Source organism: Chelonia mydas, chromosome 13, assembly GCF_015237465.2.
Source record: "Chelonia mydas isolate rCheMyd1 chromosome 13, rCheMyd1.pri.v2, whole genome shotgun sequence".
Taxonomy (NCBI): Eukaryota; Metazoa; Chordata; order Testudines; family Cheloniidae; genus Chelonia; species Chelonia mydas.
The window spans coordinates 36,174,320-36,246,408 of NC_051253.2; the positions used below are offsets into that span (position 1 = coordinate 36,174,320).

The 72,089-nt window shown below is 49.3% G+C and overlaps 2 pseudogenes; one reads left to right on the top strand and one right to left on the bottom strand.

The window, feature by feature from the left end:
• Positions 1–7,976: 7,976 nt before the first annotated feature.
• Positions 7,977–50,936, bottom strand: LOC122462757 (annotated as a pseudogene).
• LOC119563634 lies at positions 14,369–25,048 on the top strand (annotated as a pseudogene).
• Positions 50,937–72,089: the final 21,153 nt, after the last annotated feature.

The window sequence follows — 72,089 nt, forward strand, 5'->3', positions numbered from 1 at the left end:
GGGTCCTATCACACGTGGGTGTATGTCCCCCCCCCACTCCCAAACCTCCCACCCCGCAGCCGTGCCCATCTTGTCGGGCACTCTCAGGAGAGGAATAATCGGTGACACTGGGCATGGCACTAGGTAACTCGAGGGGGTGGAAGACCATGAGTGTCAAGGAAACCCCCCCCGCCCCGCTCTAGGCCACCGGGTAACTCAGGAGGGTGGAAGACCACGAGTGTCGAGGAAGCCTCCCCGCTCTGGGCCCAGGCTAGCCTAAACACTTCTCCCTCCTGAAGGCTGCTGTGTTATACCTTGTGTTTGCTTTTGTTTTGTTGCATAGTTTTGCTTTATCCTTTCTGGTGATTTTTTGTAAGTGTTACACAAATAAAATTATTTTCTGCTTAAAAAAAAAAAATAACACTCTACCACTGCTCCCTGGCCCTCCTGTCTCACAGCTTATAGAAGATAAGGGAGACACACGTCCCAGTCATTCTCATGCCTGGAGATATATATTCTTAGCATAGCTTTTAAAGTCCCATGAAATCTTTCCACAAGCCCATCCATTTCTGTATGATTGGGAGCAGCCTTTATTTGTTTTACTATAATTCCCATAACTTTTTAGAGACTGCAGACATGAAATTTGCTCCACGGTCTGTCAACATTTCTCTGGGATCCCCCGGGGGGTGTCCCCTTCTGGAATCCCGAAGAGATGATGCTTGAAGATGTTTTTCCACACGCTAGGGGGCCCCCAGAGTCGCCCTGTGAAATAAAACAAGCCACAGATGGCACAGAGCTCAGTGAGTCATTCTTGATCATGCACAGCTCAGTGACATTTGTTTCAAAATCTAATGCTGCCCTCCAAAGTGTTATCAGCCCCTCCCAGCTTGGTGTCATCTACAGATAAGTACATTGTCCACTCCATCATCCAAGCCATTAATCAAAAAATTACACAGTAGCAGACCCAGGACTGACCACTGCAGGACCCCACTAGAATTGTTCTCCCAGTTTGACACACTACCATTGATAGCTTTTCAGTACGCTTTTTCAACCCATTTTGCCATCACCTTATGGTAATTTCCCTAGTTTAGTTATGAGAATCTCTTGTGGCACTGTATCAAAGGCCTTACTAAAATCAAGATCTGTTATGTCATAGCAACATTGAATCATAGAACGTTAGGGTTGGAAGAGACCTCAGGAGGTCCTCTAGTCCAATCCCCTGCTCAAAGCACGACAAACCCCAACTAAATCATACCAGCCAGGGCTTTGTCAAGACAGGTCTTAAAAACCTCTAAGGATGGAGATTCCACTACCTCCCTAGGGAACCCATTTCAGTGCTTCACCACCCTCCGAGTGAAATAGTGTTTCCTAATATCCAACCTCGAGCTCCCTCACTGCAACTTGAGACCATTGCTCCTTGTTCTGTCATCTGCCTCCACTGAGAACAGCAGAGCTCCATCCTCTTTGGAACCGCCTTTCAGGTAGTTAAAGGCGACTATCAAATTCCCCCTCACTTTTCTCTTCTGCAGACTAAGTAAGCCCAGTGCCCTCAGCCTCTCCTTGTAAGTCCTGTGTCCCAGCCCCTGAATAATTTCTGTTGCCCTCTGCTGGACTCTCTCCGATTTGTCCACATCCCTTCTGTCATGGGGGGACCAAAACTGGATGCAATACTCCAGGTGTGGCCTCACCAGTGCCGAATAGAGAGGAATAATCACTTCCCTCGATCTGCTGGCAGTGCTCCTACTAATAAAGCTGTTGGCCTTCTTGGCAACAAGGGCACACTGCTGACTCATATCCAGTTTCTTGTCCACTGTAATCCCCAGGTCCTTTTCTGCAGAACTGCTGCTTAGCCAGTCGGTCCCCAGCCTGTCGCGGTGCATGGGATTCTTCCTTCCTAAGTGCAGGACTCCTCATTTGTCCTTGTTGAACCACATCGGATTTCTTTTGGCCCAATCCTCCAATTTGTCTAGGTCACTCTGGACCCTATCCCTACCCTCCAGCATATCTATCTCTCCCCCAGTTTAGTGTCATCTGCAAACTTGCTGAGGGTGCAATTAATCCCATCATCCAGATCATTAATAAAGATGTTGAACAAAAGCAGCCCAGGGACCAACCCCTGGGGAACTCGGCTTGATACCGGCTGCCAACTAGACATCGACATGTCTACTGCTTTCCCCTATCCACTAGGCCAGTAACCCTGTGCAAGAAGGAAATTAGATTGTTTTGGCATCATTTCTGCTTGACAGACCCATCCTGGCTATTTCTTATAGCCCTATTATCCTCTAGAGGCTTCCAAATTGATTGTTTAACAATTTGCTCCTGTATCTTTCCAGGTATCATCGTTAGGCTGACTGGTCTATAATTCTCTGCATTTTCTTTATTACTCTTTTGAAATATAAGTTCTATGTTTGCCCTTCTCCAGTCCTCTGGGACCTTATATCACCTATAGAGGTTCTTGAACATACTTCCTAATGATTCCAAGATTGCTTCAACCAATTCAGTAAGTACCCAAGGATGAATTTCATCAGGCTCTGCTAACTTGAATACATCTAACCTATCTAAATATTCTATAAATTCTTCTTTCTCCATTTTGTCTTGTGTTCCTTTCCCCTTGCTAATATTAATTGTTAAGAGTATCTGTTCACCATTAACCTTTTTAGAGAAGACTGAAGCAAAACTGACATTAAACACATTTTTCATGTTCTTGTTTGCTAGTTCTCCTTCCTGGCTAAGTAGCAGACCCACACTTCCCTGAATCTTTCTCTTGCTCCTAATGCATTTCAAGAACCTCTTCTTATTGTCTGTTATTTCCCTTGCTAGGGGAAACTCATTTTGTACCTTAGCCTTTCTGATTTTGTTCGTACATGGCAGTCCTATTCTTTTGTACTCCTCCTTAGTAATTTTTCCAAGTTTCCCCTTTTTGTGGGATTCTTCTTTGGTTTTCAGGTCATTAAAGAGCTTCTGTTGGAGCCATTTGATTATCACTACAAAAGGTTCCCCCTCCCCCTCCCACTCTCCTGCTGGTAATAGCTCACCTTAAGTGATCACTCTGGTTACAGTGTATGGTAACACCCATTGTTTCATGTTCTCTGTGGATATAAATCTCCCCACTGTATTTTCCACTGAATGCATCTGATGAAGGGAGCTGTAGCTCACGAAACCTTATGCTCAGATACATTTGTTAGTCTCTAAGGTGCCACAAGTCCTCCTTTTCTTTTTACTGTTCTTCGCAACTTTCCTTTGCACAGGAATAGTTTGCAGTGGGCCTTTAATATTGTCCTCTTCAGAAACTGACAGCTCTCCTGAACTCCTTTAAAACTTATATTTTCTTCATGTGGGAGCTCACCTATACTTTTCTGAACTGGTTAGTCTGCTTGTTTAAAGCCCATTGTCCTTATTCTGCTGCTCTGACTCCTTCATTTCATTAAGATAAGGAATTCTATATTTCAGGATCACTTCCACCTAAATTGCCTTCCACCTTCAGATTTACAACCAATTCCTCCTTGTTGGTCAGAATGAAGTCTAAAATGCCTCTCCCTCCCAGCATCTTTCTCCACCTTCTGACATAAAAAGTTGTTCCCAAGCCATTCCAGGCACTTATTGGAAATGTGTCTTCCTTCATTACTTTTCTAGCACATGTCCGAGTAGTTAAAGTCCCCTTTTCTCCCCACCATCTGACCTCTTTACTTGTTAATTTCACAGCCTGCTTTGTGTCCTCTGGAATCAACACAGAGTTTTATGAAATCCCATCCCTGTGAGTGTTTCCTTCTCTCCTGGTGCTCTGTCAGCCGGGCAAGGGGAGCCCCAGCCTCTCAGTGGTTAAACCCAGCAGTCTGAGCTGTCTGTCAGACCAGGGCTGTAAGAAAAACAAATCACTAGGATCCAGCCACTCGATATGCATCCACCTGTGCTGTCAGAGGTAATGGGGAATACGAGATGGGGTCTTTCCCCTCTGAGTGGCACTGGCTCTAATCAGGACCCATGTCTGGGGGACTGACTGGCTTGCGGGGAGCAGGGAATGCTACAGAATCTCAGCTGAGGCCTGGAATCCACAGGCCAAGCCCTGCACTAAGTTGCTCTTTCTAAATCCCCATCTGCATCTCCAGTTGGAGCCGCATCCCGTCCCCTTCATGTGAGTAAGCGGGCGGATGTCTCACGTTAATAAAGAGCATTAGCCACATTCATCATCAGACCAGTGGGGGTGGGGGTGTACGTGTGTGTGGAAGGACCTCCCATGGGCTGCAGAACTGCCCGAGCTCAGCTCTAGGTAGCCTGGCTCCAGCTGTGCAAGGCCCCTGCTGTGCATTCCAAAGCTCCAGCTGTGCATGGCCCCTACTGTGTGTTGTACACCTCCGGCTGAGCATTGCATACATCCAGCTGTGCATGCCATAGCTCCAACTTTGCATGGCCCCAGCTGTGCAGCGCTCTAGGCTGTGGGCTGTTCCTTACCAAGTGGCCTCATCCCCTGCATCTTGAATGTGAGAAAGAAGGAACCACAGCACTTGCATGATGACTCAGAGGTTTCTGAGGGTTTCATCCAGAAGCCACATCCATCCCCGAGAGGACTGTGCATGTGTCACCTGGGTTTTCTGAGGGGCTGAACCTCTCCATTTCCTTCTTCCCCTGGCTGGGACTCTTGAGTGGGAGGCATTGTCCCAGTTACATCTGACCCAGCCCTGCCATGCAGGCTCTACTCCGTCATAAGCAGACCCACGTCCGACCCTCACATGCTTGCACGTCAGATGTATCTGGGCCAAGCCGAGCCACTGTCCCTAGCTGTGGGGCTCCCAAGGCAGGCTCATGGGGTCAGGCCTACCACCAGACACCTTTCCTAGTGGCATGGGATACCTCATTCCTGCTGCACTGGCCAGTGCTGTGACCATAGCAAACACCTCCCATCACTCTTCAGAGTGCACTGGGAGCTTCCTGTGACAAGTTGGACCACCTGGGGTGTCACTTGGGGTGCTGGGACACCCACTGAGCCAGACTCTCCTGCTAGCATGGGCCTCCTTTTCACCTGGACTTGCTGGGCTAGGTTCCCTCCAGCTTTTTCCAGCGAACCACACACAGGCAGAGCCACACCCAGCTGCACATAGAGACAGAGATGTACTCTGAGAAGACTCAGCTTAAGGGACTTGCCCACAGCACCCAAATGTCCACCCCTCCTAGGAGTTCAAGCCCAAAATTATATTAAATTCGCCTCTCCCCTCCGTGTGGAAGAGAATATGCACAGACTCCTTGCTCCACCCCAGGTAACAATTACTTACACTGGGTTTATTAATAAACAAAAGTGATCTTATTAAGTATAAAAGGTAGGATTTAAGTGGTCATAAGTGACAGCACACAGAACAAAGTAGGTTAGTAAGCAAAATAAAACAGAACACGCAAACTAAACATAATACACTAAGGAAACTTGTTCCATGTAGACGAGTTTCAGAGTGGTAGATGTGTTAGTCTCTTTCAGCAAAAACAATGAGGAGTCTTGTAAATTTGTTAGTCTTTAAGGTGCCATAAGACTCCTTGTTGTTGTTACGTGTAATATGTCACCCTCACAGTTGTTCTAAGAATCTTTGCACAGGCTCCAGGCCCTTCCAGTCTGGGCCCAAGTGCTTGTCCCCAGTTCAGTCTTTAGTCGTTTCTAGCAGTCATCTTGGGTGGGGTAGAGGGGAAAACTGACAACCAAGAGTATCTCACTTCCCCGCCCTTAAATAGGATTTGCATAACGTGAGACTCCTTTGTCTCCCAACTCCCTTCTAGTGGAAAAGTACAGAATTCAAGATGGATTCCAGCATCAGGTGACATGGTCACAGGTTGTTGCAGAGCCAGTAGCCATTTCTGACAGGCTAATCCTCACGCTTACAGGAAAACCAAGTTTTTGCATAATCCACTGTCTCTCTTGCTAACGGGCCATTAGCTCTGTGTCTGACTTCTTCATTGTTGTACCTGATGGGCCGGTAATTGGCTCTTTCCTACATGAACTCATTGATAATAAATTAATAGTCAATATTCCTGACTCCAGATACAGAAATGATACATTCATACAAATAGGATAAACATATTCAGCAAATCATAACCTTTCCAATTATACCTTACATCAAGTATATTGCATAAAGCATATTCCAGTTATGTCATATTCATATTCATATGCATATTTCTATAAAGAATATGGAGTGCAAAATCACACTGCTGTCCCCCTGACTTCCCATCTGGAGCCAATTTGTGTGCAGGACAGAGGAACTAAGACTGGAGCCGAAATAGAGAAGGGCTGTGAGGGCGCTCAGGGGACCAAAGAGCCGGTCCAAAGAGAGAAGAGTGAAAGAGCTGGGTTGGATTAGCCTGAAATGCAGGCTGAGATGGGGTCTGATTATTCTCTATGTTGGTGGAATATCAGTCTATCGTCTAAGGGGAGAGGGGACTGCAGAGTTTGGATGGCCTCCTCCTCAGGAGAAGGGGGACCGATCTCCATGGGAACAGGCCAGCTAGAGGAGCCAGGAGGGGGCTAAACTAATAGCCAAAGGGGAGGTTAAAAAGGGGGAAGAAATGAGCTCTCAGCACCATAGGTGCTGGCTTCCTCCGGGCCCTGGAAGTGCTCAACCCCCCCACCCCATCCCACCTCTTCCTGCCCTGCCTCTTTCTGTCTGCTCCCCTGTGCATTCCCCATCCCCGCTCCTCCCGCTCCCTCCCAGGCCCTCATGCATGCCGTGAAACAGCTGATTGTGGTGTGCAGTCGGCATTGGGAGGGAGGGGGAGGAATTAATCAGGAGGGCCGCCAGTGGGTGGAAGGTGCTGGGGGGAGGGGTTGGCTGCCAGTGAGTTCTAGTCAGTGCCTATGGTCAGTCCAAAGTCAAGAACAAAAGTAATCCAGGAACCCCAATTAAATGAAGACAAGAAATTCTTAACTCGCCTCTGCATCAGTGCTAGGAGTCTGGGGAACAAACAGGAGGAACTGGAATTGCTCCTCTGGAAGCATCACTTTGCTCTAACTGGTATGACTGGATCCTGGCGGGATGACTCCCCTGAGTGGATGATTAGAATCCATGATTACCACCTAGTCAGGAAGGGTCATGTGGACAAAAGGGGCGGGGACATCCACTCAATGTCAAAAATGGCACCAGCTTCTTCCAAGTCACTGGTAACTCAGAGGAAAATGACCCTGGATGCTTGTGGAGCAATGTGCTACCAGATAAAGCACAAGAGAGGACATGAGTTGGTGTCTGCTATAGACCCTCACATCGCATTTGGGAAGAGGATACCTGGCTCCTTGTGCACCTGGCTCTAATGTGTAGGGGGAAAAACATGTGACCTGTCCTGGGTCCCAGGCTAGTGCATTAACCATGAGCCCAGCCTTCCCCGGTAGGGTTAATTCCCTCCTGAGCTCTGGCAGGTTTAGTGGCTGCTCTGGATTTTGTGGGCTGTGTTGCTCACTCATTGCCAGAATCACTTTTTTGGTAACTTCATTTTCATTCTTTGCTGGCTACAAAGCAGTGAGCGAAATGCATCCAGCCATGCAGCAAAGCGTAGCAGGGGAGGTAGGAAGGCTATCAGCGACGGGGATTGATCTGTGATCAGTTCTGTGTAGCCCTTCTCTGAATTCCCTGCAGTTTTAATATGACTTATCAGGTCAAGGTAATGACTCGACTGGTTGAGATGAGGGAAGAGCTACAAACTCCTGGGTCTTCCTCAAGGTTTCATTCATATCTGTTATCCCAAGGGAAATAAGCAAGCTGTTTCCCTCACGAAGAGGCAGCCTAAGGGTTGGGATTTCCAAGGGAGCCAAAAGGAACTGGCTTTGAACCTGGCTCCTAACTCCTCTAGGCTCCCTGCCCTGAGGCTCATGGGTTGGGTGCTGCAAAAATGGAGCTATGGCTTGACAGGGGCTCTGTCTTGGGAGGTGGGGCGGGGGGCTCAGCCCCTCTGCAAGGCAGGCCCTACATCTGGGCCTCTCCAAAGGACAGAAGTGACACAGCTCCAGCCCATGCAGCAATTCCTGGCTTGGCTCAGGGAATCAGCTTCCGCATTGTTGCCTGTATCCAGGGCATGAAGGAGGAAAGTCTTGTGTACACCCTGGGGGGGGGTCCCCTTCTGGAATCCCGAAGAGATGATACTTGAGGCTGTTTTTCAACATACTAGGGGGCCCCCAGAGTTGCCCTGTGAAATAATACAAGCCACAGATGGCAAACAGCTCAGTGAGTCATTCCTGATCATGCACAGCTCAGTGACACCCTCCAGTTCAGCTGGTCTCAGTGTTGCCCCCCAATGTTCACCCAAATCTTCTTGGTCCCCCATTGCCCAGATATTCTCAGCCCCCCAGTGCCTACCCCAGAGCAGGTCTCTGCCTTCCCCTGGGTGAAGAACAGTTATTTTCCCATTCAATTGTGCAGCACCTTGTGCAGTGGGTCTTGATCCCCAATTGCTGCTTGTATGTCCAATTGGAACATCAACAGCCTCATTAATAATAATGATTTATAAAGAACCCTTAAAGCCAGAAGTAGATTCCCCTTTGCAGAATCTTTGCCCTCTTCTGGGTCTCCCCCTCCACCACCACCCACTTTGAGAGGCTGTGTGAGATTAATCATTTTCCTGAGGACAAGAAAATCCCCATTTCGGTTGCAAAGGTCACTAGCAAAGCTCTGAATATATTCAACGAAATGGTAATTCAAGCTGCTTTAAATTACTCTTAATTCAAAGACATGGTGTCAAGGTTCCTCCCCCACTCTGAACTCTAGGGTACAGATGTGGGGACCTGCATGAAAAACCTCCTAAGCTTATCTTTACCAGCTTAGGTCAAAACTTCCCCAAGGTACAAAATATTCCACCCTTTTGTCCTTGGATTGGCCGCTACCACCACCAAACAAATACTGGTTACTGGGGAAGAGCTGTTTGGACACGTCTTTCCCCCCAAAATACTTCCCAAAACCTTGCACCCACTTCCTGGACAAGGTTTGGTAAAAAGCCTCACCAATTTGCATAGGTGACCACAGACCCAAACCCTTGGATCTGAGAACAATGAAAAAGCATTCAGTTTTCTTACAAAAAGACTTTTAATAGAAATAGAAGTAAATAGAAATAAAAAAAAAAGATCCCCCTTGTAAAGTCAGGATGGTAGATACCTTACAGGGTAATTAGATTCAAAACATAGAGAACCCCTCTAGGCAAAAACCTTAAGTTACAAAAAAGATACACAGACAGAAATAGTTATTCTATTCAGCACAATTCTTTTCTCAGCCATTTAAAGAAATCATAATCTAACACGTACCTAGCTAGATTACTTACTAAAAGTTCTAAGGCTTCATTCCTGGTCTATCCCCGGCAAAGACAAAATATAGACAGACCCATACCCTTTGTTTCTCTCCCTCCTCCCAGCTTTTGAAAGTATCTTGTCTCCTCATTGGTCATTTTGGTCAGGTGCCAGCGAGGTTACCTTTAGCTTCTTAACCCTTTACAGGTGAGAGGAGATTTCCTCTGGCCAGGAGGGATTTTACAGGGGTTTACCCTTCCCTTTCTATTTATGACACATGGTTTTTAAATGATTTCAGATTACCCCTGAAACATAATAGAGTGAAACTGGAATCTTACGAGGGGTCCTGATTGTGACACTGCACCACATATTCTTCAGAGTTGTATGATTATGATATAATTATAACATAATTATAATGCATTTTGTACAAGATATATCTTGTCAGGTGTTGTTGGAAAAGTTATGATCTGCTGAATATGATTATTCTATTTGGGTATTTATCTTTTTGTGTATCTATTTTTGTATCTGAAGTTATGAATATTGACTATGGCTTTGTATTTCAAATGTGCTTACTCTGGAAAACACCCACACCTAGCCTTTCAGGTACAACAATGTTGAAGCTAGACAGTGCCAAAGGTTAATCAACAAACACAATGGGCTGTGGAAAGCTTAGTTTTCCTGTAACATTTCAGCTGACCTGTAAGTAATGGCTGTTATGACTCACCAAGGCCATGTGACCAAACCACATGATACTGAACTCCATTGGGGTATCTGTATTTTTCCACAAACTGGGCTGGAAACTGTTTTTGGAATAAAGGGTTCCTACCATATGGTAAACCTACATAAATTGGGATGTGACATCATCAAGTGGCCTCACTCCCCACACAACACACTAAAGCACTCCTGGAAATACCTTAGGAATAAAGACTGAACTGGGGGAAGTGCTGGTCCCAGGCTAAAGAAATTTCTAGCCTGTGTATGGAAATTTGTGTACTGCTTGTTAATTCAAATCCTGTCCTTCTAGTATGTTAAGCTTAGTTTGCATTTTTGTCTATTTGCTAGGTAATCTGCTTTAATCTGTTTGTGATCACTTATAATCACTGAAAATCTATCTTTTGTCATTAATAAACTTGTTTTTTTGCGTTATCTAAACCAGTGTAACTTTAAGTGAAGTATCTGAGAAAAAAATCTCACCTTGTTTAACACAAGTATGCATATTTCTCTCCACATCGAAGGAGAGGCAAACTGGGTAATAAATCCATAGGATTGGGTTTGTGAGCAGGGCAGGACAATACAGCTCTGGGGTCCCAGGCTGGGGAGCTGGGGGTATCTTTCTATGGTTGGTTCATGCAGGGGCTGGTCAGAGACTGCATGTAACTGCAGCTGGGTGTGTCCCTGCCTGTGTGAATGCTGGTGGGAATGTAGGACCAGGAGCAGTTAACAGCTTCTCTCAGCAGCACAGTGTGAGAGGAAGCCAAGGCTGGTGAGTCAGAGGGCTCGGTGGAACCCCAGTTCCAGGTTTCACCCGGGGAGAGGGGATGAATGCGTCACACTGGTATGGGTAATGGGAAATATGTAAACAAGATGAAAGATATGATGGGTAAAAGGGTGAGGAGAAAAGGGGTTGCAAGCTTCGAAGAAATCTTTGACCCTTGTTGCTCAGGAACATTTCCCAACTGTATGCAAAGATGATGTGAAACAGTGTCTATGGGACTAAAATGTGAAAAAATGTAAAGGAGATTGTGTCTCTAGCTGACGCCTTTGAGCAGACACAGGCATCTATTGAGAATAAACCACAGAAAAGGGGTTTAAAGCTCATGGAAAGCAGGGTCCTCTTTTTATCCCTGGGAAAAAGGAGGGTGGCTGGGCACTCACCTCCCCAAAACCATTCCTCTGATCCCCATCCCAAAGCTCCCGTGAAAACAGAAGAGCCCAAAATGTGCTTTCACTGTAATTTCACCAATCACCTGAGGGATAAATGCCCTGTGCTGGGAGGAAGCAGGCAGCAAATAGTCCATTCAAATTCTCAATGCAGAAACCTCTCAGGTGACTGAGACTTATCATATTGCTTTTGTGGGATGAATCATAGAATATCAGGGTTGGAAGGGACCTCAGGAGGTCATCTAGTCCAACCCCCTGCTCAAAGCAGGACCAGTCCCCCGTTTTTGCCCCAGATCCCAAACGGCCCCCTGGAGGATTGAACTCACAACCCTGGGTTTAGCAGGCCAATGCTCAAACCACTGAGCTATCCCTCCCTCTGAGTGATTGTTATCATATCACTCCTACTGTTTACACATTCTGGTTTGTTCAGTGGGGATTGAACAAACCAGACTGTGTAAACAGTAGGAGTGATATGATAAAAATACTTGGAAACGCCCACCTGTGGTGAAGTGTTAGGTGTTACTGTTAAATCTCATGATAAAAAGTTTGATACTAATGGTAAACCTTATGACAGAGAATTTAGTACTGATGATAAATCCTATGAAACAGTGTAACATGCATGATTTTTAGGATAAGTTTTTGGGCATGCTAGGAGTGGTAAATAAGAACACACCATGTGTTAAGAAGACTTTTGGGAATGCTACTTCTCAGCTAATACCTGTAGACATGCTTGAAGCTTGTCACAGCAGAGAAACCATAATAAACCTGGTCTGCTGTGTGGAAGGGGAAACTGAGGCATGTCACCTCATGACATAGATGACTAAATGCCAGGATACCTACACTTTAGAAAACATTAATATAGGCACTGAGTTAACACCACTTAGAACAGAAGAAAGGTTAACAATGCTGCATATTTACAAAGACATGCTTTCTAGTAACCCAGAGAAGGCACACTGGCTAACTTCTGAGCTCTCTAGGCTGATTCACAAAGGGTTAAAAGGTACCCAGAAGTCTGTAAGAGCTTATGTGGGTAACACTACAATGTTTAGCAACACTCGGGAGTTGCATGGTCAAAACCTAAAAAGGACTTTGGGCCCACTGCCTCCACATTGTTCAGTTGCTAACACTCTTTAATAAACTAAGAGGGGAGGTGTGACACTCTGTACTGAAAGTAGCACCCTGGAACTCACAGAATGGGCACTGGCTTATAATTATGATGTCTTTTGTTCAAAGTGTGCCTTGTTAGGTATCATTTTAAAAGTCTTCATCTGTTGAACATTAATACCCTGTGGTATGTGCTATCATTAAATGGGAAGTTATGGAGTATTGCTGTATGAGTTTGTGAAATATGTGGTGAGGTTGGGAACACCCACAACCAGCCTTTCACTTATAACCAGGGAGTAGCCATTAACGACATCTGGCCAGATGGCATTAGTGACTCATCAACACACAATCCACTATCACAGAAGCTTTTCTGAGAAGGCCTGTATGCCATGGGGCGGACTAACCCACATCACAGCATAGACCTATCCAGCAAGCTGGAAAGAAAGTATAAAAGAGGGTAAGTGACATTGTCACTTGCCGTCCCCCCACCCCCTTCCAAACACCTGGAAAGACGTCTGGAAAACAAAGACTTTGAAGTGGGGGAGGGAGGTCCCAGGCTGCAAAAGAGACCCAGCCTGTGTATTGAGGAACTGTAACCTGCTTGTACCATCTGTCAGGATGAGAAACTGCTTGATTCAAATCCTGTTTAGTTTCCTTGTCAGTGAGTTTGTCTAAAGTGCTTAGGGAATCTCAGCTCAGTTACAAAGGCTGGTGCATGTCCACTTTCCTGTGAAGAAGCAGGGAACTAGGTAATGAACTTACTCTGGCCAGGCTTCTGACCAGTTCAAGGTGGTACAGTTCTGGGGTGCAAGGCTGGAGAGCTGTAGGATAGCATGTTGTGAGGCAACACTGTGCCTCACAACATGAAACCGCCACATCCCCTTCTCATGGTCACAGACTCACCGGGGGTCTTTCTGGGCTGTACTACACAGTTAGGTCAGTGTAAGCTAGCTTACGTTGACCTAATTGTGTCAGTGAACCCACCACAGCCTTGTCGTGCTGATGTTAAGTGCCCTACTATACCGACATAACTCAATCTCTACAAGAGATATAGGGCTTATGTCGGTGTAGTTAGGGGGACACAGTGTCTGTGTAGACACTGTGTTCCTTACATTGGGTCTTGGCTCTCTTGTGAATTTCATAGCTCCACAGGATCCATGAAATTGACAAGAAAGCCTGGCTCCTGGCTTCCCACTCCCCAGAGAGGTTGCTGCCAGCTTTCTGCTCCAAGCCAGGTTTTCACAGAGGCTCCTGGCTTGGGCTACCACCTGGGATCCCTGCTACTGGCAGGGAACAAAGCTGCACCGAGGTTCCCAGCTCCACACTCTCAGCTGGGAACCTAGCCACCCCGACAGGATCTTGGCTCCTTGCTGGGAGGATGGCAGCTGGCCAGACTTGGGCGTGGATCTCCCCATTGGAGGTGAGAATCCCTGAGCGGCTTCCACCCTGTTCCCAGCTGGCACCAGGAATGCGAGAAGCCCAGGGAGCAGCTGGACTTCCAGCAGGGAGCTGCGTGGAACTGAGATCCCTGGCTTTCAGACCCTCCCTCTCACACTACCCCTCTTCAATCAGTGGAAGTGCTCCTGGTGAGGACGTGCACCACAAACAGAAGTGTGGACATCAGCCACCACAGTAATTACTGCAGTGGCTGTAAGTCAGCCTAACCTAGTTTGACTTAAGATTGTAGTGTAGACATGCCCATCAAGAAACCCTCCTGCCACTGTCTCGGTGATCGGGGCTGACAGCTGGTCTGCCCAACCCCAACCTGCTCACGGCTGGGCCACCCTGAGAAAGATCAAGGGGCCATGTTTTCACTTGCCACCAAGATCAGTCAGTCCCCACCACAGAGACAAGGTCAGGGAGCTGAGTGAGGATGGGACTGGGTAAGTAAGAGCCCCAGATGTGCCTAGCTGCCCATATGTGAACCGGTACCCAGAGCAGCCCTGGATCCTGATAGACACGTCCCCATCGGGGTCTTCTCAGTCCCGTGGTGTTTCATCCATCCAGCTGTGAAGGGACCCAGACATGCAATATCCAGCCACCTTTGGAGGATCCCCAGCTGTCCCCCACCTGATCCAGATGACTGTCTGGGTGACCCTGAGGTTTCCTCCCCCTGCTACTCCCCCTTTCGCAAGCAGATGCACCGTCCCTGCACTGACTCCAAACATGCAGGTACAGAACTTGCTCCTGCTCCCCGTAGCCTTTCTCCTGTCCCCAGGGCCTGGGCTGGTGAGTACAGCAGGGATCAGGGCCTCCTGGATTTGGGGTGAATGGGGGGCATCTCAGGGATTGGGTTCAGTGGGTGGTATCTAGGGGCCTGTGACAGTCTGTACCCCGTCTTCACACCTTTTACAGGACTATGATAAATTTCATACAAAGTAGACCTTGCAAGGTTGTGATGGGATCCCCCCGTGTGCAGCTTGGGACTGTGGGACCACTGTGTCCCCTGAACTCTCTCCAGCCTCTGTTGTCTCTCACAGTGCCTTGCTAATGACCAGCAGCAACCCCTCCAGGTGCTGTTATCACTCAGCACAACTACACGTGGAGATCCCACACCCAGCTAGATTGCATGAATCCTCCCAGAGCCACTCATGAATCACACAGAGAAAGGCACCAGCCAAATCCTCTCTGCTGCCCCAGCTCCCAGCACTGTACCTCAGGAATATATCGTCTAATTTATTAATTGGTTCACCACTTCATCAGTGGAAAGTGGATATACACCAGCCTTTGGTACTTGAGCAATGTACCATTCACTTCAGGCAAACTCACTGTCAAAGTTAAACAGTTTATTGACCCAAAAAATATAGATTTTAAGTGGTATTAAATGATAGGCAAAAAGAGTAGTTACCGAAATAAAATAAAATATAAGCACGGAGTCTAAACTCTCAACCCTATTACACTGGGCAACAACTAGACTAAGCAGTTTTTCTCACCCCACTGGATACTGCAGTTCATAGTATACAGGTTTCACCTTTGAAATCTGGGCCAGTCCCCTCAGTTGGAGTCTCAGGTCTTCAGCGACCTTCTTGCTTGCAGCGTAGGTGGGTGAAGGAGAAAGGCCCCACATGTGGCCACTTTGTTCTGTTTTATACCCTCAGTCCCATGTGCTTGGGAAGCACAAGTCCAGGCATGTCTGGGGGCCTTGCTGAGTCCCCAGGCCAGGCTGAGCAATTCCCCTGGTGTGGCTTCTTGCAGGTGAGTCATTGATTTGTAACTCGTTTGCTGGACAATGGCTGTGATTTCTGTTCAACAGCACCCACCAGAGTGTTGGTTACCTCCCTTGTCATTGTCTCTGTAGAGCCATTATCTGGGCGCCCCTGAAACCCACAGCATATTTTAGTAACAACCATATAACTCAATCTCATAACTTTTTATGCATTAAAGATATGCATATTTAGACAGAACAATGACTTCAAGCCGATCAGAACCTTTCCCCAGATACCTCACGTGGCCTGCTTTATATGCAATATCACAACTAGATACAGATGAGGAATATGGGGGTGTCATAAATATAAAGGGAAGGGTAAACCCCTTTAAAATCCCTCCTGGCCAGAGGAAAAGCCCTTTCACCTATAACGGGTTAGGAAGCTAGGATAACCTCGCTGGCACCTGGCCAAAATGACCAATGAGGAGACAAGATACTTTCAAAAGCTGGAGGGAGGGAGAAACAAAGTCTCTCTCTGTCTGTGTGTGTGATGCATTTGCCGGAAACAGAAAGGAATGGAGTCTTAGAACTTAGTAAGTAATCTAGCTAGATATGTGTTAGATTCTGTTTTCTTTAAATGTCTGAGAAAATAGCTGTGCTGAATGGAATGGATATTCCTGTTTTTGTGTCTTTTTGTAACTTAAGGTTTTGCCTAGAGGGATTCTCTATGTTTTGAATCTAATTGCCCTGTAAGGTATCTACCATCCTGATTTTACAGAGGTGATTCTTTTATTTTTTCTTCTATTAAAAGTCCTCTTGTAAGAAAACTGAATGCTTTTTTCATTGTTCTAAGATCCAAGGGTTTGGGTCTGTGGTCACCTATGCAAATTGGTGAGGAGTTTTATCAAACCTTCCCCAGAAAGTGGGGGGTAACATTTGGGAGGATTTTTTGGGGGGGAAGACGTTTCCAAATGGACTCTTTCCTAATAATAATACCGATTAGAAGTTTGGTGGTGGCAGCGAAAGTCCAAGGGCAAAAGGTAAAATAGTTTGTGCCTTGGGGAAGTTTTAACCTAAGCTGGTAAGAATAAGCTTAGGAGGTTTTCATGCAGCTCCCCACATCTGTACCCTAGAGTTCAGAGTGGGGAAGGAACCTTGACAGCAATTCAGCCAGTAAGATTGCAGAAACCTGTGGTGAGAAAGACCTCACAAGACCTAATTTGTACAAAATTTATCACCGTCCTGTAAAGTGGTGAACAGACTGTCACAGGGGATCAGGGCTGTTGTCTCACACCCCCTCCCGTCCACCCCCAACACTGATAGCAATCCTAGAAAGCCCCTTGATTCCCCATTCAGGATTGCATTTTGTGCTCAATTGGCAAGCCAGCTTTTAACCCATTTCACATGGGCCATATTGATGTTACAGTTTCTCAGTCAGAAACTCATGTGGCACTTTGGCAAATGCCTTCCAGGAGACCAAATCTCTCTCTTCCCTCAGCATGGTCGCCTCTATCAACCAGCCTTGTAATGTTGTCCAAGAACGACATCATCTTCATTTAACAAGGCCTGCTGTCCATGGAATCATATTTATTGGTATCATTTATATCGCTCTCCCTTAGTATCTCTACTGATGAAGTCCCATCTCAGCAATTCCACTACTTTGCTTGGGATTCTGCTAATGGACTTGGCATGTCTGACAGATGACAGATGGGATCCATCCATTGCCATGTAGACCCACGATTGCCCATCTAGAGCCATTCCAGACTATTTGAGATCCATGTTTAAGCAAAGCAGATGCATAAATATGCTGCTGGATCCATTTAGGTCAATTCGAGATTCTTCTTGATCAAGCAATTCCTGTCTAGATCGAGCCACATCTACAGATACATGTACATCAGATCTGGATCAATTCACATCTATGTGCTTCCATTCTAGATCCATCTAGACTAACACCATTAGTTTCTACACCTATCTCCCCACCCTGTCAGTGCTGGACCTGCTGCTGTCTGGATCCCACAGGCAGCTACAGTAGGGGTCACCAACTGTGCTCCAAGGCCATCAGGGGGTTGGATGGGAGCATCCAGTACTGGCCCCAGTGGAGGCGGGATGGAGGAATGGCTGGACCACTGATGCTCCCTGCTCTGTGTATGTGAATCCCGCCATGGAGAGGGCACCTCCAGTGACAGGGAGGGAGTGAGGCTGTGGATCTCAGGGAAGCCTGAGGGGTTGGGTGGCCTAGCTCCCACTGGCTCCTTTGGGACCCCACTGCCATGCCATGCCCCACACAGGGAGGCTGGCCACAGGACTAAGGCACCGGGCTGGGACCGAAGAAATTTGGGACCAGTTCCCAGCTCTGCCAGGCTCCCCGTGGAGACCTTGGACCAGTCCCTGGGGCTGGGATTTTCATGCACTGCTGATGGGAACTGGACACCCAAACCCCTCAGGCAGGTTTTGGAACAATCTCCCTGGGCCTCAGTTTCCCCATCTGTACAATAAGAAGAATGATTCTGTCTGTGTCTCTTGATCAGGAGAAGGCGTTCGATAGAGTGGACCATGAGTACCTCCTGGGCACTCTGCAGGCGTTTGGATTCGGACCTCAGTTTGTGAGTTTTCTCCGGATGCTGTACGCTTCCGAGGAGTGTCTGGTTAGGCTCAACTGGACCCTGACCGAACCAGTCAGCTTCGGGCAAGGAGTACGGCAGGGTGCCCCCTCTCGGGCCAGCTGTACGCTCTGGCGATCGAGCCCTTCCTCTGTCTCCTCCGAAGGAGGTTGATAGGGTTGGTGCTGCAGGAGCCGGAGCTGCGGCTGGTCCTGACCAACCTCCGGACATCGATTCTAGAGTTCTTTTGGTCAGGAATGCACTGGGCCCCTGTTGGGGTTCTTCATCTACCCCTGAAAGAAGGAGGGCAGGGCCTGATGTGTCTGCCGTGTCTTCCGCGTCCAGGCCCTAGAGGCTCCTTTATAGTGCAAGTAGTTCGATGTGGAGCATACTGGCGCACGCCTTCCTGAGCCGCTTCCAAGGGCTCCGATACGACCGGCAGCTCTTTTATCTCTGTCGGAGAGGTTTTCCGCGAGACCTCTCCGGGCTGCCGGTCTTCTACCAGGACCTCCTCTGGACCTGGAAACTGTTTTCAATGACCAGGTCCGTGGCGGCCACCGTGGGAGCAGATCTCCTCACGGAGCCCCTGCTACACAACCTTCAGCTTCGTCTGCAGGTGGCAGAGTCCCGCTCGGTGCGTCAGAGTTTGGTCCTGGCGGAAGTCACGAGAGATGGAGACCTCCTGGACTACAACCGGGGAGACTGGCTGGATCCCCTGACGCTCACTCGGTTCATGGGGCTCTCCAGACCTCGTACCCCCCGGCACGTACTTCAGGAGGTGAAGGCCGCCTTGACACCCGCTGCTCGGGCTTATCTCAAACGAGCCCTGCGTGAGGGCGCACCCCGCCCACCTTCTACCCCAGGCCCGCCAGAACTTTCAATTGGTCCCCTACCCCATAGATCCCAACAAACCCCTCACCCTTTCACTGCAAGCCGGCTGCATGAACTGCAGCCGGTCAGCTTCCAAATCGCGCCATGGAAACATCTATACACACTCACGCTTCACACCCTTCACGCCCACACCCTGGTGTCCCACCCCGATACAAAGTGGCGGAACCTCCTGCCACCTTTAGAGGGTGAGCAGCCTCAGTGGGCCAGCCTGTATTCCACCTTGGTCCCGAGGCCCGTCGGAGACATTAGTTGGCGGCTCCTTCACGGAGCTGTGAGCACGGGCGTGTTTTTGAAACGGTTCACCCCCATCCCAGATACTTGCCCTTTTTGCAACGTGAGGGAAACCCTGGCACACATATATTTAGAGTGTGCCAGGCTGCAGCCCCTTTTTCAGCTCCTCACGAATATTTTATTAAGCTTTTGGCTACACTTTTCCCCTCACCTTTTTATCTACACACTCCCCATCCGTGGCCCCACAAAGTCGCGGGATCTCCTGGTTAACCTTCTCCTAGCCCTAGCTAAAACAGCCATCTATAAAACCAGAGAGGGGAGGCTGGCCAAGGAAGCGTCCTGCGACTGTAGGGCCGTTTTCCGATCCTAAGTACATTCACGTATCCGGGCGGAGTTCCTCTGGGCGTCATCCACTGACTCCCTTGACGCTTTTGAGGAGCGGTGGGTGCTGTCCAAGGTTCTCTGCTCGGTGACCCCATCCAGTTCCCTCCGTCTGACCCTTTGATTGAGGGGAAGAGCGAGAGACCCCAGCCCCAGCTGTTGCCGCTGTGGATACCATCATTACTGTCACCTAGGAGGGGTCCTATCACACGTGGGTGTACGTCCCCCCACCCCCAAACCACCCACCCCGCAGCCGTGCCCATCTTGTCAGGCACTCTCAGGAGAGGAATAATCGGTGACACTGGGCGTGGCACTAGGTAACTCGAGGGGGTGGAAGACCATGAGTGTCGAGGAAGCCCCCCCGCTCTGGGCTCAGGCTAGCCTGAACACTTCTCCCTCCTGAAGGCTGCTGTGTTATACCTTGCGTTTGCTTTTGTTTTGTTGCATAGTTTTGCTTTATCCTTTTTGGTGATTTTGCAAATTTGTTACACAAATAAAACTCCTCTCTGCTTCAAAAAAAAAAATTACTCTCCTGTAGCCTTCTGGCCTGACCCTGTCACAGCACCCAAACCCCTTAGGAACAATCTCCCCTGGTCTCAGTTTCCCCATTTGTATAATGAGAAGAATGATGCTGCCTGTGTCTGTTCGAACTGGATGCTCTTGGGAGCAGTGACTGTGGGTCTGTGCAGCGCCTGGAACAATGCGTGCCCTGATCTCAGTCTCGGTGCCACCTAATGCAACTGCAGTAGAAACTCAGAGTTGCGAACACCTTGGGAACGGAGGCTGTTCATAACTCTGAAATGTTCCTAACTCTGAAATGTTCCTAACTCTGAACAAAACATTCTGGTTCTTTCAAAAGTTTACAACTCAACATAACGTAATCCAGCTTTGAAACTTTACTCTGCAGAAGAAAAATGCTGCTTTTAACCATCTTAATTTAAATGAAACCAGCACAGAAACAGTTTCCTTGCCTTGTCATGTCTTTTTTTTTTTAAACTTTCCTTTTATTTTTCAGTGATTTACATTTAACACAGCACTGAGGTGTATTTGCTTCTTTTTTTCTTTTGTGTTCTCTGCTGCTGCCGGATGGCACACTGCCTGTTCCAAAGGAGGTGTGTGGTTCACCGGTCAGTTCCTGACTCTGGAATTTATAACTCTGCGGCTCTACCCTAGCAGCCATGTGTTACAGGTGGGATTTTCCAACACATCCGCCCACCTGGGTGAAGACTTGTTGAGAGCTGGTCACAGAAGGTTTATTATTTTTCCATGGGAAAAACCCCAAAGTGTTTCTTTTACAGTGAGCAAAAACTGAAAACTTTCCCTTAAAAATTACCAAAACCTGCGGCGGGGCTGGGGGGGAGTCAGTTTCACCACAATAATTCAGACAGGTTCAAGATGAGGCTTTTTGGGGAAAAAATACCTTTAGTAAAAACCACAATTTTCCACTAGACCAAATGTTTGGCAGGTCATCCTTGGAGCAGCCCTGGCTGGTCACTGTGGGCTGATGGAGAAGGAGAAGCCTCCACAAAGGACCTGTCAGTGCCCTTCTGGGGCTGCCTGGCCTAATCTGGGGTGACTTTGCCCCCCAAAGCTGTTAACTCAAGTCAATGTGATTACTGATTCCCTCCTGGTGCGTTTCGCACCGATTCTCCACCCAATAAGATCTGAGCTTTAGATTTACCCTCCGGTCCCATGGAGTGTCCAGTCTGGGGCACAGCTGAGCAGGGGGCAGAGTTCCAGTCACAGGGATCCCCCAGGGAGAGCATCAAAGAGGGTGGGTTGAGGCTGTGGGGAGCTTGGTCCCAGCCTGGCCCAGGGAGATGATGGGGCCTCTTTGTATGAACCTTGTCTCACCCCAGGTGAGATCATCGGAGGCCAGGAAGCCCAGCCCCACTCCAGACCTTTCATGGCCTGGCTGGATATACAACGCGGAAACAAGCATTACAGCTGCAGAGGGTTCCTGGTGGCAGAGAACTTCGTGCTGACGGACGCTCACTGCAATGGAGAGTAAGCGCCTCTGTGCTGGGGATGTCGGGGCAGGTCGGTGTTACCGGGTAATGGGGGAGCCGGGAGCTCTGGTGCTGTCGTAGGTTGCAGGGAAGGAGCAGTTAGTGCTACAGGCTGGGAGAGCAGAGCCCAGGGGTCTGATCTGCTCTGGGGGCGTTGCCGTGTCTCTGGGGGCCTCTACAAACCATGGTCCAGATCCAGCGCTGGGTAAATCAATGGAGCTACGGCCCTAGGGTGACCAGACAGCAAGTGTGAAAAATCGGGACAGGGGGTGGGGGGGTAATAGGAGCCTATATAAGAAAAAGACTCAAAAATCGGGACTGTCCCTATAAAATTGGGACATCTGGTCACCCTATACGTCCCATCGACACCAGCTAGCGTCTGGCCCCATTGCCCAGATTGGAGAATCATAGAATCATAGAATATCAGAGTTGGAAGGGACCTCTGGAGGTCATCTAGTCCAACCCCCTGCTCAAAGCACAACCAATCCCCATCTAAATCATCCCAGCCAGGGCTTTGTCAAGCCTGACCTTAAAACTTCTAAGGAAGGGGATTCCACCACCTCCCTAGGTAACGCATTCCAGTGTTTCACCACCCTTCTAGTAAAAAAGTTTTTCCTAATATCCAACCGAAATCTTCCCCACTGCAACTTGAGACCATTACTCCTTGTCCTGTCATCTGCTATCACTGAGAATAGTCTAGATCCATCCTCCTTGGATCCACCTTTCAGGTAGTTGAAAGCAGCTATCAAATCCCGCCCCCCCCCCCCATTCTTCTCTTCTGTAGACTAAACAATCCCAGATCCCTCAGCCTCTCCTCTTAAGTCATGTGTTCCAGACCCCTCATCATTTTTGTTGCCCTTCACTGGACTCTTTCCTATTTTTCCTCATCCTTCTTGTAGTGTGGGGCCCAAAACTGGTCACAGTACTCCAGATGAGGCCTCACCAATGTCGAATAGAGGGGAACAATCATGTCCCTCGATCTGCTGGCAATGCCCCTACTTATACAGCCCAAAATGCCATTGGCCTTCTTGGCAACAAGGGCACACTGTTGACTCATATCCAGCTTCTCGTCCACTGTCACCCCTAGGTCCTTCTCTGCAGAACTGCTGCCTAGCCATTCGGTCCCTAGTCTGTAGCGGTGCATTGGATTCTTCTGTCCTAAGTGCAGGACTCTGCACTTGTCCTTGTTGAACCTCATCAGATTTCTTTTGGCCCAATCCTCCAATTTGTCTAGGTCCCTCTGTATCCTATCCCTACCCTCCTGCATATCTACCTCTCCTCCCAGTTTAGTGTCATCCGCAAACTTGCTGAGGGTGCAATCCTCACCATCCTCCAGATCATTAATGAAGATATTGAACAAAACCGGCCCCAGGACCGACCCTTGGGGCACTCCGCTAGATACCGGCTGCCAACTAGACATGGAGCCATTGATCACTAGAAGGAGGACAGCTCTGCAGGGCTCTGGGCTGGGGAGAGAAGGGCATAGAAACCTGTCTGGATCTAGCTAGGGAAGGGCCACTGGGGTGGAGAGGAGCTGAGACCCAGGGGTGAAGCAGCTCATGGGAACAGCACAAGGGCAGGTAGAGACACAGGCTGGGACCCCAAGGCCGCTGGGCAGGTGCTATGTGCTGCAGCCAGCACCCCTAGAGGGGAAAGGCCCCTTGTGTCATTTCCCACCCTCCTGAGCCACCCTTTCCAAGCCCTGGGGCTCGATGGGAGCTGGCAATGTGTACAGCGCTTTATAGGTTTTTCCAAGCCAGAAGCTGAGTTGTCTGCCCCCCCCCATGTCACTGTTCATGAGTCAGACTCACATGTGCCCATCCCCCACCTCACGTATGCTCCTGTCCCCAGTGCCCTGTGGATTGCACGTGGCTTTCACAGCGAGATCACTGTCACACTGGGAGCCCGCAACATTAGAGCACGGGAACAGAGCCAACAGACAATCTCCATGCGCCACCGGATCCCCCACCCACAATACAACAATGAGACCTGGAACAATGACATCATGCTGCTGCAGGTCCTTCCCCCACCCCATCACCCCGCCCCCAGTGACCTCACACTGCTGCATGCACCACCCCCATCCCATCACCTTCCCCCAGTGACCTCACACTGCTGCATGCACCACCCCCATCCCATCACCCCGCCCCCAGTGACCTCACACTGCTGCAGGTACCGCCCCCTCCCATCACCTTCCCCCAGTGACCTCACACTGCTGCATGCACCACCCCCTCCCATCACCCTGCCCCCAGTGACCTCACACTGCTGCATGCACCACCCCCATCCCATCACCCCGCCCCCAGTGACCTCACACTGCTGCATGCACCACCCCCATCCATCACCTTGCCCCCAGTGACCTCACACTTCTGCAGGTACCGCCCCCTCCCATCACCCCACCTCCACTGATGTCACACTGCTGGAGGTTGGTGCTCGAGGTGGCACATAGCATGACAGTGTTGCACAGTTGTCATGAGGATGCCCCACCTGGTCTCATCTGGCCCCTGCCCTCCAAGAGGAGTTTGATTCCCTTCTCTCTCTCCCCCATCACAGCTGAGTCACAAGGCCAGGTTGACCCATGCTGTGGGAACCATCCCCCTGCCCAAGTAAGAGGTGAAGTAGGGGGCTGTGTGCAGTGTGGCCAGCTGGGGCCAGACTAGTACCAAGGCAAACATCCGGCCCTCCCTGACCCTGCAGGAGGTGGAACTGAAGGTAATGGGCAAGGACATCTGTCTGTCTCAGCCCTATATGCACTACCACCCATCTAGGATGATGTGCATGGGGGAACCCTAGAAGAGGAAGGCGTCGTTCTGGGTAAGTGTGGGACGGGGCACACAGTGCCCGGGACAAGGTGCTGCTAGAACAGGAGACCGACAGGGCTGGGCAGAATCCCAGGGAGAGTCAGGATCCATGTTGAGCCAGGCAGATCCTAGGAATCAGGGATGGGAACCAGCAGGATAACAGAAATCAGGGACAAGAATCAGCCACATCCTGGAAATCAGGGATGGATTTTAATGGTCAGGGACAGATCCTAGAAATCAGGGATAGGAGTCAGCTGGATCATCGGAGTCAGTGAGGGGAATTGCTGAATCAAGAACCCAAGGGTGGATCTGAGAAATCAGCAGGAGATCCTAGAAATCAAGGGCAGGAGTCAGCCAGATGTGGGAAATCAGGGTTACGAATCAGGGACAGGAACTGAGCAGGTTAAAGAAATCAGGGATGGATGCTAGAAATCAAACACCGGAACTGGCCAGATCCTAGAAATCAGGAATAGGGGCCAGATGGATCCCTGGACCTTTTGGTGGAAGCGTCAGACAGGTCCTGGGCCATGAGTCCCCGGGAAGCAGGATACAGAGCTGGATTTCTGAACATGAATAAAGAATGCAGCCCCCCCCCCTTTGCTTGCACATCTGTAATAACCCCACACATGGAATTTGCTTCTCAGGGCGACTCTGGGGGCCCCCTGGTCTGTCATGGGAAGGCCCAGGGCATTGTATCCTACAGCAGATTTGGTGGATCCACACCCAGGGTGTTCACCAGGGTCTCCAAATATGTTCGCTGTATCAAGAAAATTCTGCACACTCTGAAACCTTAGAGGGGAGCGTCCATCTCCTCTAGTGTGACTGGAGAGAGAGCTGGGTATTGCAGAGGGCTGGCTGGCTGGGTAGGAGGGATGGGTGGATGGATGGATGGATGGATGGATGTGTAGCCAATGATTTTAGTTTATTGTTCATTTACTGTGTGATGCTATGATTAACTAACAAGTCATGTCATATATAATCTTTGTATGCTTATTAGAGTTAAATTGTAGGGTTACAGAAGTATAAAATTGATCAGTAGAATTAGAAGGGATAATTAAGTTTCAGGTGTCTAAGTAAGAAGGGCTCAAATGTAAGACCTATAGGCTGTAAGATTTTAGCTTAGCCGTACTAGGCCATTAGCTTAAGAAATGTCTGACATAAGTATGTGACCAAAGAATGATTCTATGCCACAAGATTACAGGAAAAGATGCACCAATTTGAAAGAGTAGGGCAGGCAATCCCCAAAGCTAGTGTTTATTCTAATACTTACATTATCAGCCCAGCAACAAAACAGCTTCTACAGTACCTTACTGGATACCCAGAAGCCCAAAACACAGTTTTCTTAAAGCAACCCAGCCTTGGCTCCCACCCAGACAGACATGTCAAATATGATGAGGACTACTGAAAATCTTATTCATCATATAAAATTTCTACTAATCCCAAAGGATTGGACACATTCCCCTTCAGGTTAATGAATATCTCAGATCTTACCCAAATACACGCTTATGGCCACGTCTTATTAACTAAAATAAAATGTATTAAAAAGGAAAAGAGAGAGAATAGTGGTTAAAAGATTGTTATACAAAGAGACATGAAAAGAATTCTTCGGTCAGTTTCATAGTAAAGATGGTGATCTTTAGAGTTACAAAGAGGTTTTTTCCAGAATTAGTCTATAGGTTCAGGCCAATGTTCAATTTCAGAGTGCTCCAGAATGGAACTGGAGACCTCCATCGTGTGGCTCAAGCTTCCCTGATGAAGCATGGCAGATTTGAGATAAAAAGGATCAGGTCCCAAGCATTTTTTATAGATTTTTTTGTAGACCCTTGACATCATACAATCCTTGGGTGAACAAATGGCTTTTCAAATAACCTTCTATTTCCTAAGCCTCACTGGTAATTAGCTACATGGATTAACATAAGGTAATTGCCTATCTCCCACCATTTGCAGGTGGTTTGCTATAGACTTCAAAAAGAAATTAAGTCAGTGATATCACTACAGTCACAGTTCATTTAAATGTTAAAATCTTCTTTTGATCTCTGAATTAACAGAATACAGAGATAGATAGGAATTATTTGGTTACATTATCAACCTCAAACAATATATATGTAAACACACAAAAACACAAACATCTACTAATATGTCTCTAAATGTTGAATCTGGATCAATTAGCCTAGTAACCCAGCCTGGCTCTATCTACATGAGGGTGTTTACCTTGTATTGGGGTCTTCTGGCATGATCCTTCTGGAATGTGTTTACATAAATACTTAGTGCCTAGGAGTGCTTGTGTTTTTGCCATGCCAGCCCTGTTCTTGGAAAGTTCAGGTATCAGATAATGAACCTTTAAGCAGGCATCTGCTTAGGAAGAAGGCCTGACTTTTGCTGATAACCTGCCTAATGCTAACTTTACTTTACCTTAGCAGGGCCTAATTTTAGTTCAGGCCTTAGGGCTTACACCAGGTCCCGTATAGCAGGCTTCATGTCTCAGGATCTCTCTTTCTCCTACATCCTCCATGTCTATCCACCCCTTCCATCTATCCCTACCTTTCTCCCTCCCCATCCACACCCTCTATTAATCCATCCCCTGACAGTGTTACCCACTGCTGTAATATCTCAGCCCTGTTGGCGCCTTCACCTTCTCCTTGTTTGCTTGTTAATTTCACTCCCTGTCCTCTGTTTGCCAGCATCAATGGAGTGTAGTGATGTTCAGCCTTCCTGAGTGTTTAATGCCTTCCAGGACCTTTACAGCTGACCACTGCTATCGCACACAGCCAGGCTGGGATGTTTAAGGCCTCCTGTGGAAGTGAGGTGTCAAAATCCCATCCTGCCGAGTGCTGGGGTTCAATTCCATGGAAGCTCAGCAACCAGCATCTCCCAATGGAGGGATGTGGGGCAATTTTCACAAGCACCGAACATGCATTAGGCCCCCTAGCTTCTTCTCAGATCTTTTCCCATGGCCGTCACTTCACAAACCCAGACACTAGGCTGTTCTTAACCAATCAAGAAATCCCCTAATTGCATTTGAGGATCTGAACCATACTGAACAGAACAACCTCGTTGGCAATTGACATCGATAAGGGCTGGGGCTCAGCTGTTCACCAGAGAATGATCCAGTCCCCAGGATTTCCTGCTACGTTCACTTATGTTCATGAGACATCAATTCTTTCATGTCTTTAGCACATTTCTCACACTGCACATCATTAATTCTCTGGGCACTAAAGATGCACTTTCCCTTAAGGTGTGTTATGAATGTGCTCCCTGCTAATTCTAGTTTGGGGGAGCACTAGATTAAAGCATCAAAAGCAGTCACCTCAAGTTATCGTTGGAGGTTCTTCTAGGCCCTTGACTTAGACGGCTGAAGGAGAAACAGTCATAGAGCCTGACTTAGTTAAAATCCTTGAGGTCCAATTAGGCCGAGAGCAGAGACAACAGGAGAACACCCAGATACAGAGATTAAAGAAAGACGAAGGGATACAATCTCTGCCATGATTCCCCCCACTTTTTTTTATGTCCTGGAATATGGTGCCCAATTCTGGGCTGCTTTGTCCCAAAATGTGGGATCCGGGATGAAGCAGGTGCCGAGAAGGGCTGGTGGGACAATCAGGAAAATGGAAAGCCAGTCTGACGAGAGGAGATAAAATACCTGGGCAAGTTAGCCTAAAACACAGGCTGAGCGGGGTTTGATTGCTCTATAAATACACGAGGAGGGGGTAGGAACACCCAGGAGGGAGACAAGCTGTTGAAGCTAAAGGTCAAATCAAAATGTGAATAAATGGGGCAGGGATCAATGATGGCTAGAGGAGAAGGTTTCTAACCATCAGAGGGGGAGTTTCTGGAACAACCTCCAACGGGAGCCATTTGGGGGGAATAACCTAACAAGGATGGAGACAGAGCTTGGTAAGTTTATGGATGGGACGATACAATGGGGCTGCCTGGGATAACGGGAACTCGACTCCATGACACAGTACGAGATGTCCGGTCCTGTGTCCCCACAGTGGCATGAGGCTCCTGAAATACAACTCCAATGATGCACCATAACTAGACATTTTTGGGCTTTGAGTTTTTAGCAAAATGTTCCAGGGAAAATGTTAATGAAAATGGGGAACACCCCCCTCCTCTCATCATCACCACATTTTCTGAACCTCTCTCCCCTCTCGATTTCATTTCAATTTTCTTAAAGCAAAAATCAAAAATTGATTGTTTTCTGTGGAAAATTTCAATTTTGTAGAAACTGCCTTTTCCATGGGCACATCATTCTGCCCAGCTCTAGATTTCTCTCTCTGCTGACCCATTTCAAGCCTGGTTCTGTTCGTCGGCAAGGGCTGGGCAGTCACCAGCAGAGAACGAATGTCCCACATGCAATCTCAGATCTCTGGAAGATCTGAGGCTGGGCTGGGTAATGTCAGTCCCTGATGTTATTCTCCTTATTGGCAGGGCAATTCCAGCAGGCCCCTGGTGTTCGACGGGGTGGTCCAGGACATCATCTCCAATGGAGATCCAGATGGGTGCCCCACCCTCACCCCCCGGCAGTGTATACACGAACAGCGGGAGACAGCTCCTCTGTCCCAAAACTGCCTCTTCAGCCAGGACAGTGCACAAAAAGCTACTTCTCTTAGCTGTTTCTCAGGACCACATTCCTGTGCTCCCAGGTCATATATGCCTGTCTTTTTATCTCCGTCTGTCTCTCTTCTGTCCCCACGTCTCTCTGTATTGTATCTGTCCGATCCACATGCCCCATTATTCCAGAACAATATTTGGTAACGACCTTTCTTCTTGAATCATTAGAATTCCTACATGTGCATAGGGTTTTACACAGTGATGAGCTGCCAGAAGCTCAAGAATTGGTTCCTTCACTCGCTCCAGGTCTTCGGCAGCACTTCGGTGGCACGTCCTTCAGTCCCTCTGGGTCTTTGGCAGCACTGAAGGACCCACCGCCGAAGTGGTACCGAAGGCTCAGAGTGCCGCCAGGTCAGTACAAATTCACATGGGAGCCTCCCCAGCCAAGAGCTCAGGCGGGATGGACAGGATGGTCCTGCAGGCCACATCCTGTCCGTCCCACCTGACCTTCCCCACCCCTTTAACAACCGGTTCTAAACAGGCTTCAAAATTTAACAACCGGTTCGTGTGAAACGGTGCAAACCGGCTCCAGCTCACCACTGGTTTTACATCAGCTTAGGGTATTCTGGAGCAAGAGTAGAATTTTCTCTGTTGAATTCTATACACCCTCTACAAATGCTGATCATTTTTATATCTTTTGCGTTCTTCAAGGGTTTTCTACCATCAAAATTCCTAGCTGCAACATGTCATTGGTGTCTTTAGAACTTTCTTTCACCCAACCAGAGAGCAGGAGAGGGGCCATGTGGCTTTAGTAGCCAACATATCACCACGAAGCATAGCTAGCCAAATTAAATAGCATATGAGAATCGGACATTGAAATGGTTCTGTGAAAAAAATTGAAATTTTGAATGTTTTGTTTCACGTACTATGAAGGGCACCTGACTTTTATGTATTTTCATAGAATCATAGAATTATAGAATATCAGGGTTGGAAGGGACCTCAGGAGGTCATCTACTCCAACCCCCTGCTCAAAGCACGACCAATCCCCAAGAAATCATCCCAGCTAGGGCTTTGTCAACCCTGACCTTAAAAACTTCTAAGGAAGGAGATTCTACCATGTCCCTAGGTAACACATTCCAGTGCTTCACCACCCTCCTAGTGAAAAAGTTTTTCCTAATATCCAACCTAAACCTCCCCCACTGCAACTTGAGACCATCACTCCTTGTTCTGTCATCAGCTACCACTGAGAACAGTCTAGATCCATCCTCTTTGGAACCCCCTTTCAGGTAGTTGAAAGCAGCTATCAAATCCCCTCATTCTTCTATTCTGCAGACTAAACAATCCCAGTTCCCTCAGCCTCTCCACAGAAGTCATGTGTTCCAGTCCCCTCGTCATTTTTGTTGCCCTCCGCTGGACGTTTTCCAATTTTTCCACATCCTTCTTGTAGTGTGGGGCCCAAAACTGGACACAGTACTCCACATGAGGCCTCACCAATGTTGAATAGAGGGGAACGATCATGTCCCTCGATCTGCTGGCAATGCCCCTATGTATACATCCCAAAATGCCATTGGCCTTCTTGGCAACAAGGGCACACTGTTGACTCATATCCAGCTTCTCGTCCACTGTAACGCCTAGGTCCTTTTCTGCATATTCTCCTAATCCCGTTGACCATCTACAAGTTTTTGGAAGGTGGTGGGTGCATTCCGCAGCCCGAAAGGGAGGACATTAAATTCATACAGCCCAACATGGGTGGTGAAGGCTGACCTTTCCTTGGCGGATTCATCTAGCAGTACCTACCAGTACCCCTTGGTTAAGTCCAAGGTAGAGATGAACTGGGCCCATCCCAGTTTCTCTAATAGTTCATCTGTGCGTGGCATTGGATAGTTGTCTGGGCGAGTTACAGCATTTAGCTTATGGTAGTCCACGCAAAAACGTATCTCCCCATCTCGTTTGGGAACTAGAACCACTGGAGATGCCCATGCACTACCGGAGGGGTGGATTACACCCGTCTGTAACATATCCTGGATCTCCCCTTTTACAGCAGTTTTAGCCTGAGGAGACACCCGGTAAGGTTGGACTTTAATTGGGTGAGCATTACTTGTGTCAATGGAGTGGTATGCCCGTTCAGTCAGTCCTGGGGTGGCTGAGAACATTGGCGCGTAGCTAGTGCACAGCTCCTTGATCTGCTGTCGCTGCATATGCCCAAGGGTCATGGAGAGTTTCACCTCTTCCACGCCACCAGCACTTTTCCCTTTGTAGTAGACACCTTCAGGCCGCTCAGCGTCATCTCCTCCCTGGGCTGTAAACTGACAAACCTTGAATTCTCTGGAATAAAAGGCCTTTAGAGAATTAATATGGTACACCTTAGGCTTTCGGTTGGAGGTGGGGAATGCTATGAGATAATTAACAGCTCCCAGGTGCTCCTGGACCGTGAATGGCCCTTCCCACGACGCTTCCATTTTATGGGCCTGGAGCGCATTTAAGACCATGACCTCGTCCCCTGCTTTGAAGGAGCGCCTTCTGGCACGTTGATCATATCAGGCTTTTTGCTCTTTTTGAGCATCCTGTAGGTTTTCTTTAGCAAGGGCTGGAGAGGTTCGGAGGGTGTTTTGTAGGTTGGTTACAAAGTCCAGAATGTTAGTTCCTGGAGAAGGTGTAAATCCCTCCCATTGCTGCTTCACCAACTGTAATGGCCCCTTAACTTCACGGCCATATACAAGTTCAAATGGGGAAAACCCTAAACTGGGATGTGGTACAGCTCTGTAGGCAAAGAGCAACTGCTGCAACACTAGGTCCCAGTCATTGGAGTTCTCATTTACGAATTTACGTATCATGGTCCCCAAAGTCCCATTAAATTTCTCCACCAGGCCATTTGTTTGATGATGGTAAGGAGTGGCAATCAAGTGATTCACCCCATGAGCTTCCCAAAGGCTTTCCATAGTTCCTGCTAGGAAATTGGTTCCTGGATCTGTGAGGATGTCGAAGGGCCAACCTACCCTGGCAAAAATGTCTGCTAGTGCCTGGCACACACTTTTAGCCCTGGTGTTGCTTAGAGCTACTGCTTCCGACCATCGGGTGGCAAAATCCATGAAATTCAGTATGTACTGCTTTCCTCTGGGTGTATTTTTCAGAAAAGGACCCAGAATATCCACAGCTACTTGCTGAAATGGAATTTCAATGATGGGGAGTGGCTGGAGAGGGGCTTTGACCTGGTCTTGGGGTTTTCCCACTCTTTGGAATACCTCACAAAACTGGACATAGGTAGAAACATCCTTGCCCATTCCCTCCCAGTGGAATGACCCCCCCAAATGGTCTTTGGTCCTGTTCACCGCAGCATGGCCACTAGGATGATCATGGGCTAAGCTCAAGAGCTTGACCCAGTACTTAGTTGGAACTACCAACTGTCTCTGAGGATGCCAGTCTTCCTGGTGTCCACCAGAAAGAGTTTTCTTGTATAAAAGTCCTCTTTCTACAACAAACCTGGATCGATTAGAAGAGCTGAGAGGCCGTGGGTTGCTCCGTGCCGCTGTCCAAGCTCTCTGGAGGCTTTCATCTGCTTCCTGTTAGGTCTGGAACTGTTGTCTTGATGCTGGAGACATCAGTTCCTCATTGGATTGTGGACCTATGCTTGGTCCCTCTGGAAGCGATGTAGGGGATTGGGCTGTTTCCGTTGACTGTGAACCACTCTCCGCTGGGGCACTATGTTGGGGTTCAGGCTCCGGCTGAGCCTCTTGTGTAGGGTTATGGGCTGCTGCCGGTTCAGGTTCGGTGGGGCCCTCTGGTGTTGAGGTTGCAAGTACTGGATTCAGTGCTGGCAATGGGTCTGGTGCTAGTAGTTCCGCCGGTTCCGGTTCTGGGACTGGCTCTGTCTGGGTCTCTGGGACTGGATCCACTACCGCTGTTGCAGACATTGGCCTGGGGTCCGGGTCCATCACCTCTGATCGGGTCCTGGTAGAAGTTTCCAGAACAGAGCTAGGTGTCATGTCTTTTTTAGCCTGGCTGCAGGTGACCATTCCCACCGTCTTGGCTAGCTTCACACTATTGGCCAAGTCTTCTTCCAACAGCATGGGGATGGGATAATCATCATAGACTGCAAAAGTGCACTTTCCTGACCAGCCCTTGTACTGGACAGGCAACTTGGCTGTAGGCAAATTGAAAGAGTTGGACTTGAAGGGTTGAATCGTTACTTGGATCTCTGGGTTGATGAAACTGGGGTCCACTAAGGAAGCATGGATAGCTGACACTTGTGCTCCGGTGTCCCTCCATGTGGTGACCTTCTTCCCGCCCACACTCACAGTTTCCCTCCGCTCCAAGGCTATCTGGGAGGTAGCTGATCCTGAGGATCTCTCGTGTGTTTCAGGTGCAATGAACTGTAATCTATTGGGGTTCTTGGGGCAGTTGACCCTTACATGCCCCGACTTGTTACATTTAAAACATCGTCCAGCTGACGGGTCACTGGGGCAAGGTGGGTTGCTGGAGAATGGTTTGGCGGGACGATAAGGTGTCTGGAGGGTTCCTTGGGGGGTAGGTGGGTCCTTGGGCAGCTCCCAATAGTAGGGTGTGGTCTGGGGTTGTCCCTTCTGGTATCCGCTCCAACTGCGACCAGTTTTTTTCTTTTCTGCCACCTCCACCCATTTGGCTCCAATCTCCCCTGCCTCGACTACAGTTTTGGGCTTCCCATCTAGGATGTATCCTTCTATTTCCTCAGGAACACCCTCTAAGAACTGCTCCATTTGCATTAGGAAGGGCAAATCTTCTGGAGATTTAACACTTGCTCCTGATATCCAGGCATCCCAATGTTTCACAATGTGGTAGGCATGTCGGGTAAATGACACATCTGGTTTCTACCTTAGGGCTCTGAACCGCTGACGGGAATGCTTGGGTGTTAGCCCAATTCTGACTCTCACCTTGGTTTTAAACACTTCATACTCATTCATGTGCTCCTTAGGCATTTCAACCACCACCTCAGCTAAGGGTCCACTGAGCTGCGGCCTCAGCTCTACCATATATTGGTCTGTAGAGATGCTGTACCCAAGGCAGGTCCTTTTGAAGTTTTCTAAGAAGGCCTCAGTATCATCGCCTGCCTTGTAGGTGGGGAACTTTCTGGGATGGGAAGTGGTACCTGGAGAAGGATTGCTAGGATTTGTTTGTATATTCTGTTGAGCCTTTGCCTTCTCCATCTCCAGTGCATGCTTCCTCTCTTTTTCCTTCTCCTCCAGTTCTTTGTCCCTTGCCTCCATTTCTTTTTCCCTTGCCTCCATTTCTCTCCTGTGGGCAGCCTCCATTTCTTTTTCTTTGGCTGCTTGCGCATCCATCTCCATCTGTCTGAGTTCTACCCATCATTCATGTTCCTTTTGTCTTTCCTCAGCCTCAAATCTGGCTAATTCCAGCTTCTGTTGAACAGTGCAGTCCATTATCCTAACCTCTCTGTTTTTAACTAACTTTACACCCAAGAGTTAGAAAGAAAACAAAAAAAAAAAACAAATTTTGCTGTGCTGTCCGGATACCTATGTTCTCTGATAGTGATTGTCAGCCCACAGAAAAATCCTTAAAAAAAACGCTAACATCTTTGTCTCCAGATAAATAGACAGAAAACCCCTCTAGTTGCTCTTAGGTAAAAAAAAACTACTTCAGGTCTGTGAAGACTGGTGAATTTCCCTGCAGGAGGTTAACTACTCTGCCTTTAGGTAGAGAAAACTCCAGCTCACAAAAGACAATCCCCTGTTGTCTCTGCTCTGGCCCCCAAGAAGACAAAAAAAACCCAACCTCTAACTGCTTTCAGCTTAAAACCTGCTTTCCAGCAGCCCAAAGGAAAAAAAAATTCCTTTTCAAATCTGTGCTTCTAGTTCAAAAAATCTCAAATTGATCTCAAAATGATTTCAAGTTAATCCTACCGCTCTGCCACCATGTCAAGGTTCCTTCCCCACTCTGAACTCTAGGGTACAGATGTGGGAACCTGCATGAAACCCCCCTAAGCTTATTTTTACCAGATTAGGTTAAAACTTCCCCAAGGTACAAACTATTTCACCTTTTGCCCTTGGACTTTGTTGCTGCCACCACCAAGCATCTAACGGATATATAACCAGGAAAGAGCCCGCTTGGAAATGTCTTTCCCCCCAAAATCCTCCCAAACCCTACACCCCCTTTCCTAGGGAAAGCTTGATAAAAATCCTCACCAATTTGCATAGGTGAACACAGACCTAAACCCTTGGATCTTAAGAACAAGGGAAAAGCAATCAGGTTCTTAAAAGAAGGATTTTAATAGAAGAAAAAGTAAAAAGAATCACCTCTGTAAAATCAGGATGGTAAATACCTTACAGGGTAATTAGATTCAAAACATAGAGAATCCCTCTAGGCAAAACCTTAAGTTACAAAAAGACAGAAAAACAGGAATATCCATTCCATTCAGCACAGCTATTTTATCAGCCATTTAAACAAAACAGAATCTAACGCATCTCTAGCTAGATTACTTACTAAGTTCTAAGATTCCTGTTCTGTTCCCGGCAAAAGCATCACACAGACAGAGAGAACCTTTGTTTCTGCCCGCCCCCTCCAGCTTTGAAAGTATCTTGTCTCCTCAGTGGTCATTTTGGTCAGGTGCCAGCGAGGTTATCCTAGCTTCTTAACCCTTTACAGGTGAAAGGGTTTTTCCTTTGGCCAGGAGGGATTTTAAAGGTGTTTACCCTTCCCTCTATATTTATGACAGGCCGTGAGTCCTAGAGAGACCCCAGGAAGAGAGGGAAGCTATCCCAGTCCCAGGAATGCTTAGGGAAGCAGGAAATGAGTTGGCAGGATGCCAGGAGAGCCAATGAAAACAGAGTGTGGACTTTTGAATTGGGAACACCAGCCTTTCCTCTTTCCTGTTGGCTGGGGAAGCTGTGCTGGGGGGATGTAATGAGCCAGGCAGCAAAGCATGGAGAATCTAGTGAAATCCAAGCCTAGGAAGGAACTAAACCTTGAACTACAGATATGTGAGTAGAACAGGGAATGTTTTGTCAGACGCGATCAGGTTATTTCTTTATTTTGGTTTGTTGGACTTCTCTGTGCTGAGAACATGTAGCTTCCCCCTTGTACTGTAACTTTACAAGCTGAATCCCAGAGAAGCAATTCTCTGTGGTTTTAAACCCAGAAGGTGGAGGTTCTGTGTGCATGTGTCTAAGATTGCACAACGAGCTACGAAAAAGAATTAAGAAATTAAAATTTCATGTTCATCTGATATCAACAGCTGGGTTTTTCCAAGCTCTCTCCAGAGGGAGTGTAATGGGGTGATTTAGAGAAATATTAAAGGACCCCTGCTAAAGAAAACACAGGCACGGATTATCCGCGAGTCAGGATCTGTCACCTGCTGGTTTTACTGGGAAGGACTAATAAGGAACAAATTAAAGCAAGCTAGAAGGTGGTTTATTGAACATGGGACAGGTAGGTAAATAAAAATATAATTCAGAGATTTGTGGGGGCGTGAAGCCCAGACCCCTTTTCACCTCAGGTATAATAGATGGAGGCCTTTGGACTTTACAGATCAAAGTCCACCTCCAGGAAGGGTTTTGTCTGGTTTTCTGCCTTGACTCTGGGAGGTTGGATCTGGGCCTGCCACTGTGCCCAGGATGTCAGGAAGCACAGCAGGAACTTGGACCAACAGCAGCTGGATCAGGACTGAGATCACGACCAGGAGGTAAGCAGTAGAGATGTTGCCTCTCAGAGCTCTCTCCCACTCTCTGTGCGAGCGTTGAACGTTAACTCCACTCACTTGCACACGAGGTGTCCCACACCCCGAGAGTCCGCGCGCGCAGGGTTACTATACCTTTTCATGTTGGGGCACTTTGTAAAAGAAAGGGTTTCCAAACACACATCACAAATACACCAAATTACAGGAGGGTTAAAAGAGCTGGGGGGTACCTCACAGGAAGGAATTCACAAGTGCACCTTCCTAGGCTCTCAAAGGGGTTTTTGCATTTGTGTGGTGGCAGCAATAACAATCCAAGGCCAGGGAATCTGTAACTCTTGGGGAGTTTTAAGGCAAGCCTTTAGTGGCAAGTACTTTTAAGGTCTTTTGTGGGCTCCCACCTTCTGCACTCGAAGTGTCAGAGTGGGGAAACAGCCTTGACACCTTACAAGGGGTATTTCACATAAAGCATATTCCAGTTATCATATTCATATTCATAAACATATTTTCATAAAGCATACGGAGTGCCCCATAACAAACACATTCCCTGAAGATGATACAGGGACACACTGACCCCCTTCTAAAGATAAGGTCAGAATGACAGAGTGATGGATAAAGATATTTTGATCGAATCAACAGGTACAAGGTAAAGGGTGGTAACTATCCATGTCAGAGGGGCAATATGTAACTTGTTTTTATCAGGGTATAAAAGAGGGTCACGGAGGGGTGTCTTTGTCTGGCTGAGGGGGAGTGGAAAGTCCTGCCCCTCACTGAGCCAAGTACATTGTCACAGACATACATGTGTTAGTGTACCTGTAGCACACGTATGGCATTAATCCTGTGCATTGTCAGTAATAAACCGGGCCAAGCGCCTTCGCCATGTCTGTGATCTTCTTGGGCAGTTTGATAAAAGTCTGCTGTACGGGCTACCTGGCTAGAGCTGGTGCAGCACACACACAGAACACACATGCAGCCAACAACTGACAACACTGGTGACCCCGACCGCTGATCTGGTAAGTAGGTGACTTATCCTCTGTAAGAATCATGATCTAACATGGCGGAAAGCTACAAGCTAGGGAATCCCTTATCCACTCCCTGCAAATCCCCACAGAGTTTGATGAGATATGGACACACTGGTTTGCCAGCAAAGGAGGTCCATATGAATTTAAGAAAGATAGTGGGGAAGAAACATAGAATGGAATTTGTATAGCTAGGGCAGAGACTGTAGCCTTGGAAAATAATAAGAGTAAGTTCTGACTGGAGGGAGATCTCACGGCAGGCTTATCTGGCAGTTTGTTCATTTCTCTTGAACATCAGTAGCTCTCTGTCAATCTTATCCCCGATTTCTTTAACCTGATAAGTTCCCTCCCCTGATTCCGAATCTTGATTTCCAGCTTCTGGCTGACTCCTGCCCTTGATTTCTGGATTTCCTGCTGATTTCTCAGATCAAACCCTGGGTTCTTTGTTCAGCAATTCCCCTCTCTGACTCCTAGGATCCGTCTGATTCCCAACCCTGATTTCTGGGATCTGTCCCTGACTATTAAGATCCATCCCTGACTTCCAGGATGTGGCTGATTCTTGTCCCTGATTTCTAGAACATGTTGAACATCCAGATGATTTCTGTCCCTGATTTCTGTGATCTAGCCAGTTCCTGTCCCAAATTATTCGGATCCATTCCTCATTTGAAAGAACTGCCTGGTTCTTGACCCTGATTTCTAGCCTCCATTTCTGATTCCTAGGGTCTGGCCAATTCTGGTTCCTGGTTCCCAGGATCTGCCTGGCTCACCATGGACCCTGACTGTTCCCATTTTGCCCATCCCTGTCAGTCTCCTGTTCTAGCAGCACCTTGGGCTGCCACGTGCCCGTACCACACTCACCAGGAATGGTTCCTTCCTCTCCTGGGGGTCCCCCACGCACAGCATCCTGAATGGGACATAGTGCAGATAGGGCTGAGACAGACACATACATTTCCCCATGACCGTCATTTCCACCTCCTGCAAGGTTGGGGAGGGCTGGGAGTTTGTCTTGCTACTGATCTGGCCCCAGCCAGCGACGCTGCACACTGCCCCCTTCTTCACCATCTCCTCGGACAGGGGGGTGGTGCTCACAGTCTGGGTCATCTGGGCCTTATCCCTCAGCTGTGATGCAGGGGAGAGAGAGAAGGAAAAGCAAACTCCTATTCAGGGATCAATCAGTCATGGGGGGATGGGGTTAGATGGGACCAGGTGGGGTATCCCCATGAGAACTGTGCAAATCTGTGATGCCCACGGGGGGCTTGGTGATGGGATGGGGGTGCAGTAGTGTAGGTCACTGGGGATGGGGTGATGGGCGGGGTCGGTACCTGCTGCAGTATGTGACAACTTGAGGGGGGGGAGGAATGAAAGTGGTACCTGCAACAGTGTGAGGTCACTGGGGGCAAGGTGATGGGATATGGGTGGCACTTGAAGCAGTGGAAATTCACTGGGGTGGGGATGGCATTATGCCCCATATTCTTCATAGTAATATTGGTATATGAGTATAGCACAATTGTGAAGTATCTTGTGAAAGATAAGGCATGTGAGATATCATGAGAAAGATTATGATTTCCTGAACATGATTATCATATTTGTATGCATGTATCATTTTTGTATCTGAAGTTAGGAATATTGTCTATGCACCTATTACAAATGTGTTTACACCTGGGGAACACCCACTAGACAGAATGCAGTCAGTCTAGATTGCTGGCTGGTAAATTCTTAGAAGATGCTAATCTCTCACCAGGGAGCCTTCCTAGGCAAGTCTTCCTGGGAACACTGCAAATTGCCTTTATGTTATGGTGGTAGGATCATGTGATCAAGCCACCTGGTACTGGACTCCATGATAATATCAGTATTTTTCCACTGACCAGGGGTGGGAATCACACTGGAAGACAAAGGATTCCCACCATATATAAAACCTATTTAAGGCAGGGGAGTGACGTAATCATGGTTCTTTCTTCACTGAATCCCCGCCAGGATGACTGCTGTAAATATCTAAGAAACAAAGACTGAATGAGGGCAAGGACTGAGCTCAGGCTGGAAGGCTGTCTAGCCTATAAATAAAATATCTGAAGTTTTAAGCTGCAGGCAAATGCAACTGGCCTTTAAAAATCTCTGCAATCTGCCTAAAACAACATTTAGGGTTGGAATTTGCTACTTATAACCAGTTTCTTTAGTATATTAAGCTTAGATTGCATATTTGTCTTATTTGCTAGGTAATCTACTTTGATCTGTTTGCTATAATATCAGTCTTTGCACTATAAGGTGGGTAGAAAGTTGGCTAGATTGTCGGGCTCAACAGGTAGTGATCAATGGCTCCATGTCTAATTGGCAGCCAGTATCAAGTGGAGTGCCCCAAGGGTCAGTCCTGGGGCCAGTTTTGTTCAATATCTTCATAAATGATCTGGAGGATGGTGTGGATTGCACTCTCAGCAAATTTGCGGATGATACTAAACTAGGAGGAGTGGTAGATACGGTGGCAGGTAGGGTTAGGATACAGAGGGACCTAGACAAATTGGAGGATTGGGCCAAAAGAAATCTGTTGAGGTTCAACAAGAATAAGTGCAGGGTCCTGCACTTAGGACGGAAGAATCCAATGCTCCACTACAGACTAGGGACCAAATGGCTAGGCAGCAGTTCTGCGGAAAAGGACCTAGGGGTGACAGTGGATGAGAAGCTGGATATGAGTCAACAGTGTGCCCTTGTTGCCAAGAAGGCCAATGGCATTTTGGGATGTATAAGTAGGGGCATAGCGAGCAGATCGAGGGATGTGATCGTTCCCCTCTATTCAACATTGGTGAGGCCTCATCTGGAGTACTGTGTCCAGTTTTGGGCCCCACACTACGAGAAGGATGTGGATAAATTGGAGAGAGTCCAGCGAAGGGCAACAAAAATGATTAGGGGTCTGGAACACATGACTTATGAGGAGAGGCTGAGGGAACTGGGATTGTTTAGTCTGCAGAAGAGAAGAATGAGGGGGGATTTGATAGCTGCTTTCAAAGAGGATGGTTCTAGACTATTCTCAGTGGTAGAAGCTGACAGGACAAGGAGTAATGGTCTCAAGTTGCAGTGGGGGAGGTTTAGGTTGGATATTAGGAAAATCTTTTTCACTATGAGGGTGGTGAGACACTGGAATGCGTTACCTAGGGAGGTGTTAGAATCTCCTTCCTTAGAAGTTTTTAAGGTCAGGCTTGAAAAAGCCCTGGCTGGGATGATTTAATTGGGGATTGGTCCTGCTTTGAGCAGGGGGTTGGACTAGATGACCTCCTGAGGTCCCTTCCAACCCTGATATTCTATGATTCTATGATTCTATCCCTTATAATCATCTAAAATCTATCTTTTGTTGTTAATAAACTAGTTTTGTTTTGTCTAAAACCAGTGTGTGTGTGTCAATTATAACTTGCGGCACAAAGCTGTGCATGTCCCTCTCCACATTGAGGGAGGAGGTGGATTTCATGAGCTTACATAAGTATTCTTCACTGCAAGGCCCTGTGAGCCAGTGGCTGCTCCCATGGACCCAAAGTGTGGCTCCCTGATCTCTGGAAGCTCAGAGGGGCAAGCCACTCCCAGAAGCTGCCAGCATGCCCCCGTGGCCCTTGTGGTCTCCTTGTGCTGCTCCTGTCGGCAAGCACCACCCTCGCAGCTCCCATTAGCTGGGAATAGAAAACTGTGGCCAGTGGGAGTTGTGGGGGTGGTGCTTGCAGAGAGGGGCCTCAGGGGTCCATTGGCCCCTTCTGGAAGTGGTGTGGGGCCGGGGGCCCCTGAAGCAAGTGATGCCCACTCCTGGCCCCAGCACCTCATACCCCCTCCTGTACCCCAACTCCCTGCCCCAGCACTTAGTCTGTATCCCATACCCCCTCATGGAGCCAGCCCCTCATACCGCCTCCTGCACCCCATTCCCCCTCCCAGAGCCAGCACCCCATACTCCCTGCTGCACCCCAACACTCTGCCCTAGACTGGAGTTTCCTCCTGCACCTAAACACCCTCCCAGAGCTTGAACCCTCCCCCCCAAACCCCAAACCCCTGCCTCAGGCTCAACCCACAGCCCCCTCCCACATTGTGAACTGCTCAGCCCCAGCCAAAGCCCACATCAGCTCCCACACCCCAACACACGGCCCCAGCTCTGAGCCCACTCCTGCACTCCAAACCTCTTGGCTCCAGACCAACCCCCCTCCTACACCCCAAAGCCCTCATCCCTGGCCCCACCCTGGAACCCGATCCCATACCCCTGTCCCAGCCCAGTGAAAGTGAGTGAGGGTGTGAGAGAGAGAGGGAGGGAGGGGGGATGGAGTGAGCTGGGTGGGGCTTTGGGGATGTGGCTCTCACATTGAAGGTTTTTTGCCAAAATGGCCCCCTTCCCATGCAGGGCTGATCTCAGCATCGGTGTCAAGCTGCAGCTGGATGGGTCCCTACCAGTATCCATGATGGAGGGGGCGTGAGAGACTGTTGCAGCCGTACAGTGTAAAGGGAGCCCGGACTGGTGGTGAGGAGGCTCAGGTGGTCCCCCAGTTCGAAGTAGCGATGAAAATATCGGTTAAAAAAGTTAACCAGTTAAATGATTAAAATTATATTGGTTAACTGGTTAACCATTAACCTAAGTTAATGCAGGGGCTGCGGTCCTGCTGGGGCTGGGGTCCCACAGCTAGGACCGGGCAGGGCTGAGGTCCTCTGGCTGGCCCACCCGCCGTGGCCTCGCTCCATCTGCCCACTGGCAGACAGGCCACTACTCTTGAGTCAGTCACGGGTCGCTAGCTGTGTTAAAGTGGGTGTGTGTAGGTGCTGCCTGGCACTCAGGTCAATGTTCAGACGCCAGCGCTCCAGCGCCTTTCCCCTGCTGCAGTTGGGGGGCAGCTTTGACCTGGCCCAAGGTTAGGAGAATGGCTGGCTCGGGGGCAGGGGCTCTTGCATTTCTTAGCCCAGGTTGCAGTTACAATGAGCCGCCGTCACCACCACGTCCTCCCGGATCAGGAACCCTCCACACATGATTCCTCCTTTTCCTTCTCTCTCTATTTTCACAAAGGCCATGTAGGGTCTGGCATGAGGCCGGGCTTCCCATCCCCCGATGATTTCCCCTGGCAGAGCCCCCAAGAGAAGGAGTTAGTTCAGGCCCCCAATCCAGCCAGCAGGTGAACCCCTCCCCTGACCGAGATCAGGGCCCCCATTGACCTCGGCGCGGCACAGACCCCGACGAGACCAGGGCCCCTGTTGTGCGGAGTGCTGCGCAGACACCGCCTGAGATCAGGCCCCCATCGTGCCCAGGCACTGCAGAGAAGCAGGGAGAAGCCCTGCTCCGGAGAGTTCACGCAGACACAGGACGGATCCTCATCCCCATTTCACACACTGAGAAATCCAGGCACAATGAGGAAAAGCGACTCACTCCAGATCACTGGTGCAGTGTGCGGTAGAATTGGAAAAAGAACCCAGGAGTCCTGTCTCCCATCAACCTCTGCTCTAACAACACAGGCTGCACCGTTCTGCATTTCCTGTCTAGGAGTTGACCGTTCACATCAGCCCTGGTTGAGTTACTGTGTGCCAGCTCCCTCTCAGGGGATTTATCATGGTAGCATCAAACCCCTCCTTTCCCTCTGCCCCTTTAGCTCCCTGCCCACCTGCTACCAGACCCCACAGCTCCCCAGCTGGGTCCTAGGCACCGATACCGGGTCTGGGGCACCTCAGCTTTGACCTGGGCGCACACACACTGATAACTGCCCCCAGACCCCACAGCCCTGAGGCTCGCCAGTTTGGTCCTGGGCAAACACTGACATCCCCCCCAGACCCTACAACACTCCAGCTGGGTGATGGGGACGCACCAAAAGCCCTGGTGGAAGCACCTGACTCTGGGGAGGAGCTCGGGTTTGCAGAGAGCTCCGATAGCACCAGGCTCCGCTCCCTATTAGGCCGGGTGGCTGATCCCCTCCTGTACTCACCAGCCTGAGCCCCCAGGGGCAAGAAAAAGGCCCTGGGGAACAGCAGCAGCAGCAGCATTCTCAGAGGGAGTCTGGGGAAGGAGACGAATGCGTCTCCCTCTGGGGTCACTTATAAGACTGGCCAGGAGAAAAGGAAAGGGAGGGGCTGGGCCCCCCCCAGGTGACGCTTGGCTCGGGGTGAACCACAACTTCTGGATCCTGCCAGGGAGGAGTTCACACTTAGGGTAAGGCAGTCACCAGCCACCCTGCAGAGCTAGCAGAGAGCAACCCTTGGGATGTGCATATCTGGGGCCTTCCACCCCTTTGGGCTGTGCACATGTGGCCCTGCACACCCTGGCAACTGAGTAGCTATAGGGCCTTGCATCCCTGGGGGGCTGTGCACATGTGGGGCCCTTCAGCCCTTGGGGCTGTGCACATATGACTTTCTGCGCCCCTGGGACTGTTCATATCTGGGGCCCTGCACCCCTGGAGGCTGTGCACATTGGGGCTACTGTGCCCCCTCCCCTCATCAACTTGAGCCCTGTGAAGCAGGAGAATGAGCAGAATTGTCATGGCCCAGCTGGGAGGGGGGGCATCTGCCTGAGAGGTGGGTTACAGGCCTGCATGAGCAGCACAGATGCAAGGCAGGAAACGTCAGGGCCATGCACTCCAGGATGTGGGTGGGGGACCTGCCATCTCAGCGCTTGGACCAGGGAGGTAAAAATTGGTTTAAAAAGTTAACCAGTTAAACTATTAGAATTATATTGTTTAACTGGTTAAGCGTTAACCGAGGTGGGCTGGGCAGGGGATGGGGACCCGCCGGCATGGCTGGAGCTGGAGCACCCTCGGCAGTGCCCTGCAGCCCTGCTGAGCGGGTGGGAAGTGGCTCAGCTGCTAAGAGGCAGGGCCAAGTCTAAGGCCCGTGTTGTGGTTAACCCGACTTCATCTCAGGGTCTCTCTGCAACAGGAAGGCAGACTCACAGGCTCACTTGCCTGCTCTCTTGCAAAGCAACGCCATCTCGCTCCTTGCGTCCCGGTGAAGGAGCTGGAGGAAGGTTCCTCAGCAGCCTGGTGCCCTCCATAGCTGGAGATGTGGCACATCTGGGCACTGGATCATCCTGGAGCTGTGCACATCTGGGGCGGAACTGAGCCCTGTTGCAGCTTGCACTGATATCCTCCCGCCCAGGTCCGTGCAGGCACCAAGGGGGGCATGTGGCTAGGGCTGAGACATCCACAGACAGGGCTTTTCTGGCCTCTTCCTCCAGGTGCCTGGGTCGGCGCAGAGATGTGTGTGGGGGGAACACCTCAGTGTGATGTTTCCACCTGCCATGCCTCAGCCGTCTCCGTCCCCGGAAACCCCACCACACATACCGCAGGGAAGATCAGGCCCAGCTGGGTCACCCCCCCACCCAATAGCTGAACTCCTGGAGCTGGGGGCTGCCTGTCCTGGTGCCAGGCACAGCTGTGGCCACACCTACCTGTGCCCCCCCCCGTGCCCCCAGCGGCTGTGCACCACTGGATACTGTGCACATCTGGAGCGGAGCTGGGGGAGGGGGCTCAGCAGCTAACAGCAGAGTCTGAGCTCTCACCCCGGCTGGGTGCTCCTGTGGTGGGAGCCACGGTTTGACTGAGACTCGGCTCAGCTTCTTGTGGAAACCCGCCCCCTTGATCCTGCTCAGCTGTCCCCCTCCCTTGCAGAGAAGATGTGAGTCGTGGGGAGGGCCGTGAGTCAGAGAGACCAGATACTTCTGTCTGTCACAGCACCGCTTCCCACAAACACCTGGATTGGGGCTGGGAGCGAAATGGTGAATCTGATTCACAACCCCCTCGCAAGTCAGCAAATATTGGATGGGAGTGGGTGCACCCTGGACGGGCAAGGCCTTGTGTTCAATTTCCCATCGCCCTGGAGTCACCCATTCCCTGTCCTGGGGCTGGATTGGAGCCAAAGCCCCCTGGAGGGGAAAGGCCCCATATCAATTCCCCACCCACCCTCTCATGAAGGGTCGCTGTGTAGTGTGAGGCTGGCTCCCATAAGGACCTGCTCCCATTGCACGGGGGGAGGGGCTGAGTGGACTCCGGTGTGTACCTGCTCCTGGCCATATGTACTAGGGGAACCCACTGCATCTTTGGCACTTCTGAAAATCTCCCCATTTCCCCTATTGGGAGATGCTGGGCGCTGAGCTTCCATGGGAGTGAGCCCCAACACTTGGCAGGATGGGCTGGGGCTTGTAAAGGGGGTGGGGGTCAGGTTGTTAGGGCCCCAACTCCCACTGAAAGTCAATGGGATTTCGACACCTCACTCCTGCAGAAGGCTTTGAACATCCCAGCCTGGCTGTGTGCGATACCAGCAGCCACTTCTAAAGGCCCTGGAGAGAAGTAAGGACCTGCAAGGAGCTGAATGTCACTAGACTCCATCGATGCTGGCAGACAGAGCACAGGGAATGAAATTAACAAGCAAACAGGGTGAAGGTGAAGGCCCCAACAAAGCTGAGATACTACAGCAATGGGTTACACTGTCAGGGGATGGATGGATGGAGGGGGTGGGCGGGGAGGGAGGGAACGATGGGGACTTCCCCATGCATAGGGAGAGAGGGGTGGAGGGATGGCAGGATGGATTGATAGAAGGGTGTAGATGGGGAGGGAGCGAGGGAGGGACAGATGGAACAGGTGGATGGACATGGAGGGTGAAACAGAAAGAGGGATCCTGAGACATGAGGCCCGCTATAAGGTGTTAGGGGGCTTATTCCTTCACCCACTCACTTCCCTGGCCCTTCTCGCATGAACAGAGAGCAACAATACCCGAAGTCCAAAGGTGCAAACAATTCGATGTTTATTGGGGTGAACTTCCAGCAAGCATGATTCCAGTTTCCTTCCTTAGTATCCTCCTTCCCAGCTCTGACACCACAGAGCCTTACACCTGTGTCCCTGTTCCCATTCCTGCCCTTAGCAAAACAGGATTCCAGTTTCCCCACTCCCATTCCCTGTTCCCATCTCCCCCTTTAGCAAAACATGATTCCAATTTCCTTACCCCCATTCCCTGTTGCCATCTACCCCACACACACCCACTCACTTCCTCATTGACTACAGATTATATAGTAAAACTTGAGTTCTGCTTAGCTATACCTTAACCAATCATTTTCCTGAAATTTAACTAACCAATCCTAACATATTGTAACATGATTATGTAACCAATTATATCCCACCACCTTAATTAGTTTACACCCAGCAAAATTAATTATACAGCAGACAGGAACAATCACAGAACCAGACAGAGATTATACAGACAAACAATAGCAAAGTGGGAACTATAATGACAAAACAATACAGAAGTGAGGATTTCACATCCCAGTATTGATAAGTTGCAATGGGGGAGGTTTAGATTGGATATTAGGAAAAACTTTTTCACTAAGAGGGTGGTGAAACACTGGAATGCGTTACCTAGGGAGGTGGTAGAATCTCCTTCCTTAGAGGTTTTTAAGGTCAGGCTTGACAAAGCCCTGGCTGGGATGATTTAACTGGGAATTGGTCCTGCTTCGAGCAGGGGGTTGGACTAGATGACCTTCTGGGGTCCCTTCCAACCCTGATATTCTATGATTCTATGATTCTAAGTGAGTTCTTGCCAGACAGGATGCTGTTTCCTTTTACATTTTCTAGGCACTTCCCTTTCTCTGGAGGTGATAGGGACAGGATTGTATTCAGGACAGGATTGTATTCCTAACAGCCCAATAGCACCTTATTTCAATGTGACTAGTTTGGAATGTGAGGATGTGACCGGTCACTTCCCAGCTTATGGCTGCCTCTGTTGCTTAGCCAAAGGCCTTAGCCTAAGAACAGGGCCTCAGACTGTCACAGTAAGAAAAGGCCCTTACACCAGCAGACAGTGATTTTGATTCTCTTTTGTACCTCTATAACTAGTCAAGTGATAAGAATACACCTAAATTCTTAGAGTATAGGCCTTTACAGACAGGCCTGAATATCTATATCCTAACATAAGGGGCCTGGTTTAAGGCCTAAGGCCTGAGTTAAAGTCAGGCTCTGCGGGGAGAAATTGAAGTCTCTAGGATCACATAAAGACCCAGGGTGGTGACCACATTTCACACAGAAAAGGTCCAGTCTGTTTTACAAGTTTTATTAAAGTTACGGTTAAAGTTATGATTACCCAAACATCTAGAAATTCTATAAAGACCGGTGAACAAGTTACAAATATACTTCTACTCACATCCTTAACGATATTCTTTAGATCTTATGGCTGCCTGGCCAATTGATCGTCAGTAGAGGATGGTTCCTTCTGGCGTTTCCCACAGGGAAGTCAATTTCCCTAATCTGGGCACCCTCTTTTTATAATGTGATTCCAACTATATCTCATTAGCTTTTATGCACATTACGCACCCTGCGATTAGGGCACGTGCTAGAGAAATGTGACTACCAGGTATCCTGTAAGCCAAAAATTACCCTTACTGTTAATTTTTCACAATATCCCTCATGGGCACATCTTTCCCCATCATCTTGTGGCATAGGGTCATTCTTCGGTCACTTACTGATGCCAAGCATTTCTGAAGCCTATGGCCTAATATGGCTAAGCTAAAATCTGACGGGCCGCAGCCTGTAGGCCTTGCATTTCAGTCCTGCTTAGTTAGATACCTAATTATCTCTTCTAACTACTGATCAGTCTTATATTTCTATAATCCTACAAGTTAACTCTCTTCAGCATGCAATTATATATGACATGACATGGTAATCATAACGTCACACAATAAATGACCAATAAACTAAAATCATTGGCTACACATCCATCCATCCATCCGTCTGCAACGCCCAGCCAACCAGCCATTGTATGGATCTCCCCAGTGACACTAGAGCAGATGGAGGCTTCCCTCTATGGCTTCAGCTTGAGCAGAGTTTTCTTGATCCAGAGAAGTATGTGGAGACCCTGGGTGCTGACCCATCAGTGCTGCCATGGGAGACAATTCCCTGGGCCTTCCCATCACAGACCAGGGGCCCTGGAGTCGCCCTGAGAAGCAAACAGCAGGCGCGGGTACCGGTGTCCAAGCAAAGGGCAGGCTGCATTCTGTATTCACGGTCCTGAAATCCAGCTCTGTATCCTGCTTCCTGGGGACTGGGGACTCAAGATCAAGTCATCCCCCAGGACCGCTCCCCACCCCCACCCCCACCCCTCCAGGGCTACCACCCCACAGTCCAGGGATCTAGCTGGCCCCGTCCCGGATTTCTAGGATCTGCCCAGTTCCGGTGTCTGATTTCTAGCATCCATCCCCGATTTCTTTAACCTAGTCAGTTCCCGTCCCTGATTCCGAATCCTGATTTCCAGCATCTGGATGACTCCTGTGCTTGATTTCTAGATCTCCTGCTGATTTCTCAGATCCACCCCTGGGTTCTTGATTCACCACTTCCCCTCTCTGACTCCTAGGATCCAGCTAATTCCCAACCCTGATTTCTAGGATCTGTCCCTGACTATTAAGATCCATCATAGAATCATAGAAGATTACAGACCTCAGGAGGTCATCTAGTCCAACCCCCTGCTCAAAGCAGGACCAACCCCAACTAAATCATCCCAGGTTATGGTGGTATGCAGCTGGGTTCAAGGCAGGTACTCAAGAGACAAAGAAGTTTTGGTTTCTAGAGCACTTTTGATGTAATATTTAAGGCCCATCCCTCACCCATCCACCTAGTGGCTCCCGCTTCCTCCCCCAGATGCCCTCCCATTGCCCCGGCTCGCCATCCTCCTCATCCCCCTGGCCCCTGCTGCCTCCCCTCACCCCCATTGCCACTGTGGCCCCCCTGCCTCCCCACCTGCCCCTCTCCTGGTTCCCACCCATCCATCCCATGGCTCCTGCTGTCCCCCCCAGACATCTCCACCATCACCCCTGACCCCACTGCCTCCCCCAGATGCCCACCCTTCCCCTCTTGCTCCCAGTGCCTCCCCCAGCCCCCCACCCATCCCCATGGCTCCTGGCCCCTACTGCCTCCCTCAGCTCCCCACATAATCCCCCCAGCCCCCCTGGATCCTGCTGCCTCCCCTAGCCCCTCAGCCCAGCCTTAGTGCCGCCGGAACCCCCTTCCTCCCCTCCCATAGCCCTGAATTCCCAAGCTACCTTTGCTCACCCCAAGCAGTGTGAGGTCACAGGTGATGGGGGGATGGGATGGGGGCAGTACCTGCAGCAGTGTGAGGTCACAGGGAGTGGGGTGATGGGACAGGGGCAGTACCTACAGCAGGGTGAGGTCAGTGAGGGTAGGGTAATGGGACAAGAGTGGTACCTGCCATAGTGTGAGGTCATTGTGGGTGGGGTGATGGGATGGGGGGTGGTACCTACAGCAGCATGATGTCATTTTCATCCATCTTGTCGTTGTATTCTGGGTGGGGGATTCGACGATGTACCCAGATCTTCGGTGTCCCCGGTTCATCTATTTCAGTGTTGTGGGCCCCCAGCAGCACGGTGATGTTACTACGCAATACAAGGGGATGCAGGTGCTGCAGACAGGCCAATACCGTGGATTCAACTGAGGGTTGTTAACCTTGTTAAAGTGGGTGTGTGTAGATGCTGCCTTGGATTCAGGATGAATGTACAGAAGCCAGCGCTCCAGGGTGACAGCTTTGAACTGGCCCAGGACAGGGAGTGGCCGGCTCAGGGACAGGGGATCTTCCATTTCTTACTGCAGGTTGCAGTTACAAGGAGCTGTTGTTACCACCACGTTCTCCCAGATCAGGAATCCCCTGCAACCTTTTGCTCTTTTTCCTTCTGTCTCTGTCTTCATGAAGGCCACGTAGGGTCATGTAGGGTCTGGAGTGAGGCTTGGCTTCCCATCCCCCAGTCATCTCCCCTGGCAGAGCCCCCAAAAGAAAGAAAAGCCCCCGAATTCTGCAAGCTGGTGTACCCCTCCCCTGACTGAGACCAGGGCTCTGTTGTGCCAGGCACTGCAAAGACTCTGACTGAGATCAGGGCCCGCAATGTGCCAAGCGCTGCACAGATCACGACTGCAATCAGGGCCCCCAGCGTACCAGGTGCTGCACAGAATCCCTGCTCCAGGACATTTAAAGGAAGCAGCCTTATCCCCATTTCACAGACTGGGAAGTCCAGGCACAAAGAGAAAAAGTGCCTCACTCCAAATCTCTGCCGTCGTGCGCGGTGGATCTGCAAAATGAACCCAGGAGTTCCCCCCTGCTCTAATCACAAAGGCTGTACAGATCTGCCTTTCCTGTCCTGGCACTGGCTGTTCACATACTGATGCTACTCTGAGACCTTATGGGGCTTGCAGTTGTGTCCTGGGCACACACCAGCCCCCCACCTCCCCAGATCCCCCAGCACCCCAGCTGGGTGCGTGGGACACACCAATGGCTCTGGGGGAAGCAGCTGACTCTGGGGAGGAGACAGGCTTTGTAGACAGCTCCCATAGCACCAGCACCTATGAGGCTGGGGATCCTATTCCCCGTGTACTCACCAGCCTCAGCCCCAGGGGGGAAGGGAAAGACCATGGGGAACAGGGGCAGCAGCAGCACTGTCAGAGGGAGTCTGGGGAAGGGGGCCATGCATCTGCCTCTAGGGTCAGTTATAGACCTGGCTGGGGGAGAAGGAAAGGGAGGGGCTGCCCCCACAGCTGATGCTTGACTCAGGGCAAACCACAGCCTCCTGGGAGGAGTTCACATGTTGGGTAAGTCAATCAGCAGCTGCCCTGCAGAGCGAGCGTAAAGCATCTGGCCGGGGCTGTGCACATCTGGGCTGGAAACATCCAGGACCCTGCATCCCTGGGGGCTGTGTACATCTGGGGCCCTGTACATCTGGGGCCCTATACCCAGAGCCAGATTAACACAGGGACTTTAGGCGCTGCTGCCCAGGGCCCTGGGCTAAGGGGGCCCCCGTAAAAATATCTCCAGGCTGCCAAACGTCCAGTTCTTTTTGCAAGGCTTCCCCTTAGCCCGGGGCCCTGGGCTGCAGCCACTAAAGCCCCTGCTGCGTTATCAGGCCCTGCCTGGCAGGGGAAGGGGAGACAGCTCCATGCGCTGCCCTTGCTCCCGCTGGGCTGGAGCTGAGAGTGCCAGCTCGCTTCGATCAGGGAAGCTCCGTCCACACGCTGCCCTTGCCTGCAGGCGCTGCCCCCGCAGCTCCCATTGGCTGTGATTCCCAGCCAATGGGAGCTGTGGGGTAGGGGCCTGCAGGCAAGGACAGTGCTCAGAGCCTCCTGCACCCCCACTGGGCCTCAGCCAGGGACATGCCAGTAGCTTCCGGTAGTGTCGCGGAGCCACGGCAGGCAAGGAGCCCTGCTGTGCCACCTAATGGGAGCTGCCCCATGTAAGGACCCCAGACCCCAACCCTGTGTCCCAGCCCTGAGCCCCCTCCCACACCCTAACTCCCACCCAAACCCCGCACCATAACCCTGAGCCCCCTCCTGCACCATAACTGCTGCCCAGACCCCACACCATAGCCCTGAGCCCACTCCTGCACCATAAACTCCCACCCAAACCCCACACCATAGCCCTGAGCCCGCTCCTGCACCATAAACTCCCACCCAAACCCCACACCATAGCCCTGAGCCCGCTCCTGCACCGTAACTCCCACCCAAACCCCACACCATAGCCCTGAGCCCGCTCCTGCACCGTAACTCCCACCCAAACCCCACACCATAGCCCTGAGCCCGCTCCTGCACCATAAACTCCCACCCAAACCCCACACCATAGCCCTGAGCCCGCTCCTGCACCATAAACTCCCACCCAAACCCCACACCATAGCCCTGAGCCCGCTCCTGCACCGTAACTCCCACCCAAACCCCACACCATAGCCCTGAGCCCGCTCCTGCACCGTAACTCCCACCCAAACCCCACACCATAACCCTGAGCCCCCTCCTGCACCGTAACTGCTGCCCAGACCCCACACCATAGCCCTGAGCCCACTCCTGCACCATAAACTCCCACCCAAACCCCACACCATAGCCCTGAGCCCGCTCCTGCACCGTAACTCCCACCCAAACCCCACACCATAGCCCTGAGCCCGCTCCTGCACCATAAACTCCCACCCAAACCCCACACCATAGCCCTGAGCCCGCTCCTGCACCGTAACTCCCACCCAAACCCCACACCATAGCCCTGAGCCCGCTCCTGCACCGTAACTCCCACCCAAACCCCACACCATAACCCTGAGCCCCCTCCTGCACCGTAACTGCTGCCCAGACCCCACACCATAGCCCTGAGCCCCCTCCTGCACCATAAACTCCCACCCAAACCCCGCACCATAGCCCTGAGCCCCCTCCTGCACCATAACTCCCACCCAAACCCCACACCATAACCCTGAGCCCGCTCCTGCACCGTAACTGCTGCCCAGACCCCACACCATAACCCTGAGCCCGCTCCTGCACCGTAACTCCCACCCAAACCCCGCACCATAGCCCTGAGCCCGCTCCTGCACCGTAACTCCCACCCAAACCCCGCACCATAGCCCTGAGCCCCTTCTGCACCATAAACTCCCACCCAAACCCTGCACCATAGCCCTGAGCCCGCTCCTGCACCGTAACTCCCACCCAAACCCCACACCATAGCCCTGAGCCCACTCCTGCACCATAAACTCCCACCCAAACCCCGCACCATAGCCCTGAGCCCCCTCCTGCACCGTAACTCCCACCCAAACCCCGCACCATAACCCTGAGCCCCCTCCTGCACCGTAACTCCCACCCAAACCCCACACCATAGCCCTGAGCCCGCTCCTGCACCGTAACTCCCACCCAAACCCCACACCATAGCCCTGAGCCCGCTCCTGCACCGTAACTCCCACCCAAACCCCACACCATAGCCCTGAGCCCCCTCCTGCACCGTAACTCCCACCCAAACCCCGCACCATAGCCCTGAGCCCCCTCCTGCACCATAACTGCTGCCCAGACCCCACACCATAGCCCTGAGCCCCCTCCTGCACCATAACTCCCACCCAAACCCCACACCATAACCCTGAGCCCGCTCCTGCACCGTAACTGCTGCCCAGACCCCACACCATAACCCTGAGCCCCCTCCTGCAGCGTAACTGCTGCCCAGACCCCACACCATAGCCCTGAGCCCCCTCCTGCACCATAAACTCCCACCCAAACCCCGCACCATAGCCCTGAGCCCCCTCCTGCACCATAACTCCCACCCAAACCCCACACCATAGCCCTGAGCCCGCTTCTGCACCGTAACTCCCACCCAGACCCCACACCCCCACCACAACCTCCTGCCCTGAGCCCGCTCCCACACTCCAAACCCCTTGACCCCCCAGCCTGGAGCCCCCTCCTGCAGCCCAAATCCCTCATCCCCAGGCCCATCCCAAAGCCCGCACCCCGAGTCAGAGCCCTCACACTCTCCTGCACCCCAATCCTCTGCCCCAGCCTGGAGTCCCCTCCTGCACTCTGAACCCCTCATTTTTTGCTCCACCCCGGAGCTTAGGGGAAGCACCGAGCCTCTGCCCCCCCCCCCATGTGATCATTTTGTTTTAAATTAGGAAAAATACTTGTATACAGGGGCCCCACAAAATCTAATTGCCCCGGGCCCACAGAAGAGTTAATCAGGCCCTGCCTGTACACCTTGGAGGAGGTGCACGTCTGGAGCCCTGATGCCCCATGTCAAGGTTCCTTCCCCACTCTGAACTCTAGGGTACAGATGTGGGGACCTGCATGAAAACCTCGTAAGCTTACTTTTACCAGCTTAGGTTAAAACTTCCCAAGGTACAAACTATTTTACCTTTTGCCCTTGGATTTCCACTGCCACCACCAAACGTTTATCCGGGTTTATTTTATTAGGAAAGCATTGTTTGGAAATGTCTTTCCCCCCAAAATCCTCCCAACCCTTGTACCCCACTTCCTGGGGAAGGTTTGGTAATTTGCATAGGTGACCACAGACCCAAACGCTTGGATCTTAAGAACAATGAAAAAAGCATTCAGTTCTTGAAAAGAAGAATTTTAATAGAAGAAACAGTAAAAAAGAATCACCTCTGTAAAATCAGGATGGTGAATACCTTACAGGGTAAATTAGATTCAAAACATAGAGAATCCCTCTAGGCAAAACCTTAAGTTACAAAAAGACACACAGACAGAAATATTCATTCTATTCAGCACAGCTATTTTCTCAGCCATTTAAACAAACAGAATCTAACACATCTCTAGCTAGATTATTTACTAAGTTCTAAGACTCCATTCCTGTTCTGTCCCCAGCAAAAGCATCACACAGACAGACCCAGACCCTTTGTTTCTCTCCCTCCTCCCAGCTTTTGAACGTATCTTGTCTCCTCATTGGTCATTGTGGTCAGGTGCCAGGGAGGTTACCTTTAGCTTCTTAACCCTTTACAGGTGAGAGGATTTTTCCTCTGGCCAGGAGGGATTTTAAAGGTGTTTACCCTTCCCTTTATATTTATGACAACCCCCTACTCACCAGCCTGAGCCCCAGGGAGCAGAAGTAGGAGCAGCACTGTCAGGTCGGGGGGGCATCTGCATGGGAGGTGTGTTATCTGGCTGATTGGATGAAAGGCAGGAAACCTCAGGGTCATGTGATAAGCACCTTGAGTGGGAGTCTTGCCATCTCAGTGCTTAAACTCCCTATCACACCGGCTGTGGGGGGAGGCGAAAAGGGGGAGTCACCCTCTACAGCCCCTCAGCCTTTGAGTTCATTCTGGTGGGGCCATGGGCATCGCAGTGCTGTGCTCACCCTGGGCAGTGCCCTGCAGCCCTGTTGAGCCGGGGGAAGTGGCTCAGCCGCTAAGAAGAGCTGGGGGAGGGGGCTCAGCAGCTAATAACAGCGTCTGAGCTCTCGCCCCGGCTGGGTGCTACTGTGGTGGGAGCCGCGGTTTTATCAAGATGCAGCTCAGCTTCTGCTGGGCCCCTGGATCCTTCTTAACAGCCTCCCTCCCCTGCAGAGGGGATGTGAGCTGCGGGGAGGGACATGGGTCTTATTATCTATCCCTTTCCTAATTATTTCCAGTACTCTCTTAGCTTTTTTGATTGCCATTGTACATTGAGTGGGTGTTTTCAGAGAGTTATCCACAATGACTCCAAGATCTCTTTCTTAAGGTGACTGTTCACATCAGCCCTGATTGAGTTTCTTTGCGTCAATTCCCTCTCAGGGGATTTATTATGGTAGCATCAACCCCCTCCTCTCTTCCTCCCACTTTAGCTCCCTGCCCCCAGGCCCCACAATTCCCCATCTGTGTCCTGGGCACACACTGATGCCCCTAAACCCAATGGCTTTGGGGCATCTCAGCTTTGTCCTGGAAACACAGTGATAACCACCTGCAGACCGCACAGCCCTGAGGCTTGCCAGTTGCGTCCTCTGTTGAACAGGAATTGCTCTGAATACAGAGACAGAAACACCGTGAAGGTGGAAAGGTTTCTATCATAGAATCATAGAATCATAGAATATCAGGGTTGGAAGGGACCCCAGAAGGTCATCTAGTCCAACCCCCTGCTCAAAGCAGGACCAAGTCCCAGTTAAATCATCCCAGCCAGGGCTTTGTCAAGCCTAACCTTAAAAACCTCTAAGGAAGGAGATTCTACCACCTCCCTAGGTAACGCATTCCAGTGTTTCACCACCCTCTTAGTGAAAAAGTTTTTCCTAATATCATGTCGATGCTGAGCTGTTTGTAGAGCCAGAGAGGTGATGGCCAGAGGGGACCATTACACCATCTCCTTTTCCCCCTGCCCCCATACAGTGGGGGCCAGAGCGCCCAGCCCAGGGGATCTGAATGACGTTTTCTGGGAATTTCTCATTCAGATCCCTTCGGTGGCTGGGCCAGCGTCGGGCTTGGAGACATTGCTATCAAGGGCTGGGCTGGATTCTCCATCCCTGGCAATGTGTGACTCAAGCCGGGATGTTTCTCTAACAGCCCTACTCTAGTTTGAGCCGGGATTAGCTCAGGGCCATCCTAGGACTGGGGCTACCCAGGGGTCAGATGGGACGAGCTCTGTGGCCTCTTCTGGACTTGTAATGGGGGGGGCGACACTCAGGGTGTTGGAGCGCAACTCTGGGTATCTCTCTCATGCCTCTGGATCAGACAAATCTGACCTTTAGCCAGACAGGGATCAGCAGTACGGCACCACCTGGTCCTGGGGAGCGCTGGCCAGCACTGCCCCTGTTACCAGACAGAGCGAGCCAGATGGAGGGGAGTGTGGAGACACACAGATCGATTCTGTCTGTATCCGCTCCACAGCCCTCGACTTAGGGTGGATGTAATTCTAGCCCTATAGGTGTTGCAGCCCCACAGCCTGTAACCAGAGACCTGCCCTGCCCTGGTGGACCCAGCACCTGCCCCAGACAACACAGATCAGGAGGGAATTCAGCACTGGAGACATTTGTATCAGGCCTGTACTGATTCCAGAGGATACAAGACGGGAACTGAAATGATCAAGCTGTGTGGTGCAGGGGCTGGGGGGCCGTTGTGCCTGGGACTGCCTGACGGAGCTGCTGGGAGTTGTGGGGAAACAGTGTGGTCTAGTAGCCAGACCCCAGGCTTGTCCCTCAGGACTACAGGGTTCTGTTCCCATTTCTGCTGCTGGGTGACCTTCGGCAAGTCACAGCCCCTATCTTTCCTCAGTTTAGCCAGCTGGGGAAAATTATTTTGACCACCCTTTGTAAAGCACTTTGAGATCTCCCAGAGGGAAGAGCTAGGGGCCCAGATCCTCACAGGTATTCAGGCTCCTGCTGATTTCAATGGGCATTAGGCACCCAAACACCTCTGAGGATCCAGGCCTAGATGGTCTCATTTAGCTCTAATTTTGTTTGTGGCTCAACCCAGCTTCCCTGCATCCTGCCCACTGCCCCCACTGTGATGTCCAATCAACAGGCCAGTGATGGAAAAGGTAGAGTGAATTGTTCAAACAAGACTGTTTTAATTTTTTAAAATGGATTTTTTCCCCTCAAGTGCCATCGGTTTTACAAACAAGTGTCCATTTTCTATATCTTCCAAATAGATTAGATATAAAAATAATCAACATCTGTAGCAGGCTTATAGAATTCAGCTGAGAAAATTCTACCCTTGCTGAAGAATCCCCTAGGTTGATGTAAAACCCTGTACACGGGGGAATTCTGATGACTCAGGAGAAAAGATTGTCACCCAATATTGTTCTGGGGTAATGGGGCATTTGGATCAGAAAAGTCACAACACAAACAGAGAGACCCGGGGACAGAAGCGAGGCAGATGCAAATTAAAAAGCCAGGCAGGCACAACCTGTAAGTACAGGAATATGACCCTGAGAGACAGCTAAGAGAGGAACCCTTTTTGGCAAAGAGTCTTGGCAGGAGAGACAGGACGGGAACAATGAACAGAGGAGTTGTCCACTGCTGTTTGATTCTGACTTTGGATGTTCCTTGTAAATAAACCATATTGCGTCAGAGTAAATACCAGACCCTATCATCAATTTCTGCTCCCAACCAGAACACCCGCAGGGCCCCAAATGTTGACTAGCCGCTTGGGGTGACAGTAAAATACTACAAAATTTCAAACATCAAAAGGACATTTCTACCCTCAAAAGGATTTCAGGACTGAGCCATCCGTAGCATTTCTCTATCAGTAGAAAAAAATACTCTAATGTAAACCATATCAGGAGTTCCACACAGGCATGGAGCTCAGTTTGGCCAAACTGGCCCTTTAAAGGGGGGCGTCTCCTTTAACTCAGCTTCTGCAGAGTTTTGTTGATCCAGGAGTTGAATTTGGAGATTCTTGTGTATACACTGGAGGGTCACCCATCTGGATCTCCATTGGAGATGATGTCCTGGACCACCCCGTTGCACACCAGGGGCCCACTGGAATCGCCTTGCCAATAAGGAGAATAGCATCAGTGACTGACATTTCCCATCCCGGCCTGTCCTCCGAAGATTTCAGATTGCATGTGGGACAAGTGCTCTCTACAGCTAAAGGCCCAGCCCTTGCCACCAAACAGAACCAGCCTGAAAATGGATGGGCAGAGAGAGAAATCTAGAGCTGGGCAGGATGATGTACCTGTGGAAAAGGCAGTTTCCACAACACTGAAATTTTCCGTACAAATACTTTGATATTCCTGAGAATTTTCCATTTTTGCATCAGGAAAATTGAAATTTAACATTTCATTTTGAGCCAGTTCCATCCAAATCAGAATATTCCATAGTTAGTCATCAGTTCAACAAAATGTTAAACTGCTTTTTCCTACTCATGCATTGGCTTATGGGTGTTGTAGTTCAGGTCTGCATTCTCTCCTAAGGGCTTGACTCCGTGGAGGACTTCATCTCCCATAATGAAAGCTTATGCTCAAATAAATTGGTTAGTCTCTAAGGTGCCACAAGTCCTCCTTTTCTTTTTGCGAATACAGACTAACACGGCTGCTACTCTGAAATATATCATGTATGTTGTCCTACTTTGATTTTTATTTTGTTGCAACAAAAGTCAATTTTATGCCTTTTTAATATAAGTAAAAAGAAAAGGAGGACTTGTGGCACCTTAGAGACTAACCAATTTATTTGAGCATAAGCTTTCGTGAGCTACAGCTCACTTCATCGGATGCATACTGTGGAAACTGCAGAAGACATTATATATACAGAGACCATGAAACAATACCTCCTCCCACCCCACTCTCCTGCTGGTAATAGCTTATCTAAAGTGATCACTCTCCTTACAATGTGTATGATAATCAAGCTGGGCCATTTCCAGCACAAATCCAGGTTTTCTCACCCTCCGCCCCCCCCCCAACACAAACTCACTTTCCTGCTGGTAATAGCCCATCCAAAGTGACCACTCTCTTTACAATGTGTATGATAATCAAGGTGGGCCATTTCCAGCACAAATCCAGGTTTTCTCACCCCCTCACCCCCATACACACACAAACTCACTCTCCTGCTGGTAATAGCTCATCCAAAGTGACCACTCTCCTTACAATGTGCATGATAATCAAGATGGGCCACTTCCAGCATAAATCCAAGTTTAACCAGAACGTCTGGGGGGGGGGTAGGAAAAAACAAGGGGAAATAGGCTACCTTGCATAATGACTTAGCCACTCCCGGTCTCTATTCAAGCCTAAATTAATAGTATCCAATTTGCAAATGAATTCCAATTCAGCAGTTTCTCGCTGGAGTCTGGATTTGAAGTTTTTTTGTTGTAAGATAGCGACCTTCATGTCTGTAATTGCGTGACCAGAGAGATTGAAGTGTTCTCCAACTGGTTTATGAATGTTATAATTCTTGACAACTGATTTGTGTCCATTTATTCTTTTACGTAGAGACTGTCCAGTTTGACCAATGTACATGGCAGAGGGGCATTGCTGGCACATGATGGCATATATCACATTGGTGGATGTGCAGGTGAACGAGCCTCTGATAGTGTGGCTGATGTTATTAGGCCCTGTGATGGTGTCCCCTGAATAGATATGTGGGCACAGTTGGCAACGGGCTTTGTTGCAAGGATAGGTTCCTGGGTTAGTGGTTCTGTTGTGTGGTATGTGGTTGTTGGTGAGTATTTGCTTCAGGTTGGGGGGCTGTCTGCAGGCAAGGACTGGCCTGTCTCCCAAGAGACTGGCCTGTCTCCCCCCAACCCCCCCCCCCCCCCCAGACGTTCTGGTTAAACTTGGATTTATGCTGGAAATGGCCCACCTTAATTATCATATACATTGTAAGGAGAGTGGTCAGTTTGGATGAGCTATTACCAGCAGGAGAGTGAGTTTGTGTGTGTATGGGGGTGGGGGGGTGAGAAAACCTGGATTTGTGCTGGAAATGGCTCACCTTGATTATCATGCACATTGTAGGGAGAGTCGTCACTTTGGATAAGCTATTACCAGCAGGAGAGTGAGTTTGTGTGTGTGTGTTTGGGGGCGGGGGGGGGGGTGAGAAAACCTGGATTTGTGCTGGAAATGGCCCACCTTGATTTTCATACACATTGTAAGGAGAGTGGTCACTTTGGATAAGCTATTACCAGCAGGAGAGTGAGTTTGTGTGTGTGGTTTTTGGAAAAAAGTGGGGGGATGAGAAAATCTGGATTTGTGCTGGAAATGGCCCAACTTGATTATCATACACATTGTAAGGAGAGTGATCACTTTAGATAAGCTATTACCAACAGGAGAGTGGGGTGGGAGGAGGTATTGTTTCATGGTCTCTGTATATATAATGTCTTCTGCAGTTTCCACAGTATGCATCTGATGAAGTGAGCTGTAGCTCACGAAAGCTTATGCTCAAATAAATTGGTTAGTCTCTAAGGTGCCACAAGTACTCCTTTTCTTTTTGCGAATACAGACTTACACGGCTGTTACTCTGAAACCTTTAATATAAGTAGGACTGCACTATTTTAATATTATGGTTGGTGTAACCATCATAAAATTATTAATACCAATTTTGGGGGGAAAGTTCAAACAAGTCTTAGTAAAAAATATGTGAACATATGTTTCTGCCTCAATAAATAATGCAATTGCAAACAAAAAGAATTCTCTTTTGCTAATCACCATTTTGGGGTTTTTAATTTTTTAATCAAAGAAAAAAATGTAAGGGGAAACCAACATTAAGGTAAAGGTAATATTAACAAAATGTCAGTGTCTTGTTGGACCTTTATTAACTTGTTTATACCTTTATTAAGTATTAGATATATAATTATAAGAATGTCATAGCAAAAATGTTTAAAGATCATTTAAACATAAAGCGAACAAAACAATTTCAACAGGTTTCCACACCTTTCCAACAGGTTTCCACTTTTGCCTCCCAAACGCAACAAAGTGTCTCAAAAATGTAATCCCCTCAAAGTGTTTGCACAGACTTGCATTTAAAGTTTACTTTGGTTTGAATTTACACACTTTTCTTTTATGTTATGTTAAAGGGAAGCAGTGGAATTGGTATCACAAGCAAATGGACTCTAAAAAGCTTGGTAAACGTTATGTTACGAATGCCTTTGCTAAAACAGAGTGCTCAGGAGGGGAAAGCAATACATCTCCTTATAGGCAATGCTGCGAGTTTTTCACAGTGCTCACAGAAGTCACAGATTCTGTGACACTCCAGGACCTCCGTGGCTGCTGCAGTGGCCGGTGCAGTTGGACTGGGGGCTGCCTGAGCAGCTCGGGCAGCCTATGGGCCAGCCGCACCAGCTGGCTGGGGCAGTCTCGGACCCTCCCCCCCTCCCCCCCACAGCAGCAGCACTTTGGGTGTGGGATGGGGTCAGGGCTGGGGGTTGGGGCATGGAAGGGGGTGAGGGTTCTGGGTGGCCCTTACCTTGGGGGGCTCCCTGGAAGCGATGACATGTCCCTCCCTCAGCTCCTAGCTCTGCCCGCCGCCTCCGCCCACAGGCATCGCCCCTGCAGCTCCCATTTCCCGCAGTTCCTGCCAATCGGAGCTGTGAAGCTGGCGCTTGGAGGTGGAGGCAGCATGTAGACCTAGGACCTAGAATACCGGGAGGAAGCACAGGCAGGAATGTCTGTGAGGGGAGGGCTCCTGCCTCATACTGGGAATGAGGGGCGCTCAACAGGTTATCTCAAGTGCTTATATACAAATGCACAAAGCCTTGGAAACAAGCAGGGAGAACTGGAGGTCCTGGTGATGTCAAGGAACTATGACGTGATCGGAATAACAGAGACTTGGTGGGATAACTCACATGACTGGAGTACAGTCATGGATGGTTATAAACTGTTCAGGAAGGACAGGCAGGGCAGAAAAGGTGGGGGAGTAGCACTGTATGTAAGGTGATGTCAAGGAACTATGATGTGATCGGAATAACAGAGACTTGGTGGGATAACTCACATGACTGGAGTACTGTCATGGATGGTTATAAACTGTTCAGGAAGGACAGGCAGGGCAGGAAAGGTGGGGGAGTAGCACTGTATGTAAGGGAGCAGTATGACTGCTCAGAGCTCCGGTACGAAACTGTGGAAAGACCTGAGTGTCTCTGGATTAAGTTTAGAAGTGTGTGCAACAAGAGTGATGTAGTGGTGGGAGTCTGCTATAGACCACCGGACCAGGGGGATGAGGTGGATGAGGCTTTCTTCCGGCAACTCACGGAAGCTACTAGATCGCATGCCCTGGTTCTCATGGGTGACTTTAATTTTCCTGATATCTGCTGGGAGAGCAATACAGCGGTGCATAGACAATCCAGGAAGTTTTTGGAAAGCGTAGGGGACAATTTCCTGGCGCAAGTGCTAGGGGAGCCAACTAGGGGGGGCGCTTTTCTTGACCTGCTGCTCACAAACCGGGTAGAATTAGTGGGGGAAGCAAAAGTGGATGGGAATCTGGCAGGCAGTGACCATGAGTTGGTTGAGTTCAGGATCCTGATGCAGGGAAGAAAGGTAAGCAGCAGGATACGGACCCTGGACTTCAGGAAAGCAGACTTCGACTCCCTCAGGGAACAGATGGCCAGAATCCCCTGGGGGACTAACATGAAGGGGAAGGGAGTCCAGGAGAGCTGGCTGTATTTCAAGGAATCCCTGTTGAGGTTACAGGGACAAACCATCCCGATGAGTCAAAAGAATAGTAAATATGGCAGGCGACCAGCTTGGCTTAATGGTGAAATCCTAGCGGATCTTAAACATAAAAAAGAAGCTTACAAGAAGTGGAAGGTTGGACATATGACCAGGGAAGAGTATAAAAATATTGCTCGGGCATGTAGGAAAGATATCAGGAGGGCCAAATCGCACCTGGAGCTGCAGCTAGCAAGAGATGTCAAAAGTAACAAGAAGGGTTTCTTCAGGTATGTTGGCAACAAGAAGAAAGCCAAGGAAAGTGTGGGCCCCTTACTGAATGAGGGAGGCAACCTAGTGACAGAGGATGTGGAAAAAGCTAATGTACTCAATGCTTTTTTTGCCTTTGTTTTCACTAACAAGGTCAGCTCCCAGACTGCTGCGCTGGGCATCACAAAATGGGGAAGAGATGGCCAGCCCTCTGTGGAGATAGAGGTGGTTAGGGACTATTTAGAAAAGCTGGACGTGCACAAGTCCATGGGGCCGGACGAGTTGCATCCGAGAGTGCTGAAGGAATTGGCGGCTGTGATTGCAGAGCCCTTGGCCATTATCTTTGAAAACTCGTGGCGAACGGGGGAAGTCCCGGATGACTGGAAAAAGGCTAATGTAGTGCCAATCTTTAAAAAAGGGAAGAAGGAGGATCCTGGGAACTACAGGCCAGTCAGCCTCACCTCAGTCCCTGGAAAAATCATGGAGCACGTCCTCAAAGAATCAATCCTGAAGCACTTGCATGAGAGGAAAGTGATCAGGAACAGTCAGCATGGATTCACCAAGGGAAGGTCATGCCTGACTAATCTAATCGCCTTTTATGATGAGATTACTGGTTCTGTGGATGAAGGGAAAGCAGTGGATGTATTGTTTCTTGACTTTAGCAAAGCTTTTGACACGGTCTCCCACAGTATTCTTGTCAGCAAGTTAAGGAAGTATGGGCTGGATGAATGCACTATAAGGTGGGTAGAAAGCTGGCTAGATTGTCGGGCTCAACGGGTAGTGATCAATGGCTCCATGTCTAGTTGGCAGCCGGTGTCAAGTGGAGTGCCCCAGGGGTCGGTCCTGGGGCCGGTTTTGTTCAATATCTTCATAAATGATGTGGAGGATGGTGTGGATTGCACTCTCAGCAAATTTGCAGATGATACTAAACTGGGAGGAGTGGTAGATACGCTGGAGGGGAGGGATAGGATACAGAAGGACCTAGACAAATTGGAGGATTGGGCCAAAAGAAATCTGATGAGGTTCAATAAGGATAAGTGCAGGGTCCTGCACTTAGGATGGAAGAATCCAATGCACCGCTACAGACTAGGGACCGAATGGCTAGGCAGCAGTTCTGCGGAAAAGGACCTAGGGGTGACAGTGGACGAGAAGCTGGATATGAGTCAGCAGTGTGCCCTTGTTGCCAAGAAGGCCAATGGCATTTTGGGATGTATAAGTAGGGGCATAGCGAGCAGATCGAGGGACGTGATCGTTCCCCTCTATTCGACACTGGTGAGGCCTCATCTGGAGTACTGTGTCCAGTTTTGGGCCCCACACTACAAGAAGGATGTGGATAAATTGGAGAGAGTCCAGCGAAGGGCAACAAAAATGATTAGGGGTCTGGAACACATGACTTATGAGGAGAGGCTGAGGGAGCTGGGATTGTTTAGTCTGCAGAAGAGAAGAATGAGGGGGGATTTGATAGCTGCTTTCAACTACCTGAAAGGGGGTTCCAAAGAGGATGGCTCTAGACTGTTCTCAATGGTAGCAGATGACAGAACGAGGAGTAATGGTCTCAAGTTGCAATGGGGGAGGTTTAGATTGGATATTAGGAAAAACTTTTTCACTAAGAGGGTGGTGAAACACTGGAATGCGTTACCTAGGGAGGTGGTAGAATCTCCTTCCTTAGAGGTTTTTAAGGTCAGGCTTGACAAAGCCCTGGCTGGGATGATTTAACTGGGAATTGGTCCTGCTTCGAGCAGGGGGTTGGACTAGATGACCTTCTGGGGTCCCTTCTAACCCTGATATTCTATGATTCTATGATTCTATGACCTGAGGGAGGGACATGTCGCTGATTCTGGGGAGCCAGGTAGAGAGCCTGCCAGATCCACCAATCTCCTACCCAGCACCAGCGGGGGTCCCAGGCCATGTGCTGTCACCCACCCCAGCACCAGTGGGGGTCCCAGGTTGCTTCCCCTAAGCATCTACAGCACCCTTGGGCCACCCCCTTGAGCACCCATGGCCCCCCTCACCCCTCTCAGCACCCATGGCACCCCTGGGCCGCCCCCCTGGGCACTCATGGCGTCCCCCAGGCCGCCCTCCACGAGCATCCCAGGCTGCTCCCGCCCCCGAGATAAAGTCAGGGGTATATAGTTCAAGTCACAGACAGGTCACGGGCCATGAATTTTTGTTTACTGCCCGTGACCTGTCCATGACTTTTACTAAAATATCCATGATTAAAACATAGCCTTATTTATACGACATAGTCAGCATCTATTTTACCAATTAAGCACTATATTTAGTATAAAATATTAGTAATGCTGCTCAGGTAAAAGTGAACGTCTACACAACAATTGCTGAAGGAGAGCTGGAGTTATGAAAGACTTGGTCCCCATTACATTGTAAACCCACTACATTAATCTGCGTATTAAATTTGGGTTACTGAACACAAGAAGAAATGTAAAACAAACAAACAACTTTATTATATTAACTAACTTAAGCTATTTCAGATTGCATCCCACAGGCCACAGGCATCAGAAGATAGCCGTACACCGTGAAGAAACTCCCAAGAATCAAGAACAAAAAATGAAGTGCTTTATGAATAACAGACTGGTCAACCACACCTCAGTCTCCCATATATGGACAATTAAGCAGGCAGGTCAGCTAGAAACCACTGACAGTTCATTTGAATTTGGCTACTGTGTGAAAGCAACCATATCATTGCTGTATTCCTGGGTCACTGCTGTATTGTTTCTGTACAACGTATACAAAGTGCATAAGGAAAGTGTTTCACCAACTCACAGGTGAAAATCAACAAATGAATGGCAGCAAACAACATGAAGGCAAGGGAAAAAAAACAAATCGGTAAGGAAATTAAATTACACAGTAACTACCAATCAGGTAGACAAAATCCTTGTTAGTACCAGTCCCGATTTGGGATCAGTGACTCTGCATCCGAACTGAGGCACATGTTATTCAATAAACATCTTGTTCAGTGTCTGGGTACCCATATTAAATCCTGACACAGCAACATTTGTTAAATTGGTTACTGTCCATTCCGTAGGTTATCTGGAAGACAGCAGCCATCAGAAACAACTGGATTTATGTCAACTACTGGTGTATCAGAGAGCAATGCGACCAATGGAACAGAGAAGCTCGCCATTCCTGTTTCCTTCCCAGCAAAGCCTACCACAGGGTAACAACCAGCAATAAGGGTAACCTATCATATGGATGGACAATACTGTGTAGTAACTAACTACAAAATATTTATATATAAAGGCCTCATTTGTAATGTCACTACTCCTAATTTCTTCTACTTCTCATACACATAGCACTGTAATAATGCCTATCCTAGTATTTCAAAACACTCAGCTTACTAGGAATAATAATAATACGGGTGGTAACTGTAATTGCCCTAATAGGAATGTGTTGCTTTTCATGGCACCAAAGTGAAAGGGCCAGACCACACAATACTGGAAAAGGATTCTTATGCTTGGATATAAGGTGCTGTCATGTGTAAACATATACAGACTACACATATATACCCATATACACTACAAATATGAATACCATATCCATATTACCCATATATATATTAATTATCTGGGAGTGCCCCCAAGGCTCAGTCACAAAACTACATTCCTCAAAGTCCCAGGCCTAACATTCCCACCATAAGGGACTAGACGCAATTGGAAAATAAAATCTGTCCATCAGTCATATGAGGAAATGTGCAGACCAAGGGACAGATGGGCATGAGTGTATGAATGGTAAAGTAAGGTAACCACATACCAGTGTTTATCCCAACTGATCATCTTCAGTCCATGCATTATGCTATTCTGGGAAAATGGGTAAATATCTTCCCCATGAAAAGGTCAAAAAATTGGGCGGGATGTCGTGGGAAGAGAGCCTGAGACATAAGCCCTTGTATCAGAGGCCTGGTGTGAGGCCTGAGGCCTGAATTAAAGTAGTGGTCAAGCCTGGCTGACATAAAGCCAAGTTTGCAAAGTTAGCAGAAGTCAGGCTCTGCCTGTATGCAAGGTCACAGAACCTGGCGAGAACAGGGCTGACATTGCAGAAACGCACATTCCTGAGACGTGCTAGGCACAGAGCACTCCCGCAAACCCGTTCCAGAGAGGTGGCACTAGAACGCCCCGATACCAAGTACGGTACAAACACACCCCGAAGATAACGAGAGCAAACTGACACTTCCAAGAGACAAGGTCAGGATGAGAGTGTGATGGATAGAGATGTTTTGATCAAACCAATAAGTACCAGGTAATGAATGGGCTGTAACAGACCACATCAGAGGGCAGTCACTAACCGTGCCAGTCAGGCAATATGTAGCTTGTTTGCAGTGGTGTATAAAGTGAAGTCCCAAAGGGAGCGTCTCTGTTTGGCCTAGGGGTGAACGGAAAGTCCCATCGTTCACTAAGCTGGTCCATGGTAACAGGCATACATGTGTCAGTGTAGCTGTAACCCCCGAGCCAGGGCATTAGGACCTTGCTTCGTTGACAATGAACCTAACCAAGTTCCTTAGCTACTTACAAGTCTGTGGTTATTGGGCAGTTCGATTGAGGTCTGATGTGTCAGCTGTCTGTGCAGAGCTGGGACAGCACACAGAACAGACACACACAGCCAAACATCTGACCACACACGCCACACATATTTCACCAGGACCATATGATCAGCATATTATGAGCTTTCACGGCATACTTTGTATGAAATTTATCATAGACCTGTAAAAGGGGTGAACATAGGGGTACAGACTGTCAAAGGCCCCTATTACCACCCACTGAGTCCCCATCCCTGAGACTCATCCATTTACCCCCGAGACCCAGGGGATCCCGATCCCAGCCTTACTCACCAGCCGAAGACACGGGAGCAAGAGAAAGGCTATGGGGAGCAGGAGCAAGATCTGGGTCTGCATGTTTAATGTCAGGACAGGGAAGGTGTATCTGCTTGCGGGGGTGGGGGAAGAGAGGAAACTTCAGGGTCACCCACACAGTCATCCAAATGCAGGATGAGTACCTAGCAGCTCGTTGTCCTGAAAAGCTGGCTGGATACTGCATGGCTGGGTCTGTGCACATCTGGCTGGATGGTGCATCACTGGATGGAGAAGATCTTGGTGGGGACGTGTCTAGCAGGATCCAGGGCTGCTGTAGGTGCTAGCACATGTTTGGGCAGTTGGGCATATCTGGAGGTCTTACTTGTTAGGGGGCTTATTCCTTCACCCACTTACTTCTCTGGTCCTTCTCGCATGAACAGAGAGCAACAATACCCGAAGTCCAAAGGTGCAAACAATTCGATGTTTATTGAGGTGAACTTCCAGCAAGCATAATTCCAGTTTCCTTCCTTAGTGTCCCCCTTCCCAGCTCTGACACCACAGAGCCTTACACCTGTGTCCCTGTTCCCATTCCTGCCCTTAGCCAAACATGATTCCAATTTCCCCCCAGCCCCCATTCCCTGTTCCCATTTCTTCCTTTAGCAAAACATGATTCCAATTTCCTTACCCACATTCCATGTTCCCATTTCCCCCTGTCATAAATATAAAGGGAAGGGTAAACCCCTTTAAAATCCCTCCTGGACAGAGGAAAAATCATCTCACCTGTAAAGGGTTAAGAAGCTAAAGGTAACCTCGTTGGCACCTGACCAAAATGACCAATGAGGAGACAAGATACTTTCACAAGCTGGGAGGAGGGAGAAAAACAAAGGGTCTTGGACTGTCTGTATGCTGCTTTTGCCGGGGACAGAACAGGAATGGAGTCTTAGAACTTTTAGTAAGTAATCTAGCTAGGTATGTGTTTGATTATGATTTCTTTAAATGGCTGAGAAAAGAACTGTGCTGAATAGAATGACTATTCCTGTCTGTGTGTCTTTTTTGTAACTTAAGGTTTTGCCTAGAGGGGTTCTCTATGTTTTGAATCTAATTACCCTGTAAGGTATCTACCATCCTGATTTTACAGAGGTGATTCCTTTACTTCTATTAAAAGTCTTCTTGTAAGAAAACTGAATGCTTTTTCATTGTTCTAAGATCCAAGGGTTTGGGTCTGTGGTCACCTATGCAAATTGGTGAGGATTTTTACCAAACCTTCCCCAGGAAGTGGGGTGCAAGGGTTGGGAGGATTTGGGGGGGAAAGACATGTCCAAACTACGTTTCCCAGTAAACCCAGTTAGAGTTTGGTGGTGGCAGTGGAAATTCCAAGGGCAAAGGGTAAAATTAATTTGTACCTTGGGGAAGTTTTAACCTAAGCTGGTAAAAGTAAGCTTAGGAGGTTTTCATGCAGGTCCCCACATCTGTACCCTAGAGTTCAGAGTGGGGGAGGAACCTTGACATGGTGGCAGAGGAGTGGGATTAACCTGAAATCCTTTTGAGATCAATTTGAGATTTTTTGAACCAGAAAAACAGATTTTAAAAAGAAAAAAATTTTTTCCTTTGGGGCTGCTGGAAAGGAGGTCCAACTGAAAGCAGCTAGTTTTTTCTCTGCTTTGGGGTCAGAGCAGAGACAAAAGGGGATTATCTTTGTGAATTGCAGGTTTTCTTTGCCTGGAGGCAGAGTAATTAACTCCTGCAGGGAAATTCACAGTCTTCGCAAACCAGAGGTTTTTTTCCCCCTAAAAGTAAATAGGGGGGGTGTTCTACCCATTTGCCTGGAGACAAAAGTGGCAGGGTTTTTTTTTTTTAGGATTTTTTTTTTTTTTTTTTTTACAAGGATCACAAGTTTGAAAGGATTTTTTTTTTCCTTTGGGCTGCTGGTAAGCAGGTTTCCAAGTAGTTGGAGGTTTTTTGCTTTGATTTTGGGGCCAGAGCAGAGACAAAGGGAATTGTCTTTTTCTGTAGGCTGACAATCACTATCAGAGAATAGGTATCCTATTCCAGCACAGCAAAATTTTACAGACAAGTTTTGTTTGTTTATTTCTAAACCTCAGGTGTAAAGTTAGTTAAAAACAGAGAGGTTAGGATGACAGAATCCACGGCTCAACAAAAGCTGGAATTAGCCAGATTTCAGGCTGAGGAAAAACAAAAGGAACATGAAAGACAGATAGAACTCATGTGGCTGGAGAAGGAGGTACAGGAGGCTGCCCACAGGAGAGAAATGGAGGCAAGGGCCAAAGAACTGGAGGAGAAGGAAAAAGAGAGGAAGCATGTGGAGGAGATGGAGAAGATAAAGGCTCAGCAGAATATACCAACAAACCCTAGCAATCCTTCTCCAGGTACCACTCCCCATCCCAGAAAGTTCCCCACCTACAAGGCAGGCGATGATACGGAGGCCTTCTTAGAAAACTTCAAAAGGGACTGCCTTGGGTACAGCATCTCTACCGACCAATACATGGTAGAGCTGAGGCCGCAGCTCAGTGGACCCTTAGCTGAGGTGGCGGCTGAAATGCCTAAAGAACACATGAACAAGTATGAACTGTTTAAATCCAAGGCGAGAGTCAGAATGGGGATAACACCCGAGCATTCTCATCGGAGGTTCAGAGCCCTAAGGTGGAAACCAGACGTGTCATTTACCCGACATGCCTACCACATTGTGAAACATTGGGATACCTGGATATCAGGAGCAAGTGTTGAATCTCCAGTAAGTTTGCCCTTCCTAATGCAAATGGAACAATTCTTAGAGGGTGTTCCTGAGGAAATAGAAAGATACATCCTAGATGGGAAGCCCAAAACTGTAATCGAGGCAGGAGAGATTGGAGCCAGAGGGGTGGAGGTGGCAGAGAAGCAGAAAACTGGTCGCAGTTGGAGAGGAGACCAGAAGGGACAACCCCAGACCACACCCTATTACCGGGGTCCGCCCACGGCCCCACCTACCTCCCAAAGAACCTTCCAGACACCTTATCGTCCCACCACCCTGTTCTCCAGCAACCCACCTCGCCCCAGTGACCGGTCAGCTGGACGATGTTTTAAGTGTAACGAGCTGGGGCATGTAAAGGCCAACTGCCCCAAGAACCCCAACAGATTACAGTTCATTGCACCGGAATCACACCAAAGATCCGCAGGCCCAGATGCCTCCCAGATACCCTTGGAGCGGAGGGAAACTGTGAGTGTGGGCGGGAAGAAGGTCACCGCGTGGAGGGACACCGGAGCACAAGTGTCAGCTATCCATGCTTCCTTAGTGGACCCCAATTTAATCAACCCAGAGATCCAAGTGACGATTCAATCTTTAAGTCCAACTCTTTCAATTTGCCTACAGCCATGTTGCCTGTCCAGTACCAGGGCTGGTCAGGAACGTGGACTTTTTCAGTCTATGATGATTATCCCATCCCCATGCTGTTGGGGGAAGACTTGGCCAATCATGTGAAGCGGGCCAAGAGGGTGGGAATGGTCACCCGCAGCCAGGCTAAACAAGCCATGAGGCCTAGCTCTGTTCCAGAAACTTCTATCAGGACCCAGTCAGAGGTGATGCAAAAATAGAAAATTGTCTGTAAAATCAAAATTTTCTGTGAAAAAATTCAGTTTTGAATAAACTGCCTTTTCCACGGGTACATCATTCTGCCCAGCTCTAGATTTCACTCTCTGCCCACCCATTTCCAGGCCGGTTCTATACGGTGGAAAGGGCTTGGTCTTCAGAGGCAGAAAGCAACTGTCACACAGTCTGAGAACTCTCTTGGACAGGCTGGGCTGGGAAATGCCAGTCACTGATGTTCTTCTCCTTCCGCGAATCAGGCGGGCCCCTGGTGTGTGACGGGGTGGTCCAGGGCATTGTCTCCAATGGATATCTGGACATGCGCTGCCCCAGCATATACACGAGAATCACCAAATGTATCCTCTGGATCAACGAAATTTTGATTTTACAGACAATTTTCTATTTTTGCATGGGGAAAATTGAAATGAAATATTTCATTCCATGGCAGTTCCATGCAAATCCGAATATTTCGTAGTTAGGAATAAGTTCAACAAAATGTTAAACTGCTTTTTCCTATCCGTGCAGTGGCTCATAGGCATTGACTCCATGGGAGCTCCAGGGCTGGAGTACCCATGGGGCAAAATTAGTGGGTGCTCAGCACCCTCCAGCAGCCCAGCTCCTCCTCTTCCCCCTCTCCCCAGCATCTCTCGCCCACCAGCAGCTCCATTGACCAATTACTCCCCCTCCCT